General features: G+C 32.9%; 3 protein-coding genes and 3 long non-coding RNA genes across 12 annotated transcripts; 4 read left to right on the forward strand and 2 right to left on the reverse strand.

The window, feature by feature from the left end:
• The first annotated feature begins 14,678 nt into the window (after positions 1-14,678).
• On the forward strand, positions 14,679-16,237 carry BNAC04G27840D. The gene has a single exon (XM_013858724.3). The coding sequence runs from the start codon at positions 15,712-15,714 to the stop codon at positions 16,057-16,059; it is 348 nt and encodes a 115-aa protein (XP_013714178.1). The 5' UTR covers positions 14,679-15,711; the 3' UTR covers positions 16,060-16,237.
• A 4,465-nt stretch (positions 16,238-20,702) lies between these two features.
• Positions 20,703-22,476, forward strand: LOC125585330. Its single transcript, XR_007322248.1, has 2 exons — positions 20,703-21,948; positions 22,086-22,476. It is a non-coding gene; the product is annotated as an uncharacterized LOC125585330 (long non-coding RNA).
• A 12,816-nt stretch (positions 22,477-35,292) lies between these two features.
• LOC111205143 lies at positions 35,293-37,735 on the reverse strand. Its single transcript, XR_007322249.1, has 2 exons — positions 35,866-37,735; positions 35,293-35,691 (listed from the first exon to the last, which is right to left on the reverse strand). It is a non-coding gene; the product is annotated as an uncharacterized LOC111205143 (long non-coding RNA).
• A 331-nt stretch (positions 37,736-38,066) lies between these two features.
• Positions 38,067-42,103, reverse strand: LOC125585331. Of its 6 annotated transcripts, XR_007322253.1 has the most exons (7): positions 41,776-42,103; positions 40,525-41,680; positions 40,051-40,430; positions 39,697-39,928; positions 39,470-39,604; positions 38,548-38,614; positions 38,067-38,371 (listed from the first exon to the last, which is right to left on the reverse strand). It is a non-coding gene; the product is annotated as an uncharacterized LOC125585331 (long non-coding RNA). The 6 variants fall into 6 exon arrangements; XR_007322251.1 differs by lacking the exons at positions 38,067-38,371; positions 38,548-38,614 and having other exon boundaries at positions 39,277-39,604; positions 39,674-39,928; positions 40,051-40,258; positions 40,350-40,430; XR_007322255.1 differs by lacking the exons at positions 38,067-38,371; positions 38,548-38,614 and having other exon boundaries at positions 39,277-39,604; positions 40,525-40,914; positions 40,988-41,680; positions 41,776-42,102.
• Positions 42,104-47,883: 5,780 nt separating this feature from the next.
• LOC106417853 (protein LITTLE ZIPPER 3) lies at positions 47,884-53,017 on the forward strand. Of its 2 annotated transcripts, none has more exons than XR_002657842.2 (2): positions 47,884-51,351; positions 52,452-53,017. XR_002657842.2 is itself a non-coding variant. In XM_013858581.3 (2 exons), the coding sequence occupies exon 2, from the start codon at positions 52,462-52,464 to the stop codon at positions 52,672-52,674; it is 213 nt and encodes a 70-aa protein (XP_013714035.1). In that variant the 5' UTR covers positions 50,839-51,351; positions 52,456-52,461; the 3' UTR covers positions 52,675-53,017. The 2 variants fall into 2 exon arrangements, 1 of the variants encoding a protein (XP_013714035.1); XM_013858581.3 differs by having other exon boundaries at positions 50,839-51,351; positions 52,456-53,017.
• A 16,939-nt stretch (positions 53,018-69,956) lies between these two features.
• Positions 69,957-72,057, forward strand: LOC106417381. The gene is made up of 6 exons (XM_013858192.2): positions 69,957-70,604; positions 70,742-70,795; positions 70,885-70,938; positions 71,168-71,244; positions 71,292-71,572; positions 71,870-72,057. The coding sequence occupies exons 1-6, from the start codon at positions 69,957-69,959 to the stop codon at positions 72,055-72,057; spliced, it is 1,302 nt and encodes a 433-aa protein (XP_013713646.2).
• Positions 72,058-72,089: the final 32 nt, after the last annotated feature.

Below are 72,089 nucleotides of genomic sequence, written 5' to 3' on the forward strand. Positions count from 1 at the left end.
CTTAGGTATTTATTTAAACTATATTAGGTATTAACATTTGACAAGTTACTTAAAAATGTTAACTTTTATAGTAAAATAGTAATATTAACAAAAAATATTACGTTTGCTATTTGTATAATAAATCCAAAGTACATTCTAGGTCAAAATAAAATACTAAATCAATATAGAAATAGTTAAAAGTAACAAAAACAGCTAAAAACATTTGCAATGTATAAATAAAAAAATTCTAATATAATTTAAATTTCATAAATTATCAGTGTGATTATAAGTAATTATGATGTTATAAGCCATTTAAATTGTCTACGTCAGATTTAAAAAAATCAATCGAAAAATGTCAAATTATTAACTTTTATAGTAAAATAGAAAATCAAAAGCCAAGTAGTAATATTAACAAAAAAATTTACTTTTGTATATAAAAGTTAAGGTTATAAACCATTGAGAGCGTCCACATAGGATTTAAAATAATCAATCATATTATGACAAATCGTTATTTTATATATTTATTTTTAAAAATGTCAATATTTTCGAAAAAACTGTTTATTTCATAATAAAATACAAAGCAATATTGAATAAAGCAAACTAACAACAGTAAAAACATTATACATATGTTAACTTAATATATATAATAATTTCGAAATTTAACATAAATAATTAAGAATATAATAATTAATATGATAATTCATCATTATAATTTATCACTTTCCAAAATGTTAATATTTTCAAAAAAAAAACTTAAAAGTAAACGAAATTAGTATTATATTTAATCAAGAGAAATTCCATAGGATAGCCCTTTTTAAGTTTTTGTCACAAAAATAGCCTTCAATGAAGAAATGACCAAAATAAGTTTTATTAAATGGTAAAAATGTCTTTTTACCCTAGGTTAACTAATTTAGACGTAGGGTTTAGAGTTAAGGGGTGGGGTTATGGGGATATGGTTTCAAATTTTTAAAAATAAAAATTAAAATGAAAAATTTCAAAATAAAAATGGGCTATTTTGGTTATTTTTTTAAAATTAGGTATTAACATTTGACAAGTTACTTAAAAATGTTAACTTTTATAGTAAAATAGCAAATTAAAAGCCAAATAGTAATATTAACAAAAAATATTACGTTTGCTATTTGTATAACAAATCCAAAGTACATTCTAGGTCAAAATAAGATACTAAATCAATATAGAAATAGTTAAAAGTAACAAAAACATCTAAAAACATTTGCAATGTATAAATAAAAAAATTCTAATATAATTTAAATTTCATTACTTATCAGTGTGATTATAAGTAATTTTGATGTTATAAGCCATTTCAATTGTCTACGTCAGATTTAAAAAAATCAATCGAAAAATGTCAAATTATTAAAAAAGTTTATGTTTCTAAAATGTCAAATTATTAACTTTTATAGTAAAATAGAAAATCAAAAGCCAAATAGTAATATTAACAAAAAATTTACTTTTGTATATAAAAATTGAGGTTATAAGCCATTGAGAGCGTCCACATATGATTTAAAATAATCAATCATATTATCACAAATCGTTATTTTATATATTTATTTTTAAAAATCTCAATATTTCCAAAAAACTGTTTATTTCATAATAAAATACAAAGCAATATCGAATAAAGCAAACTAACAACAGTAAAAACATTATACATATGTTAACTTAATATATATAATAATTTAGAAATTTAACATATATAATTAAGAATATAATAATTAATATGATATTTCATCATTATAATTTATCGGTTTCCAAAATGTTAATATTTTCAAAAAAAAAACTTAAAAGTAAAACGAAATTACTATTATATTTAATTAAGAGAAATTCCATAGGATAGCCTTTTTTAAGTTTTTGTCACAAAAATAGCCCTCAATGAAGAAATGACCAAAATAAGTTTTATTGAAAGGTAAAAATGTCTTTTTACCCTAGGGTTAACTAATCTAGACTTAGGGTTTAGAGTTAAGGGGTGAGGTTATGTGGATATGGTTTCAAATTTTTAAAAATAAAAATTAAAATTAAAAATTTCAAAATAAAAATGGGATATTTTGGTCATTTTTCTTGAGGTCTATTTTTGTGACAAAAACTTAAAAAGTGCTATTTGAGAGAATTTCCCTTTAATTAAACTAAAATAGGTATTAACATTTGACAAGTTACTTAAAAATGTTAACTTTTATAGTAAAATAGCAAATCAAAAGCCAAATAGTAATATTAACAAAACATATTACGTTTGCTATTTGTATTATAAATCCAAAGTACATTCTAGGTCAAAATAAAATAGTAAATCAATAATAAAATAGTAAATCAATATAGAAATAGTTAAAAGTAGCAAAAACATCTAAAAACATTTGCAATGTATAATTAAATAAATAAATTCTAATATAATTTAAATTTCATAAATTATTGGTGTGATTATAAGTAATTATGATGTTATAAGCCATTTCAATTGTCTATGTCAGATTTAAAATAATTAATCGAAACATGTCAAATTATTAAAAAAGTTATGTTTCTAAAATGTCAAAATATTAAATGCTAGACTTTATATAATAAACTGAGGCATAAGTCATTGATGGTGTTCACATAAGATTTAAAACAATCAATTAAAATATGAAGATTAATTATTATAATTGTTTTTAAAAGTTAATATTTTCAAAAGAATAAAAACAGAAATTATTATATAATATAAAACTAAACTAATAAAAATAAATTATTAATATATTCATATTTTATAAATGATAATATACATAATCATATATATATATTAATTATAAATTAGTATTATATATAATTAAGCTAAAATAAATATTAACATTTGACAAGTTACTTAAAATTTATAACTTCTATAATATAACAAAAAAATCATAGCCAAATAGGCTTTAGAAATAAGGTTATAAACAATAAAGCAAGTCATACGGTGACTCTTTATAATTTTTTTTGTGTGTAATTCATAGAGAGTTACAAAATCTTATTATGACACATCATCATTTTAGTTTGCTATTTCTGAAAATGTCAATAATACCAAAAATCGTCTATTTCAAAATAAAATATAAATCAATTTAAATCTGGTAAATTTACAAAAGTCAAAGAATTATATATATATGTTAACTTAATATATAACTAGGGGAGTGTCCGCGCTTCGCGCGGAATATTATTTTATTGTTGATAGGAATATTGTTTTATTGTCGATAAGTATGAGTTTTCTGGATGATATAATTATGTAGTCGTCTTTATTTGTTAAAAGTATTATTTGGTATTTTTACTGTATTATGTAGTAGTAGGTGATATGTTAATATATTTTGTGTTTGTTTTTCAATAATCTGTTGTCGTGTATATAATAGTATTTGTTAGTGGTGATGTGAGCCTCTCATATAAAACATATTTAATTTCAATAACTTTGCATTTATATATTTGTTGATTCTAAGATTAACGATTTCAGAGTCAAAATTATATTTTATTTTATTTTCAAAATTTTGAACATTATTTTTTTGAGATGTTTTTTGCCATATCTCCATATTTTGACCTTACCTATCACCATCTTTTTATTTCGTTTACCTTACCGGTGCTTCTCCCAGGAATGATTGTTATGTTTTGGAGTAGAGTTCTTATTGTCCGTCTTGTCCTGTGAGATTATCTCATATTTGTTGTAGATCGGGTCTATGAGTTCCAAGTTGTACGGTTGTTTCTCACTGCATTGTAGGTTGTTTCGGTCAATATTGATTGCTCCTCTTCTTCCTTAAATTTTGGCGGATGTTGGAGACTACATCTTCTTGTGTTGGGTCAGAGTTCAGGCGTCGTTGATGTTTTTTCCTTGTCGTTGGCTTGACGTCGATAGTCTCTGCTCGTCTTGGTTTTAAAATTTTGTTTTTTTCGTGATCTAACTTCTTTTATCTCTTTCATAGCTTGAGTACGGCTCTACGGTTTGCTAATTTCATTTTGTTTTCCATCCCCTCGCCGTTCTCTCATCTCCTTGCAGTTTTCATTGCTGCTCGCATCTCTAGTAGCTCTCATTTCTGCCATGTTTGTCACTCTAGGTTTGGATAGTGTTTTCCTCCGTGTATGTTCAGTGGGCTTGGAAGGTTGTTTATGGTATCAAGCTTGAGCTCTGGTTTCTCGGTGGTTGGCTTCCATTCTCACTCCCTCAGGTTGTTTCTTTTCTTTCCATGTTTCCCTTGGTATAGGTGTACAGAGTTAATCTCATGGAGCTTTGGTCCTTTTTATCTAGAGTTTTGTGGTTCTTCGCTGGCATTGGCGTCTTGCTTTAGTTTGTGAGGTGCTTCTTTCCTCTTAGTTGGTGGCTGGGCTTTTGGGGCTTTAGGCATGTGCCTTCCTACTTCGTGCTGACTTTGGCATTTTGGTCATTATTTTTCTTCTGACTTGCTTTCTTGGTTCTTTGCGTTGGTACTCTATCACACACATTTGTGTTCGGAGGATTGTTTTGTCTCACATTTTTTTTTTTTGCTTTTTTTGCTTTTTTTCTGACTTCTGATTATTTTAGCTAAACTCTGTAGTAAGATGAGGTAATTTAGTCTTCATTCTTAATCTCTTTTCAGCTTCGAACCTTTATTGAGTTAGTATTATTATGGAATTTTGCTTCTTCTTTTTTTTTTGTGGCTGTGGAAGTTTTAGGTTTAGACCATATGAAGTGCTCTAGTTTCTTCTTCTTAGTTTAGTTATTTTATGATTTTTAATATGAAATAAATATTCAATTTGTAAATTAGAAAAATAGAAAATAGTAAAAAATAATAAATAGTGAAAGTTGATATTATTTTTAGTTGTTCATAAATTAAATATTAAAAATTATTTATATTATTTTACTTATTTTTTTATTCATCTTGAATTTTACTGACCAATAAAATAATTATCAAATTTCATATAATGATTCTTTGTGCGAGAACGATTAGATAACTAAAATTCTCAGAAATTCTAATAGATTTTAAAATTTTTCTTTCTTTTGTTATTTGTTTATTTATTCTAATTTTCTGAGTTTTTGCATTATTCAAGTTCCATCGATAATATTTTAATATAACAAACATGTGAATTTTCATGAAAAAATAAACGAGGACACATGGCTGCAAACCCCCATGCCACTTGTTAGAAAAAGAGAAAATGTCTACTTTATATATAGAGATATCTATACTATATAACAGTTGAGGCTATAAGACATTAATGACGTTCACGTAGGATTTAAAACCACCAATCTGATTATGACACATCATCATTTCAGTTTGCTATTTCTAAAAATGTCAATTTTACCAAAAAATGTTTATTTCAAAATAAAATATAAATCAATTTAAATCTCGTAAATTTACAAAAGTCAAAGAATTATATATATGTTAACTTAATATATAATATATTTTCGAAAATCAACATAAAATATCTTTCAAATATAATAATTAACTTAAAAATGCAAGATATTTAAACATTAGAACCATAAAAATTTAAAACACCTGAATATGTAATAAATTAACAAAAGTTATAACCAATATCAAACAAGGTAACTTAACAACAGTAAAACAAAATCAATAAATTAACTTAATCTATATATTATATAAAAGTTGAGGCTATAAGCCATTGAGGTGTCCACATAGGATTTAAATGACTAATCGTAGTATGATAAATCATTATTTAAGTTTACTATTTTTAAAAATGTTAATATTACCAAAAAAATGTTTATTTCAAACTAAAATATAAATCAATATCAAATAAGGTAAATTTACAAAATATCAATACTATATTAAGTTAACATAATGTTTAATATTTTTCGAAAATTAAAAAATAAATAACAAAAAGAATAATTAATTTAAAAATACAAGACTTTCAAACAAGTGTAACTATATAAATCTAAATTTAAATTGATGATTTTCAAAGTCTAGGTTATATACTATTGAAAATATTCAAAATAACATATACTATATATAAGTTGATATTATAAATCATTGATAATGTTCACATATTATTTTAAAGCACCAAAAATATACCAAATCGTTTTTAATTTGGTATTTCTAAAAATGTTAATATTACAAATTTTTTTATTTCAAAATAAAATATAAATACTTATCAAATAAGTTCAACTTAAAAAATTAAAAACATCATGTAGAAATCTATACTATATAAAATAAATTTTAGAAAATTAACATAAAAATAACAAACAAATATAATAGTTAATTTAAAAATGCAATACTTTCAAACAATTATATCTATATAAATCTAAAACACATGATTTACAAAATTTAGGTTATATACTGCTGAAAATATTCAACAAAAATATGTACTATATGTAATTTGATGCAATAAATCATTGATTCAACAAAAATATGTACTATATGTAATTTGATGCAATAAATCATTGAGAATATCCACATATTATTTTAAAGCACCAAAATATGTCAAATTACCATTTTAATTATAATTTTTAAAATTTTGAAGATTTTCAAAAAATGTTTATTTCAAAATAAAAAAAACTACTATTCAATTTAGTGAAAAGGAAAAATTATTAAAGGAATCAATTTGATATATAAAGTAAATCTTTGAAAGACCAATATAAAATTAACTAACAAAAAAAATCTTAAAGAATACAAGAATTTCAAATAATAAAAACAATATGAATCTAAAGCACTTTTCATTACATATGAATCTAACAAAATATGATTTCAAAATGGAAGGTGTTTCATTCAAAAAAATATCAATAATAAATTTAGTAAACAAAATTGCCAAATAACTAAAACAATCAGTTTATTATAAAAAATAAATGTTTGGAAGATCAACATAAAATTAAGTAACAAAAATAATCTTAAAAATATAATGATTTCAAATAATAAAGACAATGTAAATCTAAATCATATTTTCATTACATATGAATCTAAATAACATATGATTTCAAAATTGAGGATATATATTATTTAAGTGTTCACATAGAATTTAAAAATATCATTATAATAATATAAAAATCAGCATCTTAATTTGATAAAGTAAATAAAAAGATTATTTTATTAGAAATAATTAACTTGATATATAAAATAAGTATATATTTGAAATTAAACAAAACAATTAACAAAAATAAAAATATTCAAAAAGAAATAAAGTTTTTTAAAAAATATTTATAAATAATCATGTATGTAAAAATAAATAAAAATCAACACAAAACTATAAAAAGATAAATTAAAATTCGTAAAAATTATCTTTAAAGTTAGCTTGATATTTATAGCTAATTATTGAAAACTTAATATAATAAGAGATTGACAAGAAAAAAATCTAATTATGTCCGTAACCTTTAATACGATATGTACTTTATGATTTAAAAATCAGAAATAACTGAAAATACCAATAAAAATATTCAAAGTCAGCATCTTAAATTAATAGTCTTATAAATATTAAATTTTCTAAAAATACAAAACAAAACAAAACGAAAATAAAAAAATGCTTACTTGATATATATGTTAACTCTTCATTAATTAAAGTCAAAATTATAAAATTATGTCATAAAGAGTGTCAAAACATACAAATAGCTTATAAATCAAAATAAAATAAATAATTAATATCATAATACTTAATATGATCAAATAAATATAAAGGTAAACTGAAATTTAGTATTTGTTTTTTATTTATATTGGTCTCAGCTATAAAATATTATAAATTTATAATATGTTATATGAGTTTCTTAGAAAAATAATGGTTGATTGTGATTCTTTTTTTACCGAGCCAGTTTATTATTTAGTTTACAATAAGTTACAAAGCTCTGTTAGAAATAAGTGATGGTAACAATAATTTATTTATGTAAGAAATATATTGTTAAACATGTCGTTTATCTATATTTTTTCAATAAATGAATAAACATAGTTATTTAGTAATCAACAATTGAAATTTAATAAACTTTGACATATATGTTTTTAAGAAAATCATTATAAAAATATTCATTAAACTAATCAAATATGTTTTTAAGAAAAAACTCTAAATATTCTATAATCAATAAGTTTTTTTTTTAAATATTGTCATTAAAAATTATGCAAACTATATGGTGACTTTTCATAAGTCTTTAGTTTAATTCACCGATAAAATTTATAGGACATATGCTTATGAAAATTTATTAAAGCAATTAACATAACATATAAAACTAAAAATGGTCTCACACGAGTTCTATCAATGAAAGATATTTGAAACAGAATGTTATTAATATATAGGGTTTTCTGCAAAAAAAACCCTCAATGTGGTTTTGTTTTGCAAATTAATCCGCGAACTCAAAAACCTACGGGTCAACCCTCCAAGTGCCAGTCAAACCGCAATATAACCCTCGGCCGCATATATGTGCATTTGACTGTGTATAATTTTAACATTTTTCAATACTAGGTCGTTTTGGCGCTAATTTTTTAATGAAAAAAAATTGTTGAACTCGGGGTTTGAAACTTGAACCTTAAACACCATGTGCATGCTATATAACCATCTCGGCCAACAAATATATTTGTTTACTTAACAAACGCAATTAAATAGATTTCTAAAAATTCATTCCGAAATAACCTTGTTTCTTCTTCTTCTCTTGGACATGGGAGCTTGCGTAAATGCACAATGAAAGTGGGGTTCAACAAATTTTTTTCATTAAAAATTTAGTGTCAAAACGACGTAGTATTGAAAAATGTTAAAATTATACACAGTCAAATACACATATATACGGCTGAGGGTTATATTGCGGTTTGACTGGCACTTGGAGGGTTGATTCGTGGGTTTTTGAGTTCGCGGATTAATTTGCAAAAAAAAAACCACGTTGAAGGTTTTTTTGCAGAAAACCCTAATATATATGACAACATAAAAAAAAATCAAAGAGGCTAAAAATTAAAATAAATTAGTTGAAAATTCAAATAATATTGACATTAGAGTATAGTCTCAGGCTTTCGACTACAGAAAATAAAGATTTGAAAAATATTCATTATACATTCGCCAGTTGAAAAATATATTATCTAAGTTTATGAAATATGATGTGAATTAATAAAACATCAAGATCACGCCATTAATTAATATTGTAACTAGATCAAGTAGAAGATGTATCTAATATTTTTTATTTATATGTGCTTATTTTAATAAATAAAAAATTATTTAACATTAGTTTAAAGTTGTATATATTTATTTCTCTTTTTTATTATATCTAAAATAAAATTACTATTTAAATTTCATAAAAATATTTATTATGATTGAACTCTAAATAAAATACTAACACATATGCATTTAAGCGACTTCAGTATGAGTATTACAAATACAGATATTCACAAAAATATATAATACTTTTACTTTCATTGTAAAAAATTGGTAAATACAAAGTAAAGCTAGATATTTTGCATATGCATTAATTTTCTTATGTTTTTTCAAATAGAAGTAAAGCTAGATATTGTGTATATGCATTAATTTTCTTATGTTCTTTCAATTAGAAAGATAGATAAAAAGTTATAACAAAAATAATTATAAAGTGTACTATTTTTTAATATGAATAGAATGATCAATAATTTTTTTTTAAAATAAGATTAATAAATAATATAAACATGATTATAAATATACTTACACATTTACATATACAAAAAAATATATCTAAATATTAGTTTTTAAAGAGTATAATTGTATAAAAATCTAAATTGAAAAAATAATAAAGCATACTTTGAATAAAACTTCATATAAAAATGTATATAAACCAATTATACTTCATTATCTTAAAATTAATATAAATGATACAAATTATTAAAATAAACTCGCGCGTATCGCGAATTGAAAATCTATTCTATACTATATAAAAGTTGAGGCTATAAGCCGTTGAGAGCGTCCACGTAGGATTTAAAACCACCAATCTTATTCTGACACATCAGCATTTTAGTTTGATATTTCTAAAATGTCAATGTTACCAAAATTGGTTATTTCATAATAAAATATAAATTAATTTAAACGAAGTAAAATTAGAAAAGTCAAAGAATTATATATATGTTAACTTAATATATACTATATTTTCGAAAATCAACAGAAAATATCTTACAAATATAATAATTAACTTAAAAATGCAAGATATTTAAAAAATTAGAACCATAAAAATTAAAAACACGTGATTTTTAAATTTAGATTATATGCTATTGAAAATAATCAATAATATAATTTAAAACATATAGGATTTAAAACAACTAATCATAAAATGACAAATCATTATTTTAGTTTAATATTTTCAAAATTGTTAATAATTCCAAAAATTTGTTTATTTCAAAATAACATAGAAATCAATATAAAATAAGAAAATCTAACAAAAGTAAAAAGATTATATATAAGTTAACTGAATATATAATAAATTTGCGATTTTTTTTTTTTTAAAATGCAAGGCTTTCAAACAATATAACTATAAAAATTCAAAACATGTAATATTAATTGTTATTAATAAATTAACAAAATTTATAACCAATATCAAACAAGTTAAGTTGACAAAAGTAAAATATTAATAATAAATTAACTTACTATAGAAAATATTTTCGAATTTTAACATAAAAATAAAATACAATATAATAACAATTAATTTAAAACCACCAATCTTATTCTGACACATCAGTATTTTAGTTTGCTATTTCTAAAAATTTCAATGTTACCAAAAATCATTTATTTCATAATAAAATATAAATAAATTTAAATATAGTAAATTTACAAAAGTCAAAGAATTATATATATATTAACTTAATATATACTATATTTTCGAAAATCAACATACAATATCTAACAAATATAATAATTAACTTAAAAATGCGAGATATTTAAACAATTATAACCATAAAAATTAAAAACACGTGATTTTTAAATTTAGATTATATGGTATTGAAAATAATCAATAATATATTTAAAACACATAGGATTTAAAACAACTAATCATAAAATGACAAATCATTATTTTAGTTTAATATTTTCAAAAATGTCAATATTTCCAAAACTTTGTTTATTTCAAAATAACATAGAAATCAATATAAAATAAGGAAACCTAAGAAAATTAAAAAGATTATATATAATTTAACTGAATATATAATAAATTTTCGATTTTTTTTTAAAAAATGCAAGGCTTTCAAACAATTATAACTATAAAAATTCAAAACAGGTAATATTAGTTGTTATTAATAAATTAACAAAATTTATAACCAATATCAAACAAGTTAAGTTAACAAAAGTAAAATATTAATAATAAATTAACTTAATATAGAAAATATTTTTCGAATTTTAACATAAAAATAAAATACAATATAATAATAATTAATTAAAAATGCAAGATTTTCAAAAAATTATAAGTAAATTAATTTAACTTATGATTTTCAGAGTTTAGGCTATATACTAATGAAAATATATGCTATATAAAAGTTGAGGCAATACACCTTTGGAGGCGTTCACATAGGATTTTAAACAGCCAGATATATTTTGACAAATCATTTATTTTCATTTATTATTTTCAAAAATGTTAATATTTCCAAAACATTTCATTTCAAAATAGAACGTAAACCAATAAAAAATTAGTTAAGTCAGCAAAAGTAGAACACTATAAATAAGTTAACTTAATATATAAAATATTATTCAAAATTTAACATAAAAATATAAATACAAAATAATAATTAATTAAAAATGCAAGAATTTCAAAAAATCATAAGTAAATAAATTTAACTCATGATTTTCAACTTTTAGGCTACATGATAATGAAAATATTCACATATAACATGTATTATGTATAAGTTGAAGGTATAAATAGTTGAAAATGTTCGCATAATATTTTTAAAACACCAAAAATATGTTAAATATCATTTATTTACTATATAAAAGTTGAGAATATAAGTTATTAAGAGTATACACATAGGATTATAAAAGACCAATCAAAATATGAAAAATCATATTATAGTTTAGGATTTTTTAAAATGTTAAAATTTCCAAAACTAATTATTTCAATACAAAATAGAATTCAACATCAAATAAGGCAAACTAATAAATAAATCATTAAAATGGAAACAACTTATATGTATACTAAATATTTGGAAATTTAACAAAACAATTAACTAAAATAAAATAAAATATTAAGAATACACGATTTTTAACTTGCAAGAACACAAAATAAAATATATAATTCAGAAAAAAATATCAAAAAGTGTATTTTCAAAATAAATTAGAAATCAATATCAAATGTATTTTCTTTAATAATATCCAAATCAAATAATTAACAAGGAACACATAAAAAAATATAGAGTTTGAAATGAATGAAGAATAATAGTGAATGAAAACGAAAAAAATCCGCGATGGAAAGTAACCATACAAGTCGAAGATAAAATATGATAGACAAAAAATGCATCACACCAAACAATACGAGATATATTAGAGAATAATTTCAAACTACATGATGAATTCTTATTGAGAAGCTCTCTATTGAGTTATGTCGAAAAAAATATTTAGAGAACAATGTTTATAAGACAGATGAAAAATAAAGAGCCTAAGAAATCATGTCAAATAAGTTAGTTAAGATTTTTAAATAAAATTTATAACGAAAACCAACAATAAAAAATGATAGAAAGAACAATCAATATGAATTTATCAATATAAATATAATATCTAAGTACTATTATCAACAAATTAAAAACATACAAATTTTGAACATTTAAAAAAAAGTAAATTATATTATATTGTAATAATCATCAGCATTTAGCAACTAGAAAAAAAAACAGTTATCAAAATCATGTAATAGTTTTAAAAGAATCTTAAAAATCTTCATGTAAACTACAAAACAAACATATATTAACTATTATACCAGAAAGTAAATTATAATATTTGTAATACATTATAGGATCATACAAGCTTAACTACAATACAAATAATCAACTGAATAAAGTAGAAGATAAATTTAATATTTTAGATTCTCAATATTATTAATTCAATAAATAAAAATGTCAGACAACATTTGTTAAATTCATTATAATTACTTTACTTTCTATATTATCTTACAAAGACAGTTTAATATTAACTAAAGTTCATCAAAATATTTATAATGATTAAATTTTAAATCTAAATATTATACTATCTCATATATATATATGTTCACATAATATTTTTAAAACACCAAAAATATGTTAAATATCATTTATTTACTATATAAAATTTGAGACTATAAGCCATTAAGAGTATACACATAAGATTATAAAAGACCAATCAAAATATGAAAAATCATAATTATAGTTTACTATATTTTAAAATGTTAAAATTTCCAAAACTAATTATTTCAATACAAAATAGAATTCAAAATCAAATAAAGAAAACTAATAAATAAATTATTAAAATGGAAGTAACTTATATGTGTACTAAATATTTGGAAATTTAACAAAAAATAACTAAAATAAAATAAAATATAAAGAATACATGATTTTTAACTTGCAAGAACACAAAATAAAATATAGTATTCAGAATAAAATTTCAAAAAGTGTATTTTCAAAATAAATTAGAAATCAATATCAAATGTATTTTCTTTAATAATATCCAAATCAAAAAAATTAACAAGGAACACATAAAAAAATATAGGGTTTGAAATGAATGAAGAATAACAGTGAATGAAAACGAAAAACATCCACGATGGAAAGTAACCATACAAGTCGAAGACAAAATTTGATAGACAAAAAATGCATCCCACTAAACAATACCAGATATACTAGAGAATAATTCTAAACTACATGATGAATTCTTATTGAGAAGCTCTCTATTGAGTTATGACGAAGAAAATATTTAGAGAACAATGTTTATAAGATAGATGAAAAATAAAGAGCCTAAGAAATCATGTCAAGTAAGTTAGTTAAGTTTTTTATTTGTATACAAAAGATTGATATTTAAGAATATAACTAATGAATTTTTAAAAAAATTAAATCATAAATTAAAATATAAAATCATAATGGTGAAGCTTTATTGCTAAACCAAAATGTAATAATCAAAAGAGTAGATTTAAAAAAAATGTAGGAGAAACCTTAAATATCTCTTTCAAATACAGAAGAAGTATAAAACATTATCACATAATAGATGAAAGGATAAATTCAGTCATTGGTTTCACCTTCTTTCTTTTTTGATCATTGGTTTAATAAAATTGCATCTTTAAGCTTGGTTTGGTTTCCCATGGGTGTTTAAGGATAGTATGCAATTAGGGGTGGGCGTTCGGGTATCCATTCGGGTTCGGTTCGGGTCTATTCGGGTTTCGGGTTTTCAGGGTCAAAGATTTCAGGCCCATTCGGGTATTTATAAATCTTGGTTCGGGTTTGGTTCGGATCTTTGCAGGTTCGGTTTGGGTTAGGATAACCCATTTAAATGATTTCTAATTTTTTAATTCATTATATATTTTAAATTTCTCAAAGTTTATAAATAAAATAACATATTACATATAAATTTGAACAACATATATCAAAATACCTAAACTTATCATATAAATTGGTTTGGTTTGAATATTTTAATAGAGAATCAATAGATATTTTAAATATTTTTGGTGTGTTGAATATGTTTTAGCTATTTTAAACATTTACTTTTGATTATTTGTATATATATTTTTAAGTATTTTAAACAACTTACAAGTATCTTATATATTTTGAATATTTTAATATGTATTAAATCTAAAATAATTAATATATTTAGATATATAAATCTATTTAGGATACATTTGGGTACCCAAAATACTTCGGTTCGGATCGGGTTCAGTTTCGGTTCTCTAGATACCAAAATTTTGAACCCGTTCGGATATTCAATCAATTTTGGTTTGGGTTCGGTACTATTTTTCGGATCGGATTCGGTTCGATTCTTTGGAATCGGTTCTTTTTTTCAGCCCCTATATGGAATGTTAACTGATTGTAAGAACCTCATGGGGCTATATCTGATCTTTAGCGAATAATATTTGTTTAACCCACAGTTTAGAGTTTTAGGCTCATGGAAATGTTTGATTTTAAAAGGGGTTATTAAGTAGGTAGCATATTGATGTTACAAAAGGGTAGATGGGATATTAGGAAACTCTAATTTGCCAAAAAAAAAAAATTGAAACTTGATTTAGTAGTTTGAAAAATAATTTAAAATGCATTAACTATTGACCTGCTTCCAAAAATTATAAATATTATCTTTTGAGTTTTTAGAAAATATAAATAATACTAAATTCACTAAACCAAGTTGATTATGTTCTTTAATTTGTGTATATCTTTAAGAATAAGCTTATCAAAAAAATATAATCATTTTAGTATATTATTTCTTATAATCTCTTATTTAGGTATATTAATAAATTATTATGATTTATACATGAAATACTTTGGTTGTAGCCTTGTAGGGTGGATACGGATATATGAGTCTGAAATAAGTTATGGTGCAGTAGAAAATGCAGAAAAGAAAGAGAAAATTGATTTTCAATATCTAACCATTTGTCAACTTATATAAATTTGTATTCGAGTATTATTTTCTAGTAATTGATTTGATGGATATATTTCACATTAATTTGTTGCACGGGAATAATTCAAATTAGACAAGTAACCTAACACAAAAAAAAAACCTGCAACATTACAACCATCTCAACTCCCGCTAATATATATTCACACCAACTCCAACAACAACATCATCCATCATCTTTTATATCAACTTAATCCATACACATTTGTACATATATATCCACGAAACCCTTTTCATATAATCACCAAAATTATCAAATACCTGTTAAACCAAATTTTCTCAATAACTTTTAGAATGGCTAAGAGCTATACTCATTCTGCTTCCATGGTAGTAGCAGAGAAGATCTCATGGTACTGCGCGGTGTTTGCCGCCATGATGCTGCTAATGAGCTGCTGCCACGTAGAAGAAGAGGCCGGTTCCACAAATACCAACGTGCAGAAGCAGCAGCCATCGATGATGATCGCCGGATATTCTGATCGGCGCCCAGCATGCGATGAGATATATGAAGTGAAAGAAGGAGAGACGTTGCAGACGATAAGTGAGAAGTGTGGAGATCCATATATAGTTGAAGGGAATCCTCATATACATGACCATGATGATGTTTTCCCTGGTTTACTCATCAGAATCACTCCTTCTTTTTAATATCAGTGATTATATATTTAATGTATTAGTATTATATGGATCTTGTTTTTCTTTGATGTACTTGTGAGTGTGAATTGAGAAATATTATAATCACTCTCGATCTGAATATTATTGTATTAGTACCAGTTTGGTTATCGTAAGGACTACCTAATTAATTACAAAGTTGTCATTTCGATCAGTTTGATGGCTCTCTTCATGCAATCGATGTAACAATTTGGAATCGAGCTCAAAGTATGCAATCGGTTAAGTGGCCGCCGCTATTAACCGATTTCATGAGCTCTCTCGACCTTCTAAATTCTTGGACTTATACCATCTCCAATGTATTTTTTCTATTTTTTTCTTCTATAATAGAAGTGAGTTTGTCTCCAATGTATTTTTCTATTTTCTCCTCTAAAAAAGAATATGGTACAATATTTTTTAAAATTTTACCATTAACACCTTCTAACTTATAAATATTCAAAAATAACTCATTCATTATATCTTTTGGAAGTTTTTCATAAAAGTGCAATATTATTTAATTTAAACATCTTATTACAAAAACATTAAACAAAAATAATAAAACAAAGTAGACATTATCTAACCATTATTATTATTATACTTTTCTCATAAAGAATCAATTAATTAATGCATTATGAAATGAGAAATGAGCTTTTTATCTTTGATATTTTTGTTACGACTTAAAAATTCTTGGAATCGGTTATCTTCATCATCGATATTTGAAGCAACCAACGATAAAATCAACAAGTTCCATGTCCATCCATTTCGTTTAGAAAATCACTACAAGAAAACAGCGGTATTCTGACGGACATTCCGACGGAAAATGAAATCCTCGGAATTTACCGAGGAATTTCAGAGGATATTCCGAGGATATTCCGAGGAAATAGGGTTTTTAAAACAAAAACAACGTTTTTGCGGTTTGAATAACACCTATATAACCCTTATTAAGTGTCTTACGTTCATTATGAAGTCAAAAATTTGTTCCTTACCCTATAATAAACACTTTTCCGATTGTATGAACGAAATCCCCACAACATAAGAGAAACACTTATACACTTTAATGAACGGTAAAGGGAATACTTACAATTCGTTTTGAAATTTGTTATTTCATGGTTTATGCTCATCTATACAAAGAATCCTCAATGGTATGCATTACAATTGTATAAGAAATGAAATACGGCAAAAAAAATTGATGTTTTGAAACCCCAAACACTAGTTCCTCGGTATTTCATCGGAATATTCCGAGGAAATTCCGAGGAACAATATAAATTAATAGAAATACATGCACAGGATATTCTTTTTCCTCGAATTAACGAAAATATTCCGAGGAAATTCCGACGGATATTTAAGTGGCCGTCGAAATTTCCTCGGAATATTTTCATTTAACCGGGCAAACAAGCCGCCAAATATTTCGGGAAAATTGAAATTGAAAATACTGAGGGAATTCCGACGGAAAATATCCGTCGGACCCAAGGTTTTATAAACTCCAAACGCATCTTCTTCCCCATTTCTCTCTTCTTCCTCTCCGGCGATCTCTCACTCCTTCCGGCGTTCTCCACCTTCTCTCGCGACGATCTCTCCGGTGAATCCTTTCCATTCCCTTACAAATCATGTAAGGACCATATCTCACTCTCTTAGGTCCTATTTGTTAGGTTTTTAAGTAGATTTGATGATTTTAGAAGGTTTTTGATAGATTTTTGTTAGGGTGATTGGGTAGGATTGTGATTTGTTGTGTAATAGGTTTAGAATTGTGATTTGGTTATGTTGAATTGATTTAGAACTTTTTTTATAAATTGTTCATTATTTTTATATTTACAAAACGTTTTTTCTATATAAATTCGATTTTACAAAACGTTTTTTGTATATAAATTCGATTTTTGGATTTATAAAAGATGATTTCATATTTATAAAAATATTTATATTTATTAAAACTAATTTTGTATTTATAAAACATTTTTTTTGATTTATAAACACTATTTTTTTATTTTTGTATTTATAAAAACTATTTTTAAATATACAAACCGTTCTTTGTATATAAATTTGATTTTTGGATTTATAAAAGATGATTTCATATTTTAAAATTAATTTTGTATTTATAAAATATTTTTTTTATTTATAAACACTATTTTATTATTTTTTGTATTTATAAAAACTATTTTGTATTTATAAAAAGATGATTTCATATCTATAAAAATATTTATATTTATAAAACTAATTTTGTATTTATAAAATATTTTTTGATTTATAAACACTATTTTATTATTTTTTGTATTTATAAAAACTATTTTGTATTTATAAAAAAATGATTTCATATTTATTAAAACTAATTTTGTATTTATAAAACATTTTTTTTATTTATAAAAACTATTTTATTATTTTTTGTATTTTAAATATGTTTTCTATTTCAATTTTAATTTTATATTTTCGAATTTCAATTTAAAAAAATAAATTTATAATTTTTTTTTTTATTTTGGAAATATTCCGAGGAAGTTTATCCCTCGGAATATTCCGACGACATCTTCCTCGGAATATTCCGAGGAATTTCCGACGAACTTGTGGTCCTCGGAAATTCCGAGGAAATAGGGTTTCCTCGGAATTCCGTCGGAAATTTCCGAGGGATTTCCGAGGAAAGATGAATTTTCGAGGAGTTATTTCCGAGGACTTTTTTCGTCGGTATATCGTCGGAATAGCGTTATTCCGACGACATACCGACGATTTTTTCCCTCAGTATGCCGCTATTTTCTTGTAGTGAATATTCTAACGATCTTTGTAGATCCAGATGTAATTTACCAGAATATTAAGTTGTTTTAATATCAGACCCTATAAAGAACTTTGACGGATAAACTAACACGTGTAGAAAACATAAGCTATAACTGGACAAATTTATTTACTCATGTTGAAAACTTAAGCTATAACTGGACAAACTTATTTACCCATTTTTAGTCATTTTCAAACAAGATGATGGAGAACTTGGGCATCTAATGCATATACATTTTTCAAGTCCACACTTCGACAACTATGTATACATTTTTGCCAAATACATCTCCCCATTTATGAAAATTCCAAAACGAGGTAAGTTATATACGAGGCCTTTGAAAGGCAAGTATACTCTACGCGCTCGCCTATATGTTGTGTTTGTGTACTTGGTTTTTGTTCGGGGTTGGTGCTTATTGTGCGTGATACGTGTATTCAAGCTATTCTGGGTTTTGTAAACTGCAAATAAAATTACTGATTGGAACCGCTTATGGATAGTAATATTATATGTCTTCTTTTTGTTAGATAGAATGTGAAATATCATATGTCTCGTTTATGGGGATTATGTCCTACATTTTTCTATTTGTTGCAGATCAGTGTGTTAGGTTTTGTTTATAATTGTTTGTAACGTTTTTTGACATCAAATCAAACGGCTATCTATTACTAATACTAACTAGGATCAGACACATTCTACGGGCGGGTAAGCAAATGAACGAAATCATAATAACATATTTTAAATTTAAATTTATTTTTAGTTTTCTTTATTTATAAATTTCACTATTTTTATTACAAAATTTTCTATTTTTATAGAAATTATATATTTTTTGCTATATTAAACAATGTCTGGCGGAAGTCACTAAAGCTTCGACCCATTGCATACGATTGCATTAGGTTTGAAGTTAGGAATGGTGAAGCGGTGTATTTTTGGTTTGAAAACTGGCAGATTGCTTGATATAACAGGAGAACTAGCTAGGCATACGCTATCTTGGAGTGAGTAGGTCTGCTACTCTTGTTGAAGCTGCCAGCGAGAATGGATGGAACATACGGAGGTCTGGACAGAGAAGATACCCCCATCTTTGGGATACAATTGCAGAGGCTTCATGGCCGGTAGCTACTGTGGGGCCAGATATAGCATTATGGCGACATGATCAGGATGTTTTCAAACTGAACTTCTCAGCTACCGAGACTTGGGAAGTCGAGTTAAAAAGACCAAACTCCCATGGCATTGTATTGTATGGTTCCCTCAGGCCATACCCCGACAATCCTTCATGGTTTGGTTAGCGTTTAAGAACAATTTATCAACCGGTGTTATAATGAGAGAAACGGGAAGTGAGCAAGGTTGTGTCTACTGCAGAGAGAAGGATGAAAGCAGAGATCATCTGTTTTTCGCATGCCCATATACTTTAACGGTAAGGACGAGCGTTGCAGAAAAATTACTCGATGCAGCAATAACACCAGACTGGGAAGATACAGTCATCTCCCTTTTGCGCTCGAACAGGATCATACTCGGATCATACTCGACACTATACTTCTCCGCTTAGTGTTTCAGACAGCCATTTACGTGCTGTAGAAGGAGAGGAACTCAAGAAGGCGTGGAGGTGTTTGTGCATCTGTGGATATGACTACTAAGGTCATTGGGAAATTGGTCAAAAACCGAATCTCTTCATTGAAGTATACGGGTAATCACAAGTTGCGGTGACTGCTAGTGAGATGGTTTACTGTCTACCCCTCTTAGGAAACCCCATTCTTTTATTCTTTACAGTTGAGAACAAGAAATCATCATTATGTAAAAAAAACAATTCATAAAAATTATAACTATTTTACTTTGTTCTCAATATTTTCATTTTTTGAATTTAATAGATTTTTAATACATTTCTTTAAATTTTATAATTTAAAAAATTCAAAAATAAAAGCCAAATTATATTTAAAAAAAGCAAGTAGCATAAGAATATGATATTAATTGTTACTGTTTAATATTAATTGATGTTGTTGGTAGTTTAAGGGAGTAATATTTGGTTGTAACTACTTCAGTGGAATGATTCTGATGTTATTTAGTAATTTTATTAATCCTGATTTGTTTGAATAAGTTATTTTCACTTTGAAATTCCTTGTCGACGTACTCACACTATGGTTTAAGACTTTCAGTAGTATGTGGAACCTTTACACTACGAGAAAAAATCGTTTTCATAGCACTACAGTATAGCGTTTTTTGTCTTTCTGGTTGATATACCCCTTAATTTTAGATAGCGTTTGTATATTTGGAAACGCTATGATAGAATGGTATATTCGGAAACGCTATGATAGCCTATTTTTAATAGCAGAATATAATGAAATGCTATATTTAGCTTTTTGAATCCCCAAACCCTAAACAAATTTTTAATCCCTAAACTATAAAACACAACTTAAAACTCTAATATTCTCATACTATAACTTTAGATCCTAAACATAAACTCGAAATTTACTCTTTTTAATATTAATATATAACTTTCAAAACACAAGCCTTAAATCTTCAATCAAACTCTAACAATATAAATCCAATCCCTAAACCACATACTTTAACATATATCATAAGAACATTAAACCTCAGATTTTAAATAAAATATAATTTTTATAATATATATCTCAGACTATGTATAATATTTCAAATTTACATTATAAAATTCAAAAATAAAAATAAAACCATTAAATAAAAACAACACAAAAAAATGATTATAGATAAATGAACAGATAATTCTTATTAGTTTAATTTTGGGCCTTTGATTAGTTTTGATCCAAAGGCTAAAAATCACTCTTTTGTGATCTTCCTCCTTCGTTCTTATTGGTCCATTCTTCAAAATTTGGATTAATTTTCTGACCATTGATTATTTGTAATCCAATGGCCAAGAATTCATCTTTTCATTTTCCTTCTTCTAGAGTTTATCGATCTCTTCCTCTCTGTATCATTCCCTTCATCTCCCTCACTGTCTCAAACACACACACACGATTCATGTAACACACATCTCCTTTCTCTGTAATACTCTCCTCACACACACACGAGTCTGAAGGTGGAGTCGAACCCAGAACCCAGCGACCGCGGATCTGAAGATGCTTGACCACCGCCATCTCCCCCTTTCGCCACCGTCTCTCTCACCACCACTGGTCACCTCTCTCTCTCTCTCTCTCTCTCTCTCTCTCTCTCTCTCTCTCTCTCTCTCTCTCTCTATCTCTCTATTTCTCTTTTAAATCTAGTTTTCTGTTCTCGTTAAAAGTGAGGAAGAAATGGTGATTGTTAGCAGATGTGGTAGTCATTGGGTTTGCGGCTAGGAGGCGATGGAGAAGCTGGTGGTCGTGAAGAGAGGTGGTGGTCATGGGGCTTGCGGCGAGGAGGCGACGGAGAAGTGGGTGGTCGGAGCAGAGTGGTGGTCATGGGGTTTGCAGCGAGGAGGAGACGGAGAAGTTGGTGGCCGTGAGAAGAGGTTGTGGTCATGGGGCTTGCGGCGAGGAACGGAGAAGTTCGTGAGGAGGCTGGCTCAAGAAGATTAGGTTTTGATTAGGTTTAATTAAAATTAGGTTAGATTAGATTTAATTTTTAAAACATTTGGTTTAGTGTTAAGTGTAAACCGATTCTTATCTTTTATCAAATGTAATTTATATTGTTTAATAAAAAATAATTTATTATGTTTTTAATTATTAAACCTACAAATAAATAAATTTAAATAAATAAATTTTAAATAAATAAATTTTAAATAAATAAATTTTAAATAAATAAATTTTAAATAATTAATTCTAAAATAAATAATTTAATGTAAATAATAACGTTAAAGATATGCTATTAAAAAATATTTAATTGCATACAGAAAAATGCTATAATATATAACAATAAGATAGCAATGCAAAAAACCGCTATCTAATGTGTTTGACCTACTATGACGGGCGATGATACAGCGTTTCATAAACCGATATCGTATCGTTAGATAGCGTTTTCCGTCCGCTAAGAAAAGCCTTTTTTCTTGTAGTGTTACTAACGTTATGTGTGTTATTAATATTCCAATTTTTAACTTGTGAAGATAGCAGCTTCATATTCGACCAAAGAAAAAGGGTATTAGCTTTATATAGTTTGGCCAACCTAGATATTCTTTTATTTTTGGACAAAAGACAATCTGATTGTGTAAATGCATTACGGTAGACTATTTTTGACTGTCACCAAAAGAAAATGAATATTTGAGAACTGATAACTACATTTTGTAAATGCGTAGTTTACAAATCTGTTCAAAGAGAATACAACCAAGTGTGATTCTTATATGCAAAATCAAGTGGCATGAAAATTCATAACATTGGATTGGGTGGTTTGGGTTTTTGAGCCCCATTCATAGACGTCGGATCGCCCCGGATAATAGCTTTTGACAGCTCCGTCTTAGTCAATACTGTTGGAATTCATACCGGTTTATAACGATTTATAAATCAACCTATGAATTCATATGCCTAGAATCTCATGCAAATACTGAAAATAAATCTAGATCTTAGGGTTCCGAATATACATGGTTATTCGCATCGGAAAGATGAATAAACCAAATCGAGATTTCTAGCACTCCAAACGTCGTGCCTCTACCAGTATCCACAAGCACACAAACTGGATCGAGACGGGATGCTAGTGCCGTCGAGATCAAATCTCAGAAACTTGACAAACTCCTTTGTCTATCTTGGGTTTTTATTATCGGCCACGTTTTCTTATGTTTCTAAAACATCAGCATCACGTCTTTTATATAATTGGTACCATTAACCTAATTTGGTTAATAGTGGACTTAGCCCAATCCCTTTTTTATTATTTGAGGAGCATTGATAAAAAATAACATTGGCTTCATGTGTTTATTACATGTGTGCCATTTCCTAGGTGTCATCACCACATGCATTCTCACCTCATTTTTTTAAAGTCATTTCTCAACTAGAATAATTACAAACAAATGCCACTGGTCATTACATTATACTATAATATTTTCGATCAACATTACACTCGGATTTAAAAAAAAAATGGGGATTTAACTAAGGCAACATATTATTACCATTCAAAGAGAGACTTTATTGTTTGTTCGAAAACTTGGAGGTGGTTCATTTAAATAAGGCAATAAAATATACGTGTGTTTTAAGTCATTTACGTTTGAGTAAATAATTGATTATTTAAACTTCGTACAACTAAGTTCTTTACGGTTTGAATTGGTTATTTTAGCTTGATATGCCGATTTGTAATAAAATATCATAACATGTATTGTTGTTCATATCCAATCTTGCAACAAGTAAACCATGTTTATCATAATGTTTTGAAAAACTAATATGAGCTTCAAATTGTTTTATGATCTTTTAGATTCAAGTCATCGAAAATCTCTTTTTTATTCCCAAAACTTAATGCTTCAAATTTAAAAGGAAACACAATTGAATTAATCACGGGATCGAATATATTATAGAAAAGAAAAATGAGAATGTTAACGTATTCAAGGAAACAAAATCCGAAGAATTGAAATACTTACCTTAATCGATCGGAGAATATTTGTGAAATAAAGTTTGCGCGACCAGAACTTGTATAGTATCACATGGTTTGATCCCTTTTTTTTTACAGTAACGTCGTCATTAAGTGTGTCGCTTATGGTGAATTTGCTCATGTTTTCAATGATTTATGGAATTCTATAGATGCAGACATAGTATTATTTGTTTTACAGTGTTGGCAAATTAACTGGGGACAAGGTAATCTATTGTATTTATTGTATATAATAAATTTTTTGGAGCTGATATTATATGTATATCTTGCTAATATTTTTCATCTTTCATAATAAGGCCAACTTAAGAAGGTTACTAACATTGATGGGTTTTCCAAAATTGTCTTCGACCCCACTGGTATTCCAGAAATTGATGCTTTACGATTGATGTAATACATGCATTCACATATTTTGTTAAATAATGTTTTAAATTTCTCAAGATGATCTCTTTGCTATTGCTCATAATAGGATTACAAACAAATACTTCTGAAGACATTATTGACAGCAGTTATTTTGTCTCTATTTTTCATTTTCTTTTGTTTTCTGATACATTGTTCCTTTTATATTTTATTAGACTATTGCTTATGTTTCATTTAATCTTATATTTATAATGTACCTTTATGCAAACAAATATACAATTTAATTTTAAAGTCCATCGCATATAAATTTATATTGACATACTAAAATTTTTAGCTATAACCCGTACTTTCTTACATATATTTTTCTTACTATGACTTTAACTTTTATTATGTCTACATATTAAAAGTTATAATACTTTTAAATCTACTAGCTCCGCGCAGGGCGCGGGTTATCACCTAGTTATCTTAATAAAGAGACTAATGCACACACGTTCCTTAACGTGTTTATAATGTGACGTGCAATCATATATATATTACCAATATCATATATTTGTACTATATACATTATGCGATAATAATTATGAAACCTTGTCCAGTTTGCTTAGGTATCACATAATATTAGCAATGAATTCTAAATTCATAGATTATAAGCGGTTTCTAGCAAAACATTATAACCATCTAATATTATATGATTGTCGAAACCTCGACGTTACAACTTCTACTAGATTTAGTACAACAGATTTCAGGACATTCCCAATGTTGGGGTCGAAAACGGTTGCGACGAAGTTAACGTCCAAATCTTCGAAGAAGAAAACGAAAAACCTTCTTCGAGAAACACTTTTTCGAAATAGATTCTTCTTTACGAAAAGCTTTGCGGAGGAAACGCGAGTCATCGGACAAGAGCTCGAAAAGGGTCGCTACGCAGCGACCGAACGCGTGTTCCGTTTGGTCGCTACGTAGTGACCGAGCTCGAGCCGAAACTCGGTCGCTACGTAGCGACCGAGCTCTTCTGAAACGTCGATACGACATTAGTCCATGCATTCTCGTCTACCCTTCGATGCTATCTCCCAAAGACCATAGCGAACCCATTTCACGTTCCCCGCCATTCTAAGTTATCGATCAAACTTTACCGTAAAAACCGCGGAAAGTTCGTTCTTTATCGAAAGAAGCTGTAATAAACGCTTCGAGTCAGAAGACGGCCCAAAAGGACCTAAGACATGACTCGAGGCTCGACTTACGATTTCTTAACCAACAGCCCGTGAGCCGCATAGCGGTTTACGCTTGGTTCGCAAGGAAAGATAAATGTCAAGTTTCCGCGGATAAATACGAAATTTTGAATATAATTACGAAGATTGGAAAAAATAGAATATCTCCATTTTTATGCTATGGCGGTTTAAGGGCAGAAGAGGAAAAGCGTAAACCGACCTTGGAGCCAGTATAGAAGGAGTCCTAGGCGAGAGGCATGGAGGAGGACTTTTCTCAGAGCAAACTTAGCACTTAGAGCAATTAGGCAACTTTCCGTTTTTGTTATTTCGAGCTGCGACTCAACTAGGTTTTGCAGTCTTAGGTTGTTAGAACTAGGAATCTCGCCGACAGCTCTCGTAGCCAAGACTTCTACCTTGTTGTAACGCTCATACGCGGATTCAGAATAAAACTCCTTTTGCTCTCTTTTACGATTTCTTATCTCTTTTCGTCTTTAATTGCGTGTTCTGATTGCTTGGCGTATGGTTTAACAGATATCCGGGACCTCTGGGAAATTAGGGTTTTCCTAACTTTCCTTATTTAAACGGAAATCGACAGTGCGAATTTTGGTTCCCACACCCAACAATCGGCTAGTCACCGCACAAACCTTAAAACCGAGAGTAAACCTAGGTCTTGCCCTAAACCCATCGCATTGGTCTCAGACATCTCAAAGACATGATATCTAAACGATACGAGATCCTAAAACATGTCTCTTCGTTCATATCTCAACGTTCCCGAAAAATCGTAAATAATTTTTACGAAAACTCACGTCTCGAACAAACCAACAGATTGAACGCCTCAACGAAGTTAAATATGAGACGACAACTCATGTTTACTTCGAACCCACTTGAAACAAAGTAAATCAAACAAACATCCATTATATACCGCATAGCGGTAGGGGTTCAAAGCCGCCAACGGCCAGTCCCGATAAAAACGGCCAAAACAGGCCCATACAAAGTTCGAAGGCCACACTCGGCTAGACATATATGAACAAAGGCCACACTCGGCCGCAAAATACTAGATAAGAGAAACACTTCTTCCCATCAAAACACTCACAGATCAAAGTTAAAATTCCCGGACAAAGAAGCTCCGAATGCATCCGCGGGATAGTTCACTTCCTCATCGTCACCGGCAAAATTAGTCATGGTTTCTACGGTATCAGGATAAACCGGGAAGGGATCCCAGAATCCCTGAATCTTCCCATCGATCGGAGGAATGAGCGTCTCAGCGTGAGCATGATCCTTCATTAACTCCATCTCCCTCTCGAAAACGTAGTCATCCGCCCGCATCTTCCAAAGGCTCCCGACAGAGCCGCGACACTCACGGAAGTCGCCCAGCGAGTTGAAAGCGTCCTTAAGATTCCCGTACTCAACCTGGAATTGAGAAGCGCGAGTCTTCATCACCTCGACAATTTCCCTCTTGCCCTTCCGTTCCGCCCTGGCATGATCACGAGCGAGTTGAGCATCTCTTGCCAACATCTCATCTCGCATGCGAGCAAGATCCTTTTCTGCCTTCTCCGCTTTAAAGCGATAGATCATGGGCTCTCTATGGCTCGCCTCAATGGCCGATCCAAGCAAGTTCAAGCCCTATAAAACCGATTGACACGTTATAAGCAAAAAAATAATAATAATAACGATCGTCAAAATTCTTAAAGTTTATACCCCGTTGATGATACGAGATCCTTCCGCGACGACTTTCGGCCTCCCCGACTCGCTCGTGGCCGGAGGAGCATCGAAGCCCGACGGAAGACCGGCGAAGAAATCATCCAAGTCCAGAATAGGGACTTCGCTCGTACCGCTTCCATCGCCGAAAGCAAGGTCCGGATCCCATCCTGGAAGCATGCAATCGTCCACCGAAAACTCCAGGTCACCGAGGTCAATATCTTTCCCCTTCGAAGAGTTCAGCCCCGTCGCAATCGTGGGAGCGGCATCGGGACCTTGGTCATCAGGCTCGGAATCACTCCTTGTTTCTCCGCCCAAAGCATGACTAGGATGCACAAACCTCAGTGCCTCTCGAACTCTCTTAGGCGTAAAGGAAGTCCAGAAAAAAGGACCGTTCCTGAGCAGATCCCTCACCGCAATAATGTCCTCAGGAAACGGAGTAAGAGGATTGATGAAGGGACGATCGTTCGGCAACCTCCGGAACAATGGGATACAACTCTCCTCAACGGACGCGGCGTCTACACGAACGAAGAAGAAAAACTTCTTCCACGAGTTGAAGTTAGAAGTAAACCCCTTTACCACTGACATGAAGTTCCGAGGAACCAGGCTGTAAGTGTCCGTATCCTTGATGATCTGTAACCGAAGAAGCGCTTCGAAGTGATCGATGGTGAGGGAGAGACCATGCTCGTAGCTCAGGATCAGGACTCCAATGAGGTGCTGGATGCCAAGAGGATTCAGTTGGCTTATCGCCACCCCGAAATGATCCAGCACACGAACGATAATCTCGGGGATCGGGAACCATAAACGGCAGCGCACTACGAATGCTTCGTAACAAGTAAAGTAACCCTCCGGGGGACTACTAGCGCATTCTCCTTGACGAGGAACCCTGAATTCCACCGCGTCCGAAATAAGGTAGAACGACCGCATGACCTCGAAGAATTCACTAGTACTCCTATTTGGTGCACCTACCTCCACCGGGCGATGATTGATGACCGGGAATGATTTTTCTTTGGGAGGCGTGATTGAACCGTAACACGCCACCCACCATGCCTCGTTCTCGTCCGGGTCTACCGAATGAGGAACGAATTCCATCTTCGGCACTCGAAGCTCTTCAGAAACGTTCGCGGGCAAGGACCCTTTCTTCGAACTCCTCTTCTTACTCGACATCTCGTGTTTTTCTTTTTTTTTATCAAGAAGGAAATGATAGAGAGAAAGAGAAAGAAGAAATAACTTTTCAAGAAACCTCTCCATAAGAATGAGTAAGTGTAAAGATTGTGAAGAAATTACCTCCCTTCTTATAGGCATGAGAAATTACTATTTACTTGCGGATTTTTGGACACGAACTTCGCCCAAATACACCAATCTCGTCCGAACTAGCCATACCGCGCATTGGGATCTCACTAGAAATCCACGCTCCCAACGAGCTGGGGGCTAACTGTTGGGGTCGAAAACGGTTGCGGCGAAGTTAACGTCCAAATCCCCGAAGAAGAAAACGAAAAATCTTCTTCGACAAACACTTTTTCGAAATAGATTCTTCTTTACGAAAAGCTTTGCGGAGGAAACACGAGTCATCGGACAAGAGCTCGAAAAGGGTCGCTACGCAGCGACCGAACGCGTGTTCCGCTCGGTCGCTACGTAGCGACCGAGCTCGAGCCAAAGCTCGGTCGCTACGTAGCGACCGAGCGGACCGAGCTCGAGCCAAAGTTCGGTCGCTACGTAGCGACCGAGCTCTTCTGAAACGTCGATACGACATTAGTCCATGCATTCTTGTCTACCCTTCGATGCTATCTCCCGAAGACCATAGCGAACCCATTTCACGTTCCCCGCCATTCTAAGTTATCGATCAAACTTTACCGTAAAAACCGCGGAAAGTTCGTTCTTTATCGAAAGAAGCCGTAATAAACGCTTCGAGTCAGAAGACGGCCCAAAATGACCTAAGACATGACTCGAGGCCCGACTTACGATTTCTTAACCAACAGCCCGTGAGCCGCTTAGCGGTTTACGCTTGGTTCGCAAGGAAAGATAAATGTCAAGTTTCCGCGGATAAATACGAAATTTTGAAGATAATTACGAAGATCGGAAAAAATGGAATATCTCCATTTTTATGCTATGGCGGCTTAAGGTCAGAAGAGGAAAAGCGTAAACCGACCTTGGAGCCAGTATATAAGGAGACCTAGGCGAGAGGCATGGAGGAGGACTTTTCTCAGAGCAAACTTAGCACTTAGAGCAATTAGGCAACTTTCCGTTTTTGTTATTTTGAGCTGCGACTCAACTAGGTTTTGCAGTCTTAGGTTGTTAGAACTAGGAATCTCGCCGACAGCTCTCGTAGCCAAGGCTTCTACCTTGTTGTAACGCTCATACGCGGATTCGGAATAAAACTCCTTTTGCTCTCTTTTACGATTTCTTATTTCTTTTCGTCTTTAATTGCGTGTTCTGATTGCTTGGCGTGTGGTTTAACAGATATCCGGGACCTCTGGGAAATTAGGGTTTTCCTAACTTTCCTTATTTAAACGGAAATCGACAGTGCGAATTTTGGTTCCCACACCCAACAATCTCCCACTTGTACTGGAATCATCTATTCCCATAATCCTTTTGTCTCTATATCTCAATCTCAGCATAAAGCAAGAACTTGTGTCATCCTTATTAAGCTAGATCATGTTTATCGAACTCTGATTTATGCTGATAAAACAAACGACTGACATTCACCTCGTCTGAGCACGGCCATGCATTTCTCAGTATCAAATCTTCGATAGGCCCAAAGATATTTATCTCTCGTTATATGGGAGGGACAAATCCCATCTTAGTCCATCACTGTTCCTTACAAACTTCATAGAACACCTAATCAATGCATTTATAATCACCAGTTACGGCTGACGTTTGACAAGGTCAAAGTGAACTAATCCACAAGTAGAGAATTATGACGAACTCAGGTCTAAGGACTATACTCTATAGTCGTAATGAAAAACTCTTATGACACTCATATAACAATCTTGTAGAGTTCTCATTAGCGGGTCAGTCCGATCATGTGTTCTCTAACACATATCCATGTGATTGACTTCTATACCACATATTGAATGACTTTGTGAAACTTAGTCATCAATCACCTCACATACTAGTCATTCTTGGTTATTAATGTCCCATGTTAACAACCTTGACTAGGGACCTCAATAACTTATATCATCTTTCACTTAAAGGGTTTCATGATCAAGTCACGTACTTGATGACCTATAAGAATGATATAAATTAGTTTGGGACTTTTATTTAATTATCCAATAATCAAATAAATCTGAAACAATTTCATTAGCTTGAATACATAATCAAATGTATGTCAATATGAACATCAGATCATAAACATAAAGTCTCCACACTAAAATCAAGATCATATCTTAAGATACTTAGTACCCATGGCTGCAGTATGACTCTCATACTTAGGCCATGGAAGAGGCTTGGTAAATGGATCAACAACATTTGCATCCATTGAGACTATACTATGGTGCTTTGCTTGGAACTCTTCCAACCCACCACTCTCCATTAAGGAAAAAGATGAAACCAACTCCTGATCGAAAATCACCTTTGTCATTTTTGAAAAATTGGCATCGTTGTAACCACTTACAACAAGCTCATAAATTCCTCCATAGACCAAGAATTTATCCTTAGTATTTCTCAAATACTTAAGGATACTTTTGACTGTTGTTGTCCAGTGACTTTCACCTGGATTAGATTGGTATCGACTCGTCATGCTCAAAGCACATGCAACTTCTGGACGAGTACAGATCATGGCATACATGATAGATCCTTTAGCAGAAGCATATGGGATTTTACTCATGCGCTCTCGCTCATCCTGTGTCGAAGGACACTGAGTCTTGCTAAGAGTTATGCCGTGAGACATTGGAAAAAAGCCTTTCTTGGAATCATGCATCTTGAATCTATGTAAGACTTTATCTTGACATAATCCAATAGTCTTATTTAATATATCTCTATAGAATCTTATTCCAAGAATATATGTAGCTTTTTCCATGTCTTTCATTAGGAAACAACCTCAAAGTATGTCATCTACATACAACACCAAGGAAAACTGCGCTCCCACTAGTCTTCTTGTAAACGCAAGGTTCTTCTTTATCTCTAATGAAATCAAACTCTTTGATTGCCTCATTAAAACGAAGATTCGAACTCCGAGATGCTTGCTTCAAGCAATATATTGGAGTCAGTGTCCATCATAGCTTCCTCAAAGGACGTAGGTTCATCACTCTCTATTATCATGATGATCCGTCACCCAAACCTCATATCTATCAGGTTCGTTACGTGTACTTTCGGACCTACGCACTTCAGGTTTCACAGGTGTAGATTCTACGACTCTTCGTAAATCTAATTGATCATCTTCCTAAGATGATGAAACCATCTCCTGTGTTTTTCAAACTTCTTCGAGTTGTACTTTACTCTTACTGTTTTTCTTAGAAAGAAATTCTCTCTCAAGAAAAACACCACTATGAGCAACAAACACTTTGTTCTCGGTGGGGGTAGTAAAAGTAATAACATTTGGTTTCTTTAGGATAACCAATGAAGTAGCATTCATCAGATTTAGGTCCAAGCTTATCAATAAACATATGTTTGACATAAGCATTAGAACCTCAAATTTTCAGAAAAGACAGATTTGGAACCTTTCCAGTCCACATCTCATATGGTGTCTTCTCAACTGATTTTGATGGACATTTATTTAACATAAATGCATACGTTTCTAGAGCGTATCTCCCAAAATATGGTGGAAGATCTGTATGACTCATCATAGACCGAACCATATCCAATAAAGTTCAGATTTCTCCTTTCGGACACACCATTCCACTGTGGTGTTCCTGGAGGATTGAGTTGTGAAACAATTCCACATTCTCTCAGATGATCATTAAATGCTTGACTCAAATATTCTCCACCTCGATCAGATCGAAAAGTTTTTATTTTCTTGTCAAGCTGATTTTGTACTTCATTTTGAAATTCTTTGAATGGTTCATTAGATAAACATAACCGTATCTACTGAAGTCGTCAGTAAATGTAATGAAGTACTGATAGTTTCCTCTAGCATTTATATTCATTGGGCCGCATACATCACTATGTACAAGTTCCAATAAGTCTTTGGCTCTTTCATTGTATCCAGTAAAATGAGCCTTAGCCATTTTACCCAATAAATAAGATTCACATTTTTCATATGATTCATAATCAAATGAGCTCAAAAGTCCATCACTATGAAGCTTTTGAATGCGTTTCTTATTTATGTGGTCCAAACGACAGTGCCAAAGAAAATTCTGATTCGTGTCGTTAGACTTGAATCTTTTGGTACTGATATTATAGACAGACACGCTTTGGTCTAGAATATAAAGTTCATTCTCTACTGGACCGCTACCATAAAAGATATCATTACGATTAAAAGAACAACACTTGTTTTTGATCGAAAACTGAAATCCTTCCAAATCCAAACAAGGAATGGAAATAATATTCTTACTTATTGCAGTTACATGGTAGCAATTCTTAAGTTCTAAAACCAAGTCTGAAGGTAAAGACAAGTGAAATGTTCCCACAGCTAATGCAGCAACCCTTGCTCCATTTCCCAAGCGTAGGTCCACTTGTCCTTTCTCCAGTATTCTACTGTTGCTTAGACCATTCATATTCGTACAAATATGAGCACCACAGCCGGTATCCAATACCCAAGAAGTAGAGCCAGAAGTAGTAACATTTACTTCTATAACATAAATACCCCTAGACGATGTTTCAAAAGTCTTTTTTTTTTCAGATCTTCCAAGTAGGGTTTAAACTTAGGAGAATGATCAAGCTGGCTAGGATTCGCAATCCATCTTGGCTTATCCTTTCCTTTAAAGTTTTACACTCTTGTTTGAGAACAATTCTCGGGTTTCGATACCATTGGAGGAAGTTTTATCCATTCAATATTTCCTTTTCAAGGGCATATCGCATTGAAAGTGGGTTGTGAGGAGTTAACTTTTCAGGAATAGAAGAATAGCAAATATTAATATGATGTATAGGAATTAGAGAAATCTCAACAATTAAGAAAACTCATATTATATTCAAAACGTTTTCCTCAAATGAATATAATAATCCAAGATCCATATTTCACAAGAACCCGAGTGAGCTTTGCCTCATCGCCCTAATGTTAAGCTATTTAGGTAAGCAACACTTTGCTAATTATATCCAATATAATTCTTGGTTGTCAGACGACATCTTATGTCTTATCCAACCTATGTCTCTAAGCCCAAAACCATTTTGATAGCTTAGTCAAGTGAACCAATCTTATATTCATATGATAACCGTTACCATCTACCTCACTCATGTAATTGCAGACACTTTGCTTTGGCAAGCCCATCTTACAACGAAGCGAGTCTTGATAGTTGATAAGATTGGATAGACATCAAAAGTACTTGAAATTAATTGAGGAACGAATTTTAATTCAATTTCAATATATATTTAAAATTTATATCTAATATAAAATATAAATATAACTAATACATATCTAATATGTATTTTAATTGAATTATAAATAATTTATTTATTTTAATCTAATTAAATAATATATTATTTATTGAATAATATTGTTCTAATCCAATTAGAACGATAATAAGTTGATTTAATCAAATCAATATATATATATACATGTATATAAATATCTAAATCCATATCAACACTTTGATATGATCGAGATAATCTAAATATATATATTTACATAAACAATTGAGACATTAATATAATGCATATGTTAAAATGTAAATAATATATTTATACAAGCAACAACTACGAGACATGCAAGTTCAATTCAAGACAATACAACATGAGAAAACTAATCGATTACAATAATCATAATGTTCATGTTAAATAATATTATTCTGAACATAATCGTATTAGTTTTCAAGAACACCACAACCAAAAACATATATCTCCATATACGGGTTTGGATGTTCTTAATGTTGTAACTTACCAGGCCGTATATCTACCTTAATCAAATTAGGATTCTTTCTTAACATACGAGCATATCAATTTATTATCTATACCAAATTATAGATTTAACAAGATTTAATTTCAGTATTGAACAAGTAGGCTATGATACCACTGTTGGAATTCATACCGGTTTATAACAATTTATAAATCAACCTATGAACTCATATGCCTAGAATCTCATGCAAATACTGAAAATAAATCTAGATTTTAGGGTTCCGAATATACCTGGTTATTCCCAGCGGAAAGATGAATAAACCAAATCGAGCTTTCTAGCACTCCAAACGTCGTGCCTCTACCGGTATCCACACGTACACAAACTGGATCGAGACGGGATGCTAGTGCCGTAAAGATCAAATCTCAGAAAGTTGACAAACACCTTTGTCTATCTTAGGTTTTTATTATCGGCCACGTTTTCGTATGTTTCTAAAACATCAGCATCACGTCCTTTATATAATTGGTACCATTAACCTAATTTGGTTAATAATAGACTTAGCCCAATTATCTTAATAAAGAGACTAATGCACGCACGTTCCTTAACATGTTTATAATATGACGTGCAATCATATATATATTACTAATATCATATATTTGTACTATATACAGTATGCAATAATAATTATGAAACCTGTCCAGTTTGCTTAGGTGTGTGACCATGTAGGATCATATAATATTAGCAATGAATCCTAAATTCATAGATTATAAGCGATTTCTGTCAAAACATTATAACCATCTAATATTATACAATTGTCGAAACCTCGACGTTACAACTTCTACTAGAGTTAGTACAACAAATTTCAGGACATTCCCAACAAATACTTCATCTATGAAATCTCTGCATCGTCTTGGGAAGACTGGCTAGATTCATCGGACTTTCTCAACCAGAATTCATCTCCAGGTGAAGACAATGTGTTGGATGTCGGATTCAGTGGTACCAGGAGTTTCGTTTATAGTTGTATTTTGTCTCCGAAGTTTTAGCTTCAAATTATATGATGATCTTATAAGCAAAAAAAACATTCGTCTTGCCATAAATATTGACCCTTACTAAAAAGATCTCATGTGATAAGCTTGGCTTTTGTTTTGCACGTTCAGTTCATAACTTTGGAGATTTGCGGTTCAGGCCTATAAAGATAAATAAAACACCAAAACACACATCAAGGGCGGGGGGTTCTTGAAATATTTTCTTCGGGAAGCTTAAAGCTTGAAACTTAATATTGATTTGGAACATACCATGTTCATATACTGGTCATTCAAATCTCTTTCTGAAACAGACTAAAACGGGTTAAGAAAACTTACATTGAGCTAGTCGTTGTAACCATTGATAAGATCAACAACTTATTGTGCGAGAATGTACTGTCTTCTAGTGGTGTAAAGCTTAGACATGAACATAATTATTAAGATAGCTATTGCTTCCCAAACCAACATCGTAAATCAGCTGCAGCAGTCTCATCTCCAAGGAGTTCCACCAATTGTGCCACTGTGGTTTGATAGTTAAGGATTTGTCCACTAAAGGTTATCCTCTGTCCCTTCATTCTCAAAAGCAAAAGAAAGAAAGTTATAGTTTTTTGCCTTATATGGAAACAGAGACTCAGGGAGAGAGAGTGATAAAAGGATGGCTCCTGATTACCAATGCTTCTCTGAAATAGTTGAAATAAATGTTAGGATACAATTTTTTTTGAAAATTTTGAGATTATACGCTAGAATTTGTTTCAATACTAAGATGTGTTTTAAAAACAGAACACCTTAGAATCGATGAGAAGCATGCCAACTTCCCAGAATCTGAGCAACCTCACCTCCACATTGGAAGAACAACCCAGAATTCAGATCAGCAAGTAGAGCTGAGGAGTTAGCTATTATACTGAGAAAAATATCAAATGCTATCGGATTTGTGAGGATGATTCTCAAGAGATGAGGTCTTAACTTTTTATAGGTGGAGATCCATTGCTTGGAAAAGGGATAAAGTGAGATACAATGAATCACAAATCGTGTAAGCATTTAAGAAGGTTGTTACGTAACGCTTCGGAGAATTACAACAGAAGAAGAAACGACACAATTGAAGCTTGGCATAGAGGTTCTTCACGTCGATTTGACTCACTCAATTCATCAAATCTCCTCCATAGCTGGTGTAGAACGAAGAGGACACAAACCCTAATTTTTTGTCTCGACATCGGGGAAGACGACATCTCTCTGTTGGACTGCATTTCGACTGATCACAATCTATAACGAAATAAGAGCCCATTAAATGTTTATAAGCTCATTAACATGTTAACAAACAAAACATAACTCAATTAAATGAAACGCAGAGTTTCACAGGTTTGGACACGAGTCGTGCTCATAAGAGCCGATTTTGTGACATGGATCCTATGTGGCTTCACCAGGATAGAGAGAACATATTTTTAGATATATATATATATACTAGGATAAACCCGCCCTACGGGCGGGCGAATAAACAAATTAATAGTATAAATTTATTTTATATGTTTAATTTACTGTTATCTAAAGTAGCATTAACATTCATAGTTTTTTATAATAATTTTAGTTATTTGTTTTGATATTCGTTTTAAAATTTATATACTTGTCTAACTATAATACTTTTTATAGAAAATATAACTATTTACTTTCTCTCAATGTTTACTTTAGTTCAGTTATACCAATAACTAACATAGCTTTTTTAAATAAAAAAATACCATTGATTGGAGTAAATAGATGAGCTCATTTTCTCTCTTAGTTTTATATTTGTTTCAAAATTGAATTGTTTTTTACGCTAATACCATTTTGGAAAACTAATGATTAACACAATGAAAAAATAACTTTATCACTAAAACTAAAAATATTTTAAGACAGATAAATAGATACTATGAAGCTATTGTTACTATTTATACATACATGTGTTTGTTAGAATCTTATAGGAATATATATATATATCTTTATATATAAAGAAGAACTTCACTCTTCCCTGGTATTTTTCCACAAGCTAAAACAAAGTTAACCATGTTATCAATATAATTGATTAGAAGATTTGAAATAAATTATAAAGAATCTTACAATATATAATTCTTACATTAATTTTATTATAAAGAATTTTTTTTTTTTTGCATTATAACATAATCTTATATGCAAAACTATATTTGAAAACAAAGTTAGCAGTGAATTTATATTTACTTAAAAAGTAAATTCTTATTTGAAAATATTTTAAAAATATTAAATTTATTATTTGTTAGGATTTTTTAATGAAAAGGCAGTTTTAATTTATTTAAAATAATCCACTGGAAATATTTAATAAACAAATTAAAATTAAAATATAAATCTATGACAAAATAATGTGATTCATGATTATAAAAATTAACAACACATAAAAAAAATTATAATAAAATACTTTAATTTAAATTTAATCATTTTTTTCTTCAAATGCATAGGCAAGAGGGTTCTTCTCAGGGACTGGTTCATGTCTGAGGACTGAGGTTTGTATCGTTGTCATCCCTGTAGGGAAGGTGAAATCGAGTTGTCAAGACTATTTAAGGAAGAAGAAAACTCTTAGGTTTATACAGAATTAACAACACATAGCTCGCAGCATTACAAAAAAAGAAGCTAGCAGCATTACAAAAACATGTTCTTGCAACCCATTCTCCTATAGCCTCCCATGCATCCACAATGAATTAGTTTTCTTCCTCTTCTATAATCATAATTATTGCCTCTGTGCTGCGAGACAAACCGTAACAGTTAGGACATTCTGTAAACTCAATACACATCTTTGGCTCGTTTTCGATAGCTTTCAGTTTTCATGTACCCCCATACATATCACCTAATCATATAAACACATAAGGGCATCAATGTCAAGCTCATGAGGTTTTTGCAACATATCAAACGAAAACAGAGAATCGTTATGACTTTGACTTTTAACATAGGAAGATGTTATCTTACGCAGAGTAATCATATAGATATAATTAGAGTTTAGTAAGCTAAGAGAATGTAACTCACTAAGAACAGGACCAATGCCCTGGCAGTCACGGCAAACTCCTGGTTTCTTGTCTAAAGCGGCAGCGTTCTGTAGACAAAGGTATAAGCATTGGTAACTAAAGCTGGAGATAAGCACACACATGTCACCATCCACTGTTTAAATTTACTTCCAACTAAAAAAAAACTAATTTTCATTTTTGTTGTCTAATTTTTATTATTTTTAAATGTTTTTAAAATCATATATTTGTTTAACAATTAAAAATGTGAAAATGTAATTTTTCACTGTATTGTCATTGTTAGTTCTACTTTGACTTTGATGATAAGTAGAATGCATTTTAATAAGGATTCTGCAATGTAAAACAAAATTAATTAATGTTCAGATTTAAGACAAAATTTGTTGTAATCACTTTCTCACCATTAACATTGTAAGTGCAAGTTAATGACGTCTAGGTTAGAATACTTATGCAAGTTTGTACGTGAAGAATGTAAATTTCATAATTTTACCAATCAGACTAACCCTTGAGACGCTTAGAGACTCAATCTACAAAGTCTGCGGTTTATAGTAACACTCGCCAATACTGTCAAGTTCAGGCTATTTACAAACACATGTATTGTTTGTAATAGAATTCACAACCATGACTATTTTTAATAAGTTCTGTGACTAATTAGAGTCATAAGTCTGTGATTATTCTTGCAAGTGCACAAATGTACTATTAACTTCTATGGTGACAAACTACAGAGAATATAAAATTAGCATAAAGTAATTTATATGAATCTGATCGAAATAAAATTATTGTTACAATAAAGTTGTACTAAAATCTAGAATTGTAGAGAAAGTAAACAACATGAGCTTCAAGCTTTCGAGTGTTTTCCCATAGTGGGAAAGTCACATGCGAAGAGACATCCGTCTCATCAGACAAAGTGATAGAAAAACTCTTAGTACCTAGTTCAACATGAGCGGTTAAGTAATCAATTCCATCAGGTACACTACTGCTGTACTTGTAAGGACACTGTCCATGATGAGGACTCCATCCGGCATCCCAAGTTCTTTCCCATAGTCAAGTAATATTCTTAAAACCTGAAAAGCAATGGTATAGATTAAAAAGGGCAAGATGAAACGCAGACAACAGACAAAAGTGATGATTACATATTTTATGGTCCTGATTGTACCATTTTACCGTCAGACTGTGGGAAAAGGATAAGATTTAATGTTCCGGTTATTAATCACAACATGACCAAACTTAGCAGATGCTCTCTGGAAGTTGAGTAAGGGAGAGCAGAAGCTTCCAATTTGATCTTCCACCTGAAACTGGTAAGTAAAGTTCCATCTCGGAGGAAATGTGTGCCAGGAAGACCGTCTTGCCACAAGTGACGCTGCATTTGGATGCCAGGCGGCCCAGACCTATTCCAGAAAAAAAATTAAAAGAACTCAAGAAGTATATCAGTAGTCACATAGCAAATGAGAACCAAACATTTTAGGGATAACTGGTAAGTTGGTATAGTAAAGAAAGCTCTTGGACTCACCAAGTCAAAAGAAGAGGATCATCCAAATGATTGAAGACTCTAACAACAACACTGTAGTTGGTCGTAGCATTAAAGAGAGGTCCTGGAGTATACAATACCACTGGGAACCACTTCCAACACAAAAGGATTCATCGTTGGCTATATCCAGTTAATCCACTCCCCGAATTCCGGTTTCAGAGCCTCGATCTCATCGATTACAGCGCGCAATCTCTCGTGTACAAAAAAAATAACTTTTGAGAATATGACTATGTCTGGTGACGAAACTAAAACAACACTTGAAGAGGTTAAAACAAAAATACCTGACCTTCCTACTCCGAAGCCTTGCTTGCGTAAGCTATGCCTGGAAATCTCCGTGGAAAGGAATTGTTTCAGAAATCAAGCTGCAAAAAAAAAAAAAAAAACTTGTAACTCTTCCATTAAAAATTCCAAAAACAAAACCTCAGAATAACATATAGCGATCATGTTTTTCCTCACCTGGATTATCTTAGAAGCATGATATACAAGTCTACAACATATAAACATGTAATCACGGGAAAAAAAACTTTTTCTCCAACTCCGGCTCCTTGTGGGTAGGCTGGCTGTCTCATAATCGCTTCGGTGATAAAAAATTTTGGCTGGTTAGGGATTCTCAGCGTTTTTCTGCGACGATCAGAGGTATGTTGCAGCTAAAAAACATCCTTCCTCAGTTTCTGCGTTGTGCTGTTGGTGATGGGCAAAGAGCCTCCTTTTGGTATGATTATTGGACAGACTTGGGTCCGCTATATCTGCTATTCTCATCAGGTCCTAGGAAGCTTCAAGTTCATGACTCTGCCTCTGTTTCTGATGCTGTCCGGAATGGTGAATGGTTCCTGCCTCCAGCAAGATCTGAGAATGCAATCACCCTACAAATTGTCTTATCTTCTACTGCAGTTCCATCGGTTGAAAAGGGAGGTGATACCTATCTGTGGCGGATTCAATCTGGTGGGTTTGCTAATAAATTTCCGTCTCAAATAACTTGGGATAGATTGAGAACTTCATCAGCTGAAATAGTATGGCATGATGTAATTTGGTTCAAGGAAGAAGTTCCGCGTTGCTCTTTCGTTGCGTGAATGTCTATGCTTGGCAGGCTCCCTACTAGGGATCGCCTGATTTCTTGGGGTCTCTCTGTCCCTGCAAACTGTGTCTTATGCGCTAATGGCATCGAGTCCCACAACCATCTTTTCTTTGGCTGTCCTTACGCCGTTGCTATCTGGACCCGTTACTGCGGAAGGTTTATCTATGTTCCTCCTTTGGACCTTCCAGCTGCGGTCAACATGATCTCGCAATATCAGGGACAGTTCTCATCGCAGGTTAGGCCCATCATGAAGTTGATTCTCCAGGCTGTGATCTATAGCCTTTGGCCTGAGCGCAATGCTCGGATTTTCAGGGATGTCTCCTTACCGGTGGGGCCTTTCTTCAAGCAAGTGGACCGGGGGCTTCATGACAGGCTGTTCTCTCTTCCTCCTTCCCCGACTGATACTCATTCTCTCTTAAAGTTGTACTTTTGGTTCACTGATCCTTATAGTTAATAGCTCCTTGTTGTTGCTTGTTTCTTATTGTATGTTAGTCTCCTTCTCTCCTCTCTTTTCTTTTTGTGTTGTAATAAATTGTTCTGCAACATTGTAAAAAACAGAAAATCAGTATGGAATTTAACATTTGTACCAAAAAAAAAAAAAAACTGAGAGTGGCTGTGAAGATTCATCCTACTCTCAACCCTCTCCAATTTATAGGGTCTGAGGTGATTCGGATCTCATTGTATGGGAAGGGAGACAGAGAGTTCGAAATTGTCAATGAGTTTAATGAGAATAACATTTATTGTCTAAGTTAAGAGGAATACATTGAATTGAACCAAAAGGAAGATGTGAATATGAAAAGATAGGAGAGGTGAAGAGGTGGATAGTAGGGAAAAAGAAATCGTGTTTCTGCAGACTTATGAGAAACAGGCAGAGATGGTGAGGTTGAAGGGTCGACGAAGGAAAACAATGAAAACCTAATGGTCATAAAACAGCAGAGCTTGTTTTTAATCGGGCCATTTTTTTACCGAGACGACAATGAAAACAAGGCAGACCGGACCGTTTATTTTAATTTAATTTGGGCTTTGGTATCACATTATGGGCTGACCGGACCGTTTATATTGGTGGGTAGTTACTTTTGCCTAAATGTTTTGTTGATATATTCAGGTTATGCTATGGATCCAAAGGTTTGGGCTGGAAACCCATGTTGGTGGGTATATTTTATTTGTAAGTTGCTGGACTTAACACTGCGAGAAAACATATCCATGACGAAGAAAAATTAAGTCGTAACTTTGCTACAAGCAAACAACGTGATGAAACCTTTCCTATGATACTCCACTTTGATTTTGGTTGGATCGAACAAGTACATATGATAGATGGTTGATTCTAGGATAGAACAGTTTCTTGATATATAGATGGATCGTTAGGTCACATTGAAATTGCAGAATGATCTTAGATTCACCATTCTGTTGTTCTGAATATTATACACCAGTCAATAAAAAAGGTTGTTGATTTACTTTGGGTTCACACACCTTCACAATCAGGTTGTTCATAAGAACAATAAATCATCAAAGAGAAAGAAAAATGATTTTTATAAAATGATGATTAAAATTCAGAATGAATTTAGACAGATTCTAATAAAAATAAAATACAAAAAAACAAGTAGATAGATTACATAAAAAACATAGAAAATGCATAAAAAATACAAACCCAGACAAAGACATAATTAAATTAGCTGTTGTAGAAGAAAGTTGAGTAAATGAAAGTGGTTGGAAAAGTGGTGGTTAGGCCAAGTAATTCTTTTTCACTTTCATAAGGCCAACAATCTTCTCAATTAGCTTACTGGACTTAAATTTTTTTATGGGCATCAGAAATTGCAAATGGGTCTTCTTTCTGAACATTGAAATAAGGTATCCACTCAGGTTCTTCAACAGAATCGTATCCATGGGGTTACATCCACTCAGGTCCATCTCAGGTTGATTCGTCATGTGTTGTTTCCTCGGTTGGTTCAATCAGGATTGCATCACAACAATATTATGACAATAGAGGTATTCATCACCAATTGGAAGTAAAATTTATAAGGAAACAAATTCGTCGTAATATACATGTGAAGACGAAGAGATTTAAATTCGAAGAGATTTAAATTTCTTTAGCAACGAGTGTACGAGTAAACCGATATTTTAGGTGGAAACATATTTTTAGTGGGATTTACCTAATACATATTGTCGTAAATTAGTTGTTATAGTGATGTAAAAGACCTGTAAAACCATTCATTGTAAATCAATTGTAAATTTTTATCTACCATTGTCAAAACTTTATTTTATATATATATATATATATATATATATATATGGCATTCCTCTTGAGAATGAAACACACAAACAAACAAAAAAGGAATAAAAAAAGAGTTAGGTCTAAAATTCCTTAACCTGAAAGAATCAGAACCGACCAAGACCCAAAAATAACTTGAATTAACCCAACACGATAAGAACGATTTATACCCAACCTAAAAACATGAATATCCAAAATGATGACTCTATGTGTTCTATTTTCTATATTTAGTTTGTTATTTATTTGTAATGTGTTCTTGTTTGCAATATTTCTTATTATTTTTGTAACATTTTAGGTAATATAAAATTTTAAATATCAAATTTAGAGTTAAAATTTTAAATTTCAATTATTTATAATGTATTTTTGGTTATTTTGCAAAAAAATTAAATAAATATAAAGGATTTTATCTAAATTTTTATGGAATTTAGATATTTTGTATCTTTTCTGGTTCTAAATACTCGAACTGACATAGACTCAATAGGTATCCGAAAAGTGCAGATATTTTACAGGCATTATAACTATTGACTAGCTAACTCAAAGTGCCTTGCTATGAAAATCTAGCTCGATCGCCTCTTGTAGAATTATTAGGCAAAAGTGAAACTAACCCTGATTCGAAAGGAACCAGAACTCAAATAGAAAATTTAATTGAATTCAAATGTTAAGGACTCAAAGGACCTGGACCCAAATAAACTGACATAAACCCAACCTCAATGCCCAAGTCTAATGGCTACCGAAATCATTCTGGTCAACAGAAAACAATTTCAATCCAACTTTGTTCTTCTCCTATGTTTTTCAAAATACCTTTCGGTAACAGTAACAACCGTAAATTATTAGATGGAAAATTAATCTGCATTGTATTTGTCTTTGTAATTTTAAACCTACATTTCCTCTTCGTTATCTTTGTTTTATTGAGCTTTCTTATGTTGTCTATCGGTGATTTAGAGTTAAACATGCCACTAAATTTGATAATAAAAAGATAAAAATAAATAAATAAAAATATATATATGTATATATATATATATATGAAATATTTTGACAAAATATGTTATTGATACTACTAACATAAAATGGTACAAAATCTATTGCACTTTCAAAATTGCACAAAATAAATGTGGTGCAAAAGTTACGTAATGATTAATATATAAACTTGGTTTATGTAAAAACAAGCATGATTACATTTCTGTTAACAAAGTAATCATATACTTGAAATATAAACTTAAAATGACTACTATATTTAATAACACAAACAGGTTCAATTTCAAAATAGCATTTGTAGACTGATTTTTCGTATAGATAGCATATTTTAATCAAAGTGGTAAACAGAAATTATATTAACAATTCTTAGGAAACAAAACTTAAATTGGAAAATTTTATAGTATTAACGCAAATTTAACACAAGATGAGTTTAATAATAATAATAAGAAAATTAAATAAATATTTAAAATATTTTTTTAATAAAAAGGAAATATACATCTATATTTTAAATAAAATATTTGAAAATATTTTATTTAGATGAAATTTTAAAGAAAATATGGGAATAATTATTTGATTTTTTTTGTTCTACAATAATTCAAATATTTTACGAAAAATCATTTAAACAATTATCTAAGTGATGGTCCAAATAAAAAATTACACATCAATTTTTTTAAAATTCTGTTCTAAAATATAAGTTGAGCCCTCATCATTAATACTATGTTAATTTTCTATGTGTAATCGGATAAATCTAAATATTTGTAGTGAGTATTGACAACAATATCAAAATAGGAGACAGTAATGTTCCATTCAATAAAATAATAGAACTCACTAAATGTTTTAGTTTGTGTTATTTTTCTTGGTTGTTTTCTTTCAGATTGTTTGAGCAAAGGCATTATATATAAAAGGAGAAAGTAAACATTACAACCCAGAAGGGCAGTGTTTTCTAAGACATTAGCCCAGTTTAATAATCCAATAACATTACAGATAGCCCAGTAACATCCCATAATAGACCAAAACAGAAATTAATGCCGATTTATATCCTTGTCACTTTTCTACGAAATGCAAATTCATATAAAAATATATTTCGTGTCTCACTTGCAAGAGATACTATTACTATATCAGTTTTCAGTTTATCGTTCATCTATATAAAATATGGTCCTTTGTTCAAGATCTTCCCCTCATAATCTTAGTAAAGGATTTATTTATGTTTAAAAGTTAAGAGTTGCAATGATAATGTTTGCATGCAGTCTAATATGAACGCACTTCAAACCCTTACAGAGGAGACATCAATAAGAAAAAGTATAGTTCAAAAGACAAAAGAAAAGATTTTTTTTTTTTTTTTTTTTAAAGATTATGGAAAGGAAACAATAATTTAAAAATACAAAATAGAATATGATTTTCTAGTATATTCTATACCAAACACGTCCAAGTATTAGTTCTATAGCTGTGATCAGAGGCCTAATGTTAAAGAAGTAATATACGTTTAATCTAGTTCAGGATAAACCACTCCGATTGATTAATCAACTCACACGAGATATCAAAAAGTTATATGAAACAAGGGGCAGAAACGCCATTTGTAAATTCAATCCAGCAAGAAATGAAACTCCTCACTTTAATACATTGCCTTTGGTGTAAGCAAGTGCACCCACACTTTAGTTCCATTTCAAGTCACACCTACTAACTATTGATTGTGTTTCAGTTTTGTTTAACTTCTAATATCAACCTATTAATTTTTTTAAAAAATAATAAAATCACTAGAACTTATTCCGTGATAAAAGATTTGAAAGAAGCCGTACAAGACATACACTAGGAAAAGTAGTTTTTTCATAAACGTGAAATTTGTAGTCATCTTTTTTCTTCTTTTCCTTCTTAAAATTATGGGCAAACGAACGGGTTCTAGACAAGTACATGTGTTTTGATCAAAAAAAAAAAGACAAGTACATGCGAAGTTCATACATTTTAAAACAACTACCGTGCTGTTTATATGATGTTTCACGTTCTATTATACTCGGACTATCTCTAATGCATTTTGATTTTTTTTCTAAAATAGAAAAACTTTATAATAAAAATTGAGTTTGCTCCAATATATTTTTATAAAATAGAGATCTTCGAATATAAAGCAAAATATAAAAAAAAAATATTTCTTCCTTTATAAATAGAGAAAATATATCAATCTCTATTTTAGAAGATGAAATAAAGTAGGGTTTGAATAATTGTGCCTCTAAATCTTATTACAAAAATAAATATAGAAATGAGTTGAAGATACGCCTATAATTCATTATTGTTTTGTAGGTTTTGCAGCTTCAATGTCCAAACATTATTCGTCTTGATTATTTATGTTTCCTCCCATCATAGTTAAATAAGTCTCTGTTTAACACAAGAAATGCTTAACAGTCAACAACGAAAATTTTATTTTCGACAATTTATACTTTTAAATCAAGTTTTGGCCGATAAAAAACACTTCTACGTGTAACCATTTCTATCGATTCAATCTAATTTATATGAGAGAATAAAGTGTTCCGTGTTCTAGATTCTTTTGCAAAAAGCATTTGTACGGACATTAAAGACACGAAAAATATAGCAAACACTAAAAGCGTTACATATACTAAACGAAAACCATCTATTTCCGAAAAGGTCGGCCAGTCTACCGGATTCTTAAATATCTTCATCGACTAATAACAAATATCTAAATAATTAAATAACCAAAAATAAATATCTTGGAAATCTTTGGAGCTGCCAATGTGCATGTTAGAAGATGATACACATATTAAATTTTTATTTCATTAAGGTTTTAATTTTGTCGTTATATATATGCAGATCTTGGATTATAAGGCTCTATGAGTATTTTTCAAAATAGCATCCATTTTCTTTTAAAAAAAATGTAGCAAATGATTTGTACTCTAAAAAATCAAAAACTTAAATTAAGGTTGAGTGTAATATTTACTGGACCAATATTGAGGAAACCGGAAAATAAGAGGATGAAAGAGAAAATAGAAAATGATCGTAAACGGTTGAAATGAATCATGAAAGATGATGGTTCGAACCAATCTTTACCATCATTGTGAATCTTTATATGACATTCTACTACATATAGCTAGCTCACTCATTCCTACACAAATGACGAAATTATCTTTAGAACTAGTTCCCTTATAACAAATTATCTTCTGTTGAGAGGATGCATACAATGAAGAGTCGAAAATGTTTGAGGAGGCATAGCTGGAAGTTACAAAAATGTTCCTAAAATAATGTGGACAATCTGCCTACTGCCCAAAGTAACTAACCCTTCGATGATGACTGAGTTAAGGCCTATCAGCTTATGTTCGGTGCACTATAAAATCATCTCTAAGATTCTCTGTGGCAGACTGAAGACAATTCTACCATAGATTATATCTGATACTCAAGGTGCATTTGTTAGTGGGCGTCTCATCACCGACAATATTCTAGTAGCACATGAGATGGTGCATGCTTTGAGGACGAAGGAGGGGATTGACAGTTACATGGCTATCAAGACAAATATGTCAAAGGCCTATGACCGTGTGGAATGGTGTTTCGTGGAGTTCATGCTGGAGAGGATGGGGTTTGATAGGAAATGGGTGACATGGATTGTGTCCTGCATCAGTTATGTTACATACTATGTGCTCTTAAACGGCAGACAACACGGTTTCATTAAACCAGAGAGAGGGATTCGTCAAGGTGACCCCTTATCTCCATTTCTCTTCATTTTGTGTGATGAGGCTTTGGTGAGTACTCTTATTCAAGCTGAGGCATCTGGGAAGCTGAATGGAGTGTGACTGTTAAGGGAGGGTCCAGTTGTGCACCATCTGCTTTTCGCTGATGATAGTTTACTAAGCAACTACAGAAGAAGGAGCGGAAATTGTTAAGAGACTGAAGTTGTATGGTGATGCGTCGGGTCAAATGATCAACACCGCCAAATCATCAATCATCTTTGGCTCCAAAGTGCCTGAACCGATACATGAGGAGATGAAAACAGTGTTGGGTATAGCTACAGAGGGGGTGAAGGATCCTATCTAGGATTACCTGAATGCTTCAGCGGTTCTAAGATTAAACTACTTAATTTCATTAAGGAGAAGCTTCAGAAGAGACTTAGAGGTGGGGGCGCAAAAATATTATCTCAAGGAGGTAAAGAGATCATTCTTAAGTCTGTGGGAATGGCGTTACCGGTTTTTGCGATGAGTTGCTTTAGGTTGCCTAAAGATCTTTGTGCGAAACTAACGAGCATCATGACTGATTTTTGGTGGGGGGAGGGGCCGTAGGATAGAAGAAAATCCCATGGGTCGCTTGGCATAAGCTTTGTAAACCTAAAGAGCTCAGTGGAATGGGCTTCAAGTATATAGCTTGGTTCAATCAAGCCTTGTTATGCAAGCAAGCCTGGAGAATATGGTCTAATCCTCAGTCTTTGTTGGCCAGAGTCATGAAAAGCAGATACTTTAGACAAGGAGACTTCCTGGACTGTCCTATTGGCAGTAGACCATCATATGCTTGGAGGAGCATAGTTCATGGGCATGAGCTAATATCGCAGGGGATTCGGAAACGTATTGGGAATGGAAGAGATACACATGTTTGGTACGATAATTGGCTTCTCATGCCCACCCCTAGACCTTCGAGATATAGAACATATGAGGTAGACCTTTCTCTCATGGTATGCGACCTTATTGATTCGAGGCATGGAACTTGGGATGCTCCGAGGATTCGGCATCTTTTTGTTGAGGAAGATGCTACTAAGATATTGGGAATGAAGCTGAACCTACAGTGTGAGGATACAAAGGTCTGGGGTTTTAGCAAATGTATGATTCTCAAAGCGGATATAAACTTCTGAATCTCCTACAGACGATTAAAAGTCCAATGACGGCTCCGACTATACCCCCTGTGGAGAAAAAACTTTGGTCTAATCTATGGAAGGTGAAAACATTACCTAAAGTTAGACATTTAATGTGGCGTGCATTAGCTGGAGCCTTAGCAGTATCGGAACGGCTTGCTTCTCGTGGTATCAATGTTGACGCTACCTGTAAGGTATGTCAGGCTCAGCCGGTAACCATTTGCCATGTCCTCTTTCATTGCCCGGTTGCGAAGGAGGTATGGAGATTATCGGGCTTCCCTATTCCACCAAATGGTTTCTCAAGCAACTCAGTCTTTCTAAATTTTCACCACTTGCTTGAAAGTTGCAAGAAAAGTCATTTATCTGAGAAAACTAGATTGGTGTTTCCGGTAGATTCTCTGGCATTTATGGAAATCAAGGAACCGCTGCGTGTTTGAACATGTGATCTCAAGAGCTGAGGAAGTGTGGGAGAGAATCCAATTAGAGCCGGAAGCTGGCACGTTGCTAACTTGACGGACAAAGAAGCTATGGATCAGGATGTAGTAGTAGATCCTCTATCAGGTTGGTATGCCCAAGTTTTGCTAAATGTAACATTGGGTCATCGTGGGTTGATGGAAACCAGAATTGTGGTGTTGCTTGGTTGACAAGGAATCACGCTGGAACAGCCTTAGCCCACAGCCGTCGCTCGTACTCCCATGTTTCATCATCACTAGAGGCTGAGCTTCTGGGTTTCTATTGGGCTGCAGAAAGTTTATCGACGTTGAAATATGAGAAGGTGGTGTTTGAGTCTACGTCGTACTTGGCTGGAGAAGCAGTCTTAAAGCCAGAAAACTTCTCTCAATGGCGTAGCCTGATTGGAGCTATAAGAGAGAAATTGTACCCGCTCAGGTTATGGTCCATTGCGTATGTTTACAGAGAGGCAAACACATGTGCTGATGCTATTGCTCTCAGTGTAACAAAAGACCACCGCTATGCTTCTTACATTGCTAAGGATTGCCCTGGATGGCTACTGCGCATGGTACGTGAGGATGAAGTTGGGATGGTCACTGTCTACTAGCTTGAGTCGCTGATGTATGGGTTCGTGACAGGCTTGTGATACCTCCTCTGCAGCTGTGAGTGCTATGGGAGCGGAGTGTTGTAGTTTGTTTTATGTTGCTCTGTTTTTAATTTTGAATTTGAGGTCCTGTTGGTACCCTTCACACTCTGTTGTATTTCCTCACTTTCTTGTTCTCAAACTCTTATGTTATGGTCGCAAAGCGTTAAAAAAAAATGTGGGCAATCTATCTTTTAATTTTATTTCCATTTATTATCCGTTTTATTTTGATTTGAAAAACTCAAATATTCATAACTTTAAGAAAAGTACAACAAATATGAATTTCAATTTTTGTTAAAAATAAATTAAATCACAAATATTAATATTTTAAAAATTGGATATCTGATTCAACATATATATAATTATATTTATATATGTTTTAAAATCTATTTTTATTAAATTGGTTATTTAAGTATTAATATTCAAAATATAACTAAATTTTTAGTTTTGTGGTAAATAATGTTATTTATATTAAATTCAATTTTATATTTTAATTTTTAGTTTTGAATTCCAAAATTTTTTACACACTAGATTAGATCTTAAATACTCGGTAGAAATATAAAATTTTAGATATCCATACATCAAATTTTTTACACACTTACGCAGTGGATACAAATGTTAATTTGGACAAAATGGAACGGCTCATAAATACTTTCAAATTTTGGATATCCACTTTGTTACCACCACTAAAGATCAATTTCGAAAGAAGAGCAAGCAAAGCAAGAAACCCCCTTCCTCTCTCTAACTTCTTTCTCTTTAATAAATCATCATCATTCACATGACGCAATATGCACACATCTTTTCTCTCTCTCTCTCTCTCTTCTCGCGGCCGCCATCTATGCATAAACACAACACAACGCATGATTGTTGTGTCAGGAGAGAGATAAAGAACCTTCTCTCTCTAGCTTTTGGGGATCTATATAACAGACAGTGTCTCCCTTTGTTCTCTTTGTCCCTCTACCTTCTATACACAGTAGCGTCTCTCTCTCTCTCTCTCTCGGTTAACTCTGCATCTCAACAGTCCTTCCCAAAAGGTATAACCTTTTCTCTATCTCTCTTTTAGCATCTTCTAGAAGATTTACCTGAGTTATCTCACCAAAAGTTATGTACAAACAAGATAGGTTCTTCTCTATATGCTTTGTTTCTCTTTAGTTGCTCTGTTTAGTTTTGTGGCTTTGTTTCTGCTTCGTTGTTCTGTTCTATTTGATTGCTCTTTTTCTGTTTCTCTTGCGGGGCATACGTTAAATCCAGAAACTATGTAGTAACGTCACACGTACAAGCAACGTGAGACAAACCCGTTATAACCTTTTTATTTATTTTTCCCCTCAGTAATGGAAAGTTTTAATCTTTTACCCTTTTCTTTGAACCAGAGGCGACTGGAAGAAAAAATATTAGATCTTTTCCCCTCTTTAACAATTATTTTACACTTTTTAATTCTTGAAACTCGTTTGATTTCTTTTTATTAAAAGGGTTTTCTATTAAAATGCATGTACTTACAAAGCCATGACTTTTACAAGTCATTCAGTTTGGTACAGAGAAATGAGGGCTAGAGTTTTACGATCACACACTTTATTTAGACTTGAAAGAACAAAACAAAACCAAAGAGAATAGAGCAAGAGAATCTCAAACCAAATTAGTTGCTTTGTTTTCTTTTCACAATTTGTATTCATATAATCACTATCTTTGTTTTGTTGCCTACTCTGTTTTTTCTAGCTTAGTGTGATTCAATAATAATCATTACTTTCTGTCAATACAAATAAATGCAGAGAGGTTAAAACATTTAAAATTACTGCATATCATGATTACTTGTTTTTATCTATTTTCTTCCATTTCCCTTTTCTTTAGCTTTATCTTTTTATCCTCCATACGAATTTATAATCATGTTCTTCTCTCTTTGATCATTGATTTCTTAAAAAGAAGAAAAATCACATTTTTAGGACGAAAACGAAATAAATGCGACAATAATTTTCCCTAATGTAATTCACACCCGACGTGTGAAGCTGCACAACCCATGTGTGATGTAATGATTTAACATGAACAATAATCATAACACAAGCTAGCTTTGATATTATTATTACTCTCTTTTGTCTTTTTATTTTTGTTCATATTTTTTTTTTCTGTTTATTGACGAAAGCAAGCAATCAATGGAGAGGCTAAACTCGAAGCTGTATGTGGAGAACTGTTACATAATGAAAGAGAATGAGAGGCTAAGGAAGAAAGCTGAGCTTCTGAACCAAGAAAATCAACAGCTTCTGGTTCAACTCAAACAGAAACTATCCAAGACTAACAAGAACCCTAATGGATCAAACAATGACAACAATGTTTCTTCATCAAGTTCTGCCTCTGGACAATCCTGAATTATAATTAAGAAATGTTAGAGCAAAGATCTGGAATTGGAAGAAAAAAAAAGACTCAACCGTATGGACTTTTTCTTTGGTTATTTCATTTGGTGTTAATGTAGGGAAGATAGTAGTAGTATCCAGTAGTTTTTAATGAAAGAAGATTCTCTTCTATTACAAGAAGACTGTCTCTGTGTTAGTCTTCTCAGTTATATTTTACGTTGTTTCTATTTTCGATGTTAATTAAAGAACTTTCTTTGCTTTCTTGTGTGGGGTTTGGGTTTTAGGATATGGTTGATTCTTGGACTAACATTGTACCTCTGCTCTGCTTATCAAATATTTTCTCATGTCCATATCTATCCATTATTTTCTCAAATGTATTCGGTTTCTTATAAGCAAAACAAACAAATGTCTTCCTATATTGATATATCATCTCAAGTAGCCATATCATAAGCCCACACAGGATATTTAATTACTTTGTTCATAGTAATTTACTGTCTTTAAATTTTTGTTTTTGGTCAAAGTCTTTTAAAATTATATTGATGCATTAATTTAGAAAATTGATTTTACATTTATCATGTTTTTAACTTTTTAGTAATTAAAAGGCTATTTTGAGAATATAAAGGAAGAGTGTCGACTATAGTGTGGTGTAGCAATTCAAGTCACGTGATGAAAAGTTGTATCCCATAACACCTTAATTGAAATGATTTAATAATTAGGCCATGCGCATCTGAACATTCTAATTATTATATGGTTTCAAAATTCAAAAGAAAATACATGATTTTGTTTTTCATGATATAATTTGTCACATATCTATACGTAAATCATTTATCTTCAACAATAATACTGGATACAAATTCAGATAAAAATTTCATATTATATGCTTATTGCTCCTCAAATCAGCTGAGTTAATTACGTATTTTACGTTAAAGTAGAATAAACAGGTTTACATTGTTATTAATCCTTTTAATTATTTTATATAATAAAAATATAATATACCTTTTTAACTTTAAAAACAAATCAGTGGGGATTCAAGCGGCTCTGTGCAGAGAGATGAGACGGGAGGCTTTTCATTCGGATTCTGTGTGACGTCATCAAGCCACAAATTATTAGTCAAAAGACTATTCATTTTTCTTTGAAAACGTAACTACAAGTTCTGGTTTTATTTGACTTTATTTTGTCTACTATATCGTTAGAACCAACTCCGATGGAGATTTTAGACTAGAATCCTTAGCAAAATAATATTAAAATATTTGATGGGATTTCCATTTTGTTAAAGATTTGGTACTTAAAACTTTTAAATAAAGACTGATTATTAGTGAATCCTTACACTTTTCGCGGATTCTACGACACGTGACGATCCACGATTGGTTCCGTTTTAAATATTTTTTTTTTAAAAAAACAAACAAAAATAATAATAATAAAAAATTCTAAAAATTTTACCTATGATTCCGATCCACCGAGAACACCGTTGAAAGGTGCTCTTAACATCAACTCATCGCATTTACCCTTTTATTTAATTTTCCTTTGCATTTCATTTCAATTTTTAAATAATTCCAAATGGCTCCTTACATCCTTTTTCATATTGACAGCAAGTTCTTCATAAAAGGTCCTCAGATTAAAGTTTGATAAAATTAAAGGACAACTTCGACCACGTCCATGATGTTTTAGCTGAGAGTTCAACAATTTTTATTAAATAAAAACTAAGAAACGATACTGATTTATATGCAACTCGTTTGTGTTTTTTTTGTCATCTATGAATTAATATTAAATTATTAATCACCAAAGTTCAAAACACAACATCATCCCATCACAAAGAAAGATGGAGTGATCAACAAAAGACAACAACCCGATAAACATCGGAAACAAAAGCAAGACATCCCCCAAGCCAAAAGCCGGACAACCCAAAGATCAATAAAACCAGAACTAAAATGAAGAGCTTACCTATGCTCTACTATGCCATGAAGCATAAACAAATCCACAAAAACCATAAACAAAAGTTAGGCATTATCAAGAACATCTAACAAAGCCGGAAGCTATCACCACATCCATACGGACAACCACCAAAGAGAACCATCCATGAATCACAAACCCATCTTGACAGGAGCCAACAAAAGAGCTCCAGAGGTCCAGACCGTCGAGAGAACAAAACACTCTTACATTTATCGACCACCTTTTGAGAAACTAGAACTAAATCGTAAGAAAACACTTCAAACACTGAAAAAGAACCATCGAAAGACAACCAACCGGATATACACACCATGCTATAAACAAAAATAACTGTAGTTAAATTTAAAAATGAATTTCTTAAATTTAATACCACGAAATTACATAGTTTTTCAAACCAAAAATCATATTTTAATGTAAGTAAAAATAATTTTCTTGCCAAAGTCGCATAATCAAAATTTTCACTAAAACCATATTTTCCACCAAAACAACAAAACCATTTTCTCTTACCAAAAAACATAATCACCTTTACCCTACAAAATCGCGAAATCACATTTTTCGTCAAACTGGAAAATATTTTTTTTTTGGTAAAAAATTGCAAAATCATTTTTTCTGCCAGTAGCGAAATCAAATTTTCGTGCCAAAATTATGAAATCATTTTTTCATGCTAAAAACCAAAAATCATATTTTTCGCTAAAAACGTAAAAAAAAAGTCATTTTCCATCAAAACTACAAAATCGTATTTATCTACCAAATATCTGTAATCACATTTTTCCAGCAAAACTGAAAAATTAATTTTTTCTCCTAAGAACATGATTATTGGAGATTCTTAGGAAGATGTTCTTAGCGAAATATAAGAATCCGTCTCTTAATTTTTAACTAAAAAAACTAAAAGCGGGTGCTCACACCAAGCATTACCATCCACTAGTGTAACTCCCCATTCAACATAATTAATAAACATTAGCAGAAAATTTTAATAATAAAAAATAAAATGGACTGCTTGCGGTTCTCTTTTACGAAGGAAAATCAAAGACCGCTAGTGGAGCACGATATGCTAGCAATTTAAAGTGTTTTAGGCAGTTCATCTTTTTTTTTCCTTTTTTTTGCAATTCATTTATTTTACTTTATTTATCTTACTTTTAAAATTAACATATATATATATCAGTTTACCTTGTAGTTATTATATTTTCTATTGATATTTTCAAAACTGTTTACAAAGTGTATGTACTTTATATATTTAAAAGTATTTTTCTATTTATTTATGAATACAGTTTATATATTTACTGATACTCTTAAAAAACTAGTTTCTTATATTTATTATATTATTACTTTAAAAAATGGCTTTGTATTTAAGTTCAACTATGTGACTTTTAAAAATAGTATATATATAATAAGTTTTCTTATCTATTAATTTAGTATTTAATATATATATATAATTTAAATTTTGTACAGTGTTTTAGACCGCTATATATCCACTTTCACTATTCAAACATATATTTTAATACGCTAGATCCGCTCGAAGCGCACTTAAACCGCTAGATCCACTCGATCCGCTTTTGTTCCACTTGATCTGCTAGATCCGCTAAATTCAAACGCTAGATCCGTATCTTCCATTTGAAGCTTAAATCGTGGAATTATATTTTCTCGCTAAAATAAAAAATCATTTTTTTGCCAAAACCTCAAAATTATTTCCCCCAACCCGCAAAATCACTTTTCCACCAAAATCTCAGAAACATATTTTCTCGCCAAAACATCAAAATCGAGTTTCTCGTTAAACTCTCAAAATTATTTTTTTTTTGTCAAAATCACAAATTATTTTTTTTGTCATAACCGCAAAATCATTTTTCCTACCAAAAATGTAAAATCACTTTTCCACCGACAGTGCATAATCATATTTTTCCGTCAAAACCAAAAATCACATGCCAAAACGCAAAATCACTTTCCCAACCAAAATCATGGACTTAGATTTTCCCATCAGACCGTTTAATTACTTTTTCTGCTAAAGCCATAGAATCACTTTTGTCGCTGAAACTGCAAAATAACATTTTCACAAAAATAGCAAAATTATTTTTTCTCACTAAAATTACATCAGTTTGCATTTATTGTAAATATAATAAATATTTGACTAAGATCCAAATATAGCTAAATATAAAACATGTCTATTTAGTCTTTTTATTAACAAATGCATCCGGATCAAGATGCAAATTAAAGAAAAATCAAACAAACACAGTTCCATCAAAATACTTCATCTGATGCAATCTAAAATATAAATTTAAAACATCTAGGTTACCATGTGAATAAGACATACAAATGAAGTATTTGGATGCACTTTCCAAATGTACAAACTAACAACATCTTATTCGTTTGTTTTTCTGTTTATATTATCAAAAGTTGGGTAATATTTTATATTTGACTACAAACGGATCAAGTAATACACAAAATCTTTTTAAAGAAAGTAATTCATAAGTACTCCCACAAAATAATTTGCAAAAGAACTTGCCAATTAAGGTAGTAAAATTAGACAAGTAATTTGTAAATAGATTTTTCCAAAATGTATATAATGTCATTGCACATTAAAATGACTTAAAACTGATACGTTAATTTGAAGTAATATTGCCATTTCGTTTGTCCTTGCACATTAAAATGTGTTAGACACATTGAACTAGCTAGAGAAATAAGAAAGATGTCGCATCGAACTCAAGTGTGTGTACGAAAATTAGATTGAGACCAAGAACCATCATATGATATAATGACATAACTGGCCAAAATGAATCATCATCATACTATATCATAAAACAAGGCAAACTCGAAGTCAACATTGAAATCTCAGTTTTAGAGATGTCCGAAATATGATTACTCCAAGTCTCTTTGGAAGACCATGCAAGGCATCATCATCTGACGTGAGAATTAATTATGGACCTCCAGTATTCAATTTCTATAATCATTGTTCTTCTCACTTCTTATTTATGAGACCTAGATATTAGACGGGCAGTATATGTTATAGGGTTTGAGTTACAATGTAAATATCTTTGACCCTTATTTTACATTTGTTCGTCTCTAATGTTACTCTCAGTGGAGTGAACTCCAAGTTTGCGAAACATCATGAAGAAAACACAGCAGAGGAGTGCCACTACTTCAATATATTTAACTAGTACTCCTTAAAACGATACAAACAATTTTGCGTGAATTTTATGGAATACAATACTAAAAGCTCAAGTTGATTAGAGTAAATAGTGACGAGCAGTGAAGGTCCTCATAATATTAAGACTAGAAATTAAAAATTAAGGCCTATTTACTAAGGTTTATTAATTTTTAAAAAAATAGAAAAGCTATTATTTAATACAATTGGAGAAGGGCTTGAACATCTTACCAAGGAGCCCTTGCAGAGGACCATTAAACCACTACACTACTTGAAATTTTATGGTTTAGCAGCCAGTTAAATTTTATACTAACCGAGGCCGGAAGCCCAAGCTTGGTGAATGTTTTGACCCGACATATTGTGTGGAACCCTTTACACTTTCAAAAATTTTGTTACCGACAACAAAATTGCTGATACTTTGTTAGTTTAGAATTGAATTCTGGTCCAGATAATTTAGTAGTAGGTGATTTGGATGTCTTATGCATTAGTCGAAAGGAATTGTAAACTCAGATTAATATATCTAACTCACTTTGTAGTACTAAATATAAAAAAATTGATTGGATTGCCGATATGATTTATTTAAGAAAAAAAAACATTATTCATGCGTTTGTGCATTTGAGAACAAACAAATCTCCTCCGGTGTGATGTAACGCAAACAAAAACTGATCTGTGTTATAAATCACGGAGTGGATTGCTATTAACCAAGACCAGAAGAGAAGGCCCATCGGCCACGTCTAGGCCCAGCCGCGGCCGCGACCAAGAGGAGAGAGAGTCGGTCGGTTTAGACCGACTTAGGATTAGGACGTTTTCTTTTTCTTGTTATCTTTAGTTTTCCTATTTTCTTTTGGATTAGGTTTTGTACTCTTTCCATTTATCTGTTCTTTGTATCCCCTATATAAAGGGAACTTATTATTCAGAAATAAAACACACAGTTTCCCCATTCTTTCACAACACGTTATCAGCACGATAGCCTCCAGAACCCTGAGACTAAATCGAAACCTAAAAGCCTAAAACCGGCGACTCTCATAAACCCTAAAGACGTTCTTTGTTCATCCTTGAACCCAGACGATCCATCTCAAATCCTTGACGTCCTCACGTCCCAGCTCAGACGAAACCCGTCCAGTTTGCGATCGCACCCGAGACGCCTCGCATCCGACATGACCCGCGTCCGAGGCACCTCGCACCCGAGACAAGCCGACAGCTCGCGATCATCCCGGTTCCGCGACCCGATTGGAACCTGCAAGCGTCCGTTCGTTCTCTCTCTTCTCTCTAAGGTGGTCCGGTTCTAAACCTCTACGAAACAAATGTATACCATGATCTGAGAACCTAGAAAGATCAAAACCCTAATCCATTATTATGGAAACTTTGTCCTTGATCAAAACCCTAGAAATCACAAATTAAAATCTACAAATCTTATAACTAGTAACCAGAATCGATTCTATTAGAATTTGTTTGATTGATTAATTGTTTCTAATCTGAATTTGAGAAACCCTAATTCTGGAATCGAAACCCTAAACCTAAAAGATTGAATCCGATTTTAATTGTTCTTGATTGAGTGTTTAATGATCCGAGGTTTTAGGATTGATAGATTGATTGAATAATTTAAATCGAATTTAAATCCTAAAGGCCTTGAAACCTTGAAATCATATTGATTAAACCGGCAACCTGTATTGTTTAAATTGAAACCCTAAATTTATAAATTGAATCCAATAGAAATCGAATTGCTAAGATTGTTTGCATTACAAATCCGAATTGAATTGCATTCGTATTGTTTAAAAATCGACCAGCATATAGAACATCCGAATTCGAATCTGATTGCATTGATAAAAACATAAAGCCGTGTGGCCTTAATCTCTCTGGTACATGTAGAATCATAAATTAGGATTGTTCGCACCATGGTCAAGTAGATTTATATATCCGATCCTATTGCTTGACTACATGGTCGTGTGGCTTGATTGATTCGCACCATGGTCGATTAGATTGATTGTTTTTCATAAATGCGTAAGACAAGTTTATGGCCGAGCTTGTTAATATACCATGCGGCCACATGATCACATTGTGAACCTAAATTATAAATGATGATGTGATTCAGATGTCGAAAATCTCAAATAGAGACTATGCAGCCCTTAATCTCTTCGAAGATAACTACTTGCAGTGGGCGCTAGATACAAAGATCAGCTTAAGGCCAAAGGGACTTGGTGATACAATCATCAAGGGCAACAATGAGACCGATAAGAATCGGTACAGGGCTATAAGTATTATACGCCATCATCTCATTGAAGGTCTAAAAGATCAGTACATTACGATGGAAAATCCACTAGAGCTTTGGGATGCTTTACATCATAGATATGATCACCAGAAAACGGTGTTACTCCCAAAAGCTAGAAATGACTGAAAGAATCTAAGATTCATGGATTATAAGTCAGTGGATGAGTATAATTCAGTCTTATTTAAGACGGTCTCAATGCTGAGACTTTGTGGTGAAGTTGTAACCGAAGAAGAGTTACTTGAGAAAACATTCTCTACATTTCATTCATCAAACATAATACTGCAGCAGCAGTACCGAATGAAAGGCTTCGCCACATACACTGATCTGATCTCGTGCCTGCTACTGGCCGAGGCAAACAATGAGCTCCTGATGAAGAACAGTGAAGCTAGACCTGTTGGAACAGCAGCATTACCAGAGGCCAATGAGGTTGAAAAGAAAGATCCCAACGAGTGCAATTACATCCAGAATGATAAGAGATCACACGGCAAAGGCCAAGGTGGATATAGGAACCGTGATCGTGACAATTACTCGAACAACCGAGACAAATACTTGGCCGGCCGGAAAGGAAACCACAATAACTGTGGTCGTGGTTCCAATCCCGGCCGTGGCCGAGGCGGTTATGGCCGAGGTCGAGGCGGTATATCCAAACCGTCTTACTCGACCAAATCCGTTTTTCACAGATGTGGGATGAGCAACCATTGGGCCAAAAATTGTAGAACCCTTAAGCACTTGTGTGAGCTCTACCAAGAAAGTCTTAAGAACAAGAACCCAGAGGCTCACATGGTTCACGATTCCGGATATGAGGCTGATGATGATTCCGACACTGCTAAAGATGACCTAATGGATTTTGAGACTTCTGATTGTCTCAAAGACTAAAATTTTCGATACGACTTGTTTTATTGTTTTATGACTGCTTCATGATTGCTTCATGATTGCTTTGGTGTTTTTAAATTTTTATTGTTGGTGTTCTAAAACTTTAATAAATAAAAGTTTTAAAGTTTTATAAAGTCTCTGAGATTAGAAACCTTATTACTTATAGAAATGAAAGATGATATGAGCATACTCATGGTGGATAGTGGTACAAGTCACACAATACTTAGAGACAAAAGATATTTTGTAAATCTTACAATGCAAAGTGCAAACGTACACACCATTGCAGGTGTAGCCAGCCTAATTGAAGGTCACGGCCAGGCATATGTACTGATGCCTAAGGGCACTCATCTAGAGATCAAAAATGCCTTGTATTCCCCAAGCTCTAAAAGAAGCTTATTGAGTTTCAAAGACATAAGGTTAAATGGTTTCCATCTTGAAACATGGGGAGAAGGAAATGAAGAATTTCTTAATATAATTTCGATCACCAAAGGCAACAGAAAGATCCTAGAAACCATACCTGAAATGTCTACTGGTCTATACTATGCAAAGATCAGTATGATCGAGGCTAATGCCTGCGAAATCTTCACTCTATGGCATAACCGGCTTGGCCATCCCGGTAATAACATGATGCGAAAGTTGATGATGAATTCACAAGGGCACACGTTCAAAGGAGTTGTCCCAAACAATCTCACATGTGCAGCATGTGCACAAGGGAAACTCATAACTAGGCCATCACCAGCCAAAGTTAATAAAGAGATCATAAACTTTCTGGAAAGGATTCAGGGAGACATATGTAGACCAATACACCCACCTAGTGGGACGTTCAGATACTTTATGGTTCTGATTGATGCATCAACCAGATGGTCACATGTTTGTCTACTATCCACACGAAACCTGGCATTTGCACGCCTACTTGCTCAGATAATAAGACTGAGGGCACACTTTCCAGACTTCCCTCTAAAGACTATACGTCTAGACAATGCTGGTGAGTTTACGTCCCAGGCGTTTAATGAGTATTGTATGTCCATGAGGGTAAGTGTAGAACACTCCGTGGCACATGTACATACATAGAACGGCTTGGCCGAATCCTTCATTAAACGTATCCAGCTGATAGCCTGGTCATTACTAATGCGGTCTCAACTCCCGGTATCAGCATGGGGACATGCAGTATTACATGCAGCAGAACTGATTTGCATCAGGCCATCTAGTGAGCATAGATATTCACCATCCCAGTTAATCACGGGTCATGAGCCAGACGTGTCCCACATCAAAACATTTGGATGTGCCGTTTATGTTCCAATTACTCCACCACAGAGAACGAAAATGGGACCACAGAGAAGGATGGGAATATATGTTGGATATGACTCCCCAACCATTATAAAGTATCTTGAGCCAACAACCGGTGATTTGTTTAAGGCCAGATACGCAGACTCACAGTTTGATGAGTCCACATATCCAACCTTATGGGGAGATAACGGCCGGTTGAGCAATGAAATCGAATGGTCTCGACCATCAATATCTTGGCAAGATCCTCGGACTAAAGAATGTGATATGGAAGTCCAAAAGATTATACATCTTCAAAAGCTAGCTAATCAACTGCCAGATTCATTTGCTGACCCAAATAGAGTGACAAAGTCATACATACCGGCTTGTAATGCACCAATAAGAATAGACGTCCAGAAGGGACAAGGTCAAGTGGCTACAGAGTCTAAACAACGTCTCAAACGTGGTAGACCTATTGGTTCCAAAGATAAACAGCCTCGGAAGTCCAAGAGAGGTGCTGGATCCAAGAGCATTAAGGAAACCGTCCAGAACATTGATGAACCGGCCGAGCTGACCAGAACGGTCGAGCCAAGTGGGCCGGCCACACCAAATGATCCGACCGTTCCAAATGATGGGGTTCGGGACGCCGAACTTCATGGGACACAAAGGCCGGACAATCAAGAGATCTCTATAAACTATATAATGTCTGGAACGAAATGGAACATAAATGATATCGACGTCGATGATATTTTTGCTTATAAAGTAGCACTTGAGATCATGGAAAAAGATGAGGATCTATAACCCACGTCCATATATGAATGCATGCAAAGATCAGATTGGATCAAATGGAAAGAAGCTATAAACGTGGAGTTAGAATCATTAAAGAAAAGAGGCGTTTTTGGCCCTATAACCGTGACACCTAGAGATATCAAACCAGTAGGATACAAATGGGTCTTTGTGAGAAAGAGAAATGAGAAAGGAGAAGTAGTGAGATACAAAGCACGGCTTGTAGCACAAGGATTCTCACAGAGACCAGGAATAGATTATGAGGAGACTTACTCCCCTGTGGTGGACGCAACTACATTACGATATTTGATCAGTCTGGCCGTGAAAGAGAAACTTGATCTGCGCCTAATGGATGTAGTAACTGCGTATCTGTATGGCCCATTGGATAATGAAATTCATATGAGAGTTCCAGAGGGTATTGAGCTCAAAGATAAGAAAGGTTCTCGAGAACAGCATTGTATTAAGTTGAATAAAGCCTTATATGGTTTGAAACAATCAGGTCGAATGTGGTACAACAGATTATCAGAGTACCTAATGAAAGAGGGTTATAAGAACGATCCAATAAGTCCATATATCATGTCGGTTTATGTGGACGACCTGAATATAATAGGAACCCCTGGAGAGATTTTCCAAACAGTCGAATGTCTAAAGAAAGAATTCGAAATGAAAGACTTAGGAAAAACTAAGTTCTGTTTAGGACTGCAATTTGAGTATGTAGACAAAGGAATCCTTGTGCATCAAAAGACATATACAGAAAAGATACTCAAGCAATTTAATATGGACAAGGCTCATTCCTTGTCAAGTACTATGGTCGTAAGGTCCTTAGACCTAGAGAAGGACCCATTCGGACCAAAGAAGCTGGACGAGGAGACACTCGGACCGGAAGTGCCTTACCTAAGTGCCATTGGAGCCTTAATGTACTTGGCTAGTCATACAAGACCGGACATCAGTTTTGCCGTGAGTTTACTGTCTAGATTCAGTTCATGTCCGACACTTAGGCACTGGAACGGAAAAAAACATCTGTTCAGATATCTGCAAGGAACAACCGACCTTGGATTGTTCTATACCGACCAGCCGGGAAAGAGCTTGGCCGGATATGCAGATGCTGGGTACTTATCTGACCCACACAATGCTAGATCTCTGCCATGATATGTGTTTATGCACAGTGGAGCTGCAGTATGTTGGCGGTCCACAAAACAATCCTTAGTGGCCACATCCTCTAATCATGTCGAGATCATAGCCATGTTTGAAGCAAGCCGAGAGCTTGTGTGGTTGAGGAACATGACCGGCCATATCCAAAAAGAGAGTGGCCTGGCCGTGGGAAAGGAAAAAGAAGAGCCAACGATCATCTATGAGGACAATGCAGCTTGCATAGCTCAGCTCAAAGATGGATACATTAAGGGAGATAGAACGAAACACATCTTGCCTAAATTCTTCTTCACCCACGACCTGCAGAAGGCTAAAGAAGTTCAAGTGGTTCAAGTTCGGTCCAGTGACAATTCAGCCGATCTTTTCACCAAGTCTCTGCCAACCTCAACGTTCAAGAAGCTGGTTCATCAGATAGGAATGCGCCAGCTGAAGGATCTTCAGTGATGCCTTCATCAGGGGGAGTATCATGTGTTGTACTCTTTTTCCTGTCTACGGTTTCCATTTTTCCCACCTTGGGTTTTTGGTTTTCCTAGAGAGGTTTTAATGAGGCAACGTCGTGCATGATACAAACCCATATGGTTATAGCATCCAAGGGGGAGTGTTATAAATCATGGAGTGGATTGCTATTAACCAAGACCAGAAGAGAAGGCCCATCAGCCACGTCTATGCCCAGCCGCGGCCGCGACCAAGAGGAGAGAGAGTCGGTCGGTTTAGACCGACTTAGGATTATGACGTTTTCCTTTTCTTGTTATCTTTAGTTTTCCTATTTCCTTTTGGATTAGGTTTTGTACTTTTTCCATTTATCTGTTCTTTGTATCCCCTATATAAAGGGAACTTATTATTCAGAAATAAAACACACAGTTTCCCCCATTCTTTCACAACAATCTGTAGTTTTTACAAGAAGATTGATTTTACGGCAGACATAAATTACATACTATAAGCGATGCAAAAAGTCTTCAAAAATGTGTGTAAAAAAAAAAAAATGTGTGTTCTGCAATGTTACTTCTGTCTGTGTTTATGTACGGGTTGGTGTCATTTTATTAACGTCTAATAAAGCCCGAAATATAAATGGGCTTTAAGAGGAGTATTAGACCCATATATATTCTGATAAAACCTTAATTTCTCTTCTCGTGCCCCTCGGCGACTCTGTTGTTGAATCCATTAATAGCTATTAGCCTTTAATGAAAATTGTGAAAACAAATGACTTGGGCTTGTGTGTTTAACAGCCAAAACAAACATTAATAATGAACACAAAGGGACTTGTCCCACATCGGTGGGAACAAGAGGAAGAGAGCTGTTTATATATGGTCACTTGATATCATGTGTTAAACAGCTTGGAGAAAGAGGAAGGCTCTCCACGCGCGTGCCGCCGCCGTCCGGCTCGGCTTGGACTTGGACTTGGACTTGGACTTGTGGACTTGGTGGAGTGCCTCCGATCCAATAAGAATATTCTTTTTAGACCAAGTTAAGTTCAATGTTTTGCCATTTAATTCCGGAAAAAACGACATGCATTTTATTTTAAACAACACGTAGTTCATTTAAAAATAACATGATGTCTCTCTTCTTGACGATAAGTTTAAATGAGACAAGATCTTGCGGAGGAAGTTTCGTAACGCCTCGCCTCTGAGATCCTCGCGAGATTTCTGCCAACGTGCGCACGTGCTGCATCAGTTACGGAAAGTGGCTCGTCTTCTCCTCTTTATAAACTCGTCGCCTCCTTCATTTCTCTTTAAGTTTTTACGCAACAAAAAATCACCAAATCCCTCAACGTAAGTCTAGAGAGTGTTACTTAGAGTTTAAAGTTCGATAGAGCGATCACGAGTGAGCCGTTATTTGTCTGCCATGGTTGTATCCTGGGACTCTATATTCGTATAGTCTCGTCTCACTAACGGAGCGAATATTTTGAGTTAAGGAAAGATATCATATCTCGACTCCATGTCTGTTTGCGAATACGATTTCTTATCGTTCTTGTATTCGTTCTTACATTCATCTATTTTTCTTAACATCGCAGTTATTTTATCGTTTATGTCATTCCGGTTTATAGGCGTCTACAATCTTAACTAAAAATATTAACTCAATATTTTCATTGGGCCGGAGGCCCTCCACCAGAACTGTTTCTCATTGGAGCAAAACCAAATGATAATTTGTGTGCCCAGAAAATACCGAATCATATGTTGGTCTGCTGCTACTCCAAGGTTCTCTTCCTCTTCTACAATGTTAATGTCAAGCATTGTAACTGAATCTGAAAGCATTGTTTACTGGTTGATAGTTCATACAAGTATGTATGTATGTATATCAGAATCTGGTTTTACACTAAACCCAAATGCAAAAAATGTGTTTTTGACTATAAACAAACAACTGTGGAATGAGTGATGCCACTTTTGTATTCTGTTGACTTCTTCTTCTTTCTAATCAACATGTCTTTATGAATAATAAAGTCTAGACCTTTCTTGAGTTAGTCAAAGATTGGGTGGTGGAACCGGCACGGGAGGGCTCCTATAAAAGCAGGTGTTGCAAAAGAGATGGGTATATTGTCTCATTTGAGGGACGGAGAAGAACGGTCAGGCTCAGGAAGGGATTGCAGCACTCAGGGGATAACGTGGATACTCTCATTGTTATTCCAAACGACATGTTACTCACAGCTGTCTCTCTATTTCGACTCCTGTTCCAGAAGCATTCAATCTGGCAGATGATATGCTTCGTCAAGGGGTACCGTGGAATCTCTGATAACATCACGGTATGGCTTTGTTCATGTGTTTGTCTTCAATGGTAATCTTTGTCTATAGCTGTGTTTTTTTTATCCTTGCGTTTGCAGATTCCTGGATTGGTTAATGTGGATTTTGCTGATGTGAGGGCTATAATGGCAAATGCAGGTTCTTCATTAATGGGAGTAGGAACAGCTACAGGTAAGAGTAGAGTGTTCTTCAGATTTGGGACTTTCTGTAGATAGGCGCTGTTTTCTGCACGGTCAAGTAGTAACAGTATGCATATCTGGGTAGAAAGAAGGTAGCCCTGTGATGTAGTATAGGTCACGCTAGATGCATATTGTTACAGATTACCATTAAAATGGAACCAGTCTGATAATGTTTGGTATACTGAAAATTACTATATGATCCGCCATGTAACTTCTGCTATATATGCATTTTGATGCATCAAACATAAGCGTAAACTTAGAACTATTTTGATGCAGTGTTCTGGTTATCACCATCATCATCATCATCATATTCGGCACTGTGGTAGATCCATCCTTTAGTGGTCAAGTAAGTCATCTTCTTTCTTTGATCTTCTTCTCACATATGAGCTCCCAGAATCTTTTTGTAAACATTTTTTCTTGTCAGGTAAGTATTACCCTAATAGCAACCGGCTTCAAACGCCAAGAAGAAGGAGAAAGGAAGCCACTTCAGGTCTTCTGCACTTTGTCTCCCTTAACAATACACAATATACTCTTGATTCTTACAATCTCTTTTATATGAAAACGCAGGGGACGCAAGTGGATGCATCAATGGGAGTAACAAGACGTTCTTCTTCATCATTCACTGAAGGTAGTTCCATAGAGATCCCAGATTTCTTGAAGAAGAAAGGCCGCTCTTGCTATCCTCGTCTCTAAATGTCATATCCTATAAGTAGTTGCCTCTCCAGGTGATTCATTAATAGGTGTTAGTAATGATTTTATTGTTGATTATTTACATGAATCACAATAATGTTTATTGACAGATGCTATTATATATAAATCTAAGTATCTGTCTCACTTCTTTCAAGAGTTTGATCAAATATAAACAGATAGATTTAGAAAATGACGAAACCAGAGGACCATATAAGATGTACATGTAACAGAGAAATATGTGTTACGATGGTGCATGCATGATGCAATCATGCAGATATGGTTCTGGTTGTTTAAAAGAATCATAACTTTTTTAACTCTTTATAAAAACGTAGGCGACATAACCGGACACATTAATATATAACAAGATGCCCTAGACCCCTAGTTCTACCAGAGCCGAGTATTGGCCAATAGCCCCTCAAAACATTAAGAAAAATTGACATACATAAAAGCTCTTAAATTTGTATTAAAAAATTATATTAACCTTTACTAAATTATTTATAGGCCCCACAATTTTAAGATTCGATCCCACATACGGTTCTTGGGGATGAAAGGCCGCCTCGCTAGCCGTGTGGTTACTTACATGCACGAATTCTCCGGTCGATTGACACACGTATTATTTACTTCCTAAGAGCATCTTTTAACACTAGGTTTTTAACATAAGTTTCCAAAATAAAATAAAGTAAAATAATAAAAAGTTATGAAAGAGAAAAAAGAAGGGTTCTAAGACCAGCTGCAACGCAGGATATTAGCTAATCCTTATGCATTAAGAATAAAATAATAATTAAACTTGACGTTACGCTAAGGTTGAATCCTTAATGAAGGATTTATTTTCGGTTGATCCTTGATGCGCTGGCAACGTCTGATTGGATCGGGAAAGAGATGTGTTTTGTGAGGGGAAAAAAACTCGGTCATTTTCGCGACTCGAGCAGAAAAAAAAACTTTTTCACCTCTCCCGGCGAAACAAAAGGCGATTCTGCGATCCGCTTTGTTCAAGGTAAATCAGACCATTTTAGTTCTTTATTTTTGCATTTGGAGTTGATGCATGTTGATTCATCAGTGTTTATGGATTCGATTGTGGGGATCAAATAGATTTTGGGTTTAAAATTGAATTGGAGATTAAAATCGAATTAGGTTTTCGTCTGGTCTTACTTTTTTCTTCTTTTCTACTCGCTTCTTTGTTTATGGATTCGATTGTGGGGATCAAATAGATTTTGGGTTTAAAATCAAATTGGGGATTAAAATCGAATTAGGGTTTTCGTCTGGTCTTACTTTTTTTTCTTTTCTACTCGCTTCTCTGTTGGTTTCATCACGGTTAAAGGATTTTGATCCGCTTATATGTTTTTGTTCTTGTAGGTTCTGAAATAGAGGAAGAATTGCGAGATATGAAAGCACACAAAGCATACTACAACATGCTTCATTTCGTTGCAAATGCGCAACAGGGGATTCCCAAGATGTGCCCCTGTGGATCTATCACGAAGGAGGTCGTCGATGAAGAGGATACATATGACTACCTCCCTGGGAAAAGATACTTCATATGCAAAGACTATGAGGTTTGAATTCTTCTGTCTATATTTATCGATCTCGTCCTTCCATATTTATTTGTTGTTTGATAAATTCTTTTATGTTTTCGCAGAATGACGGGATGCATTTCAGGCAACCATGGGTTATGGGAATGCAACAAGAGGTTGAGAGACTGAAAGAACGTTTTCACGAGCAGGAGAAGCTTCTGCGAGAGTGCGAGGCACTTAAGGTGAGTTCTGTCTGATGGTTCACTCTCTTATTAATCATCTTTCTAAGATATTTATTTGTTAATCTGCTGTGTTTTCAGGGCCAGGTGAGGATGCTGCTTATGCGGGTGGCTGAACTCGAGAAAAGAAACTTACCGTTTTCTAACTAAGGTTAGTGTTTGAACTTACCAGTTAGAATTCAAATGGAATTTAGTTTGTAGTTAGAAAAGAAACTAGGATTGTGTAACCGTGTCACTTAGTAGTTGAGAATACTTGAAAACAAACTAGGATTGTGTAACCGTTTAATGTTTCTGAGCAAATAACTTTTAGTTTGTAGTTAGGAAACAGACTAGGATTATTAATGCACACCAAACCACCATTTAATTGTGCGTAACTGCACTGCTTCCTTTAAGCCAAAAACCCATTAAATTCTCGTGAGCTGTTCTGATATGACTGTTTTCTACTAGGATTTAATAGAGTTATTATAGAATCCCTTATTTAATCGTATGTGTTTCTACTAGAGAAACACAGTCTTCTTCCTAAATGGCCAAATCCAGTGGTTATGTAAACCTTGTAATGAGTCAAGGGCCAGTTCATCTTGACTCCTGCGAACCTCTTCTCTTTACCGGCCAAAGTTTTGGTGTGTCTACTGTCAAAGAGAGGAGAAAATGGTCACCGAAGGAGGATTTAATCCTCATCGGTGCGTGGCTCAACACCAGCAAAGACCCAATAGTGAGTAATGAACAAAAAGTAGGTGCCTTCTGGAACAGGATTGTAGAGTACTACAACTCCAGTCCTCAACTGGTTGGGACAAGCCCACGAGAACTTGGGCCATGCAAGCAAAAATGGGCTAGGATCAACGAGGGAGTTTGCAAGTTTGCTGGCTGTTACGACATGGCACTGAGGGAGCAGAGAAGCGGGCAAAATGAGAACGATGTGATGAAGTCTGCCTTGGATATCTTTGCCAATGACCAGGGATCGAAGTTCAACTTCGAACATGCGTGGAGGGAGCTTCGGCATGATGTGAAATGGTGCTCTACCTATCTGGAGAAGGACAAGCGCAAACCAGCGGATTCCCAAGGCGACGGTGAAGGGGCAGTGCCAGAGCCAGAGCCAGAAGAGCGACCAATAGGGGTTAAGGCTGCGAAGGCTGGTAGCAAGAGGAAGAAAACTGGAAAAGAGGAAGAGTTGGCAAAGCTAGAAAATTTGTTGGAGCTAAAAAAAAAATCTCTCAGCAAAGTTAGCTAGAGAGTTTGCTTACAAAGCCCGAGCCTCTCTCTGAGATGGAATCAACTCTCAAAAACAAACTTATGTCTGAATTGTTGTAGGGTTTGTTAGCTCTAACCTTAGTTTCAGATGTTTGCATTATACTAGTTTCAACTGTTTGCATTAGACATAACTGTAGTTGTCATTTCACAACTAAAACATGTCTATTTACGTTGCTTACACACGTGATTTTCTTCTGTTTCAGGTGAAGTACAAGACCATGTGCTTGTTGAAGACAGAAGCTGGTATCAAGTCACGGGTAGTTTGTATTTTCTGTTTGTATTTTCATGTGAACCACGTCACGGGTTGTTTGTATGTTGCCTTTATAAGTCTGTTTGTAGACTAGGATGTTATGCTATTTCCTTTGCTCTTCTACTTCCTTTGTACTGTCTTAAAAACGGATGTAATGATGTTTTAGTGCAATCTATTTCCTTTGCTCTTATTTTCCTTGTACAAATGGTTCTGTTCTCTTGATATGGTTCATCTAGACGAGCTTCCCACCTTCATCTAGACGAGCTTTCCACCTTCATCTCCATCAGCAGTTCCCACCATCTCGACGAGCAAGGTATATGGATCCATAGCTTAAAAATGATCTCTTCGGTAATGCTAAAGATCCGACATGACTACTTCAGCGGGCGACAACCGTCTATGGAATGACTACTTCACTGAAGATCCGACATTTCCGCCTCATTTATTCAGACGCCGTTTCCGTATGTACAAGGAAGTATTCATGCGTATTGTCGACACCCTCTCAGCAAATGTTCCATTCTTTCAACAAAGAAGAGATGCAGTCGGAAGGTTAGGTCTATCAACACTACAAAAGTGTACGGCAGCTATTCGTATGCTTGCTTACGGCTCTGCGGCTGACGCCGTTGACGAATATCTCCGACTTGGTGAAAGCACATCACTTTCATGTTTAACCAATTTCACAGAAGGCGTAATACAGTTATTTGGAGATGAGTATCTACGAAGACCCACTCCAGAGGATCTTCAACGACTACTCGATATTGGAGAGGTACGCGGCTTTCCCGGGATGATAGGAAGCATCGATTGTATGCATTGGGAGTTGAAGAATTGCCCAACCGCTTGGAAAGGACAGTTCACACGTGGATCAGGAAAGCCGACAACTGTCTTGGAGGCTGTAGCTTCACAAGATCTTTGGATATGGCACGCTTTTTTTGGTCCTCCAGGTACCTTAAACGATATTAACGTCCTTGATCGGTCACCTGTTTTTGATGACATTTACCAAGGTCGAGCTCCAAGGGTAACGTACATGGTCAACGGACACCAGTATGATTTGGCTTACTACCTCACGGACGGTATATATCCAAAATGGTCAACATTTATCCAATCTATCACACTCCCTCAAGGTTCTTAAGCAGCGTTATTTGCTAAAGTTCAAGAAGCAAC

This window comes from Brassica napus, chromosome C4, assembly GCF_020379485.1.
Source record: "Brassica napus cultivar Da-Ae chromosome C4, Da-Ae, whole genome shotgun sequence".
Taxonomy (NCBI): Eukaryota; Viridiplantae; Streptophyta; class Magnoliopsida; order Brassicales; family Brassicaceae; genus Brassica; species Brassica napus.

Coding starts and splice junctions, on each gene's coding strand:
- LOC106417381 (XM_013858192.2), top strand. CDS start 69,957: ATGGCCAAATCCAGTGGTTATGTAAACCTTGTAATGAGTCAAGGGCCA. Junction 70,939..71,167: donor AAGCTGGTATCAAGTCACGG/GTAGTTTGTATT, acceptor TGGTTCATCTAG/ACGAGCTTCCCACCTTCATC. Junction 71,573..71,869: donor TGACGAATATCTCCGACTTG/GTGAAAGCACAT, acceptor TTGGTCCTCCAG/GTACCTTAAACGATATTAAC.
- BNAC04G27840D (XM_013858724.3), top strand. CDS start 15,712: ATGGCTAAGAGCTATACTCATTCTGCTTCCATGGTAGTAGCAGAGAAG.
- LOC106417853 (XM_013858581.3), top strand. CDS start 52,462: ATGGAGAGGCTAAACTCGAAGCTGTATGTGGAGAACTGTTACATAATG.